This window comes from Rhinoderma darwinii, chromosome 5 (assembly GCF_050947455.1).
Source record: "Rhinoderma darwinii isolate aRhiDar2 chromosome 5, aRhiDar2.hap1, whole genome shotgun sequence".
NCBI lineage: Eukaryota > Metazoa > Chordata > Amphibia > Anura > Rhinodermatidae > Rhinoderma > Rhinoderma darwinii.
This window is the reverse complement of record NC_134691.1, coordinates 95,902,551-95,974,639: the sequence shown is the minus strand read 5'-3', so window position 1 is coordinate 95,974,639 and position 72,089 is coordinate 95,902,551. Positions and strand designations below refer to the sequence as shown.

The window sequence follows — 72,089 nt, the reverse complement described above, 5'->3', positions numbered from 1 at the left end:
AACATAGTCGTGTGAACCCAGCCTTAGGCTACATGCACACCAAAACTGCAGCAATACGCAGGAAATTTGCAGGTAAAAAAAGCATCTAATCGTTCATTTTTTCTAAGCATTTTTCGGTGCGGTTTTTAAGTTTTGATGCGTTTTTCAGCGCGTTTTCATGTTGCGGATTTTGATGCGATTTTCCTCAGCGCTAGGCTTATACAATTTGCAAGCGGAAACGCAAGATAAATTGACATGCTGAAGATTTTTAAATCCACACGGCAGGTCAATTTACGTGCAGAAAAATACTGCAGCGTGTACACGAGATTTTCTGGAATCTCATTGACTATGCTGGCACTGTATTATGCTGCGGTTTTGCCACACACAAATACGCGTGGCAAAACCGCACGTAATACGCATCGTGTGCATTGACCCATAGGGTATGTGCTGAAAATCTGCAGCAGAATCTCTAGAAAAATGCTGGTAAATCTGTCACAGAAATCCGCACCAATTAGTGCATTATTTATGCCCATATTGCTGCAGAAACGCTGCTTTTTTTCCACAGCGGTTTTACCTGCGGATTTAGTGTTAAACATTGGTTATAGCAAAGTATATGTGATTTCCAGCGGTTTGTACTGTGTAAACTCTGCAAAAACCGCAACAACATAAATCACAACTTAGCAGTCCCGAATGCCGGCGATTGCTGTGATTGGTCAGTCTCTGAAGATGTGCTCGCTCCATCTTCATCGGATGTCGGCTGTAATATACAGCCGACATCCCACTGCAACTACAGCGATCACTGTCCTCTCCGATCGCTGTAGTTTAACCCCTTAAATGCCGCTGTCAATAGCGACAGCGGCATTTAAGTGATTGATACAGAGGGAGGAGGCTCCCTCTGCACCCCATTGCCCCCCCCCCCCCCGCGAAAAATCGCGGGGTTCTGATGATTGCAATGGCAACCAGGAAGCCTAGCAACGGCTTCCTGGTTGCCAGGTACGGGAGCCTATTGGGTCCTGCCCAAGGCAGGACCTAATAGACTCAACTGTCAGTTGTAAAGTGACAGTTACAATACACTGCACTACATCAGTACATACAGAAGTAGTCCAGTGTATTGTACAGGGGATCAGAAGATCAGATCTTCCAGTCCCCTAGTATGTGTAAAATAAAAAGTGAAAAAAAGTAAAAAAAAAGTTTTAGATAAATAAATAAAAGTTTTACGTAATAAAAACAATAATCGCCTTGTTTCCCTGATCAAGCCCTTTGTAATTAGAAAAAAAATGATAAAAAAAGACAAAAACTAGACATTATAGGTATTGCCGCGTTCGTATTGGAATGACCTAAAAAAATATCATATTTTTTATCCCGCACGGTGAACACCGTAAAAAAAATACAATAAAAAACAATGGCAGAATTTCCTTTTTTGGTCACGTTGTTTCCAAAAAAATGGAATAAAAAGTGATCAAAAAGTCGCGTGTAGCCAAACATGGTACCAATAAAAACTACAGTGTGTCACGCAAAAAACAAGCCCTCACAAAGCTCTGTCGACAAAAAAATAAAAAAGTTATGGCTCTCAGGACATGGTGACACTAAAACATTTTATTTAGAAAAAAGTGTTTTTATTTTGTAAAAGTAGTAAAACATCTAAAAACTATATACATTTGGTATTGCCATAATCGTATCGAACCGCAGAATAAAGTAAACATGTTGTTTATGCTGCACAGAGAACGCCGGTAAAAAAATTATAAAAAAAATAGTGAAAGAATTTCTGTTTTTTGGTCTCCTCACCTCAGAAAAAATTGAATAAAAACGGATCAAATTATCGCATGTACCCCAAAATTATACTAATAAAAACGACAGCTCATACCATGAAAATCAAGCACTCACACAGCTCGTCAACGGAAAAATAAAAAGTTATGACTCTTGGAACGCAATAATGCAAAACGACGGCCCAGACTAATTTATATGTGCAGTTCTTCACCTAAAACCCCACGTCATCATTTGCAGCCCCCACTGGTAGACCCTGTAAATGCAGCGGAAACGATGACATTTTGGGGTCTGTGCTACATATGGGGCTAGTGAAGAAGTCAAAGATTAGGCAATGCTGGAGTGCGGATATTTTGTACAACACCACAGACACCCTTTAGAAGTGCGACTCCTGCACCCAATAATCCGGCCTGTGCATGAAGAATTGGTTCAAAGCGTACGTCACTATCCAGGGATAATTAATTTTATTATTCATTCTCCCCATTATTACATCATCCTATTATGACCTGATGCACTCCTCCCAGCTTACATATACCCTGATGTACTCCACATAGCTTACATATACCCTGATGTACTCCGCCCAGCTTACATATACCCTGATGTACTCCACATAGCTTACATATACCCAGATGTACTCCACATAGCTTACATATACCCTGATACACTCCGCCCAGCTAACATATACCCTGATGAACTCCGCCCAGCTTACATATACCCTGATGTACTCCGCCCAGCTTACATATACCCTGATGTACTCCACATAGCTTACATATACCCAGATGTACTCCACATAGCTTACATATACCCTGATACACTCCGCCCAGCTAACATATACCCTGATGAACTCCGCCCAGTTTACATATACCCTGATGTACTCCGCCCAGCTTACATATACCCTGATGTACTCCACATAGCTTACATATACCCTGATGTACTCCACATAGCTTACATATACCCTGATACACTCCGCCCAGCTAACATATACCCTGATGAACTCCGCCCAGTTTACATATACCCTGATGTACTCCGCCCAGCTAACATATACCCTGATGTACTCCGCCCAGCTTACATATGCCCTGATGTACTCCGCCCAGCTTACATATACCCTGATGTACTCCGCGCATCTTACATATACCCTGATGTACTCCGCCCAGCTTACATATACCCTGATGAACTCCGCCCAGCTAACATATACCCTGATGAACTCCGCCCAGCTTACATATACACTGATGAACTCCGCCCAGCTTACATATACCCTGATGTACTCCGCCCAGCTTACATATACCCTGATGTACTCTGCACAGCTTACATATACCCTGATGTACTCTGCACAGCTTACATATACCCTGATACACTCCACCAAGCTAACATATACCCTGATGCACTCGCCCAGCTTACATATGCCCCCACATTATAAACTGAAACACCAGTAAAACACTAAACAAAACTACTACCAAGCAAAATCTGCGCTACAAAAGCCAAATGGCGCTCCTTCTGGGCCTGGCAGTGTGCCCAAACAGCAGTTTATGACCACATATGGGGTATTACCGTACTCTGGAGAACCACTTAACAATTTATGGGGCGTATGTCTCCAGTGGTACAAGCTGGGCCCAAAACATTGGACACTGAAATAGCATATCTGTGGAAAATGTCTGCAACATCCACTGTGCACTAATTTCTGCTCACTACACTTCTAGATGAATTCCTTGAGGGGTGTAGTTTCCTAAATGGGGTCACTTCTCGGGAGTTTTCACTGTACTGGTACCTCAGCGCAATGCAACATGGCGTCAAAAAATTTTTTGTAAAATCTCCACTCCAAAAACGAAATTGCACTTTTTCCGTTTAGACCCTTGCTGTATGTCCAAATAGCAGTTTACAACCACATATGGGGTATTTCCCTACTCAGGAGAAATTGTGTAACACATTTTGGGGTGTCTTTTCTCCTGTATTCCTTGTGGAAATGAAAAATTCTGAGCTAAAGCTACAGGTTATTGGAAAAAAAAATAATTTCATTTTCACGGACCAATTCTAATAAAATCTATAAACCACCTGAGGGCTCAAAATGCTCACTACACCTCTAATTTAATTCTTTCAGGGGTATAGTCTCCAAATTGGGATCACACCTGGGGAATTTCTACTGTACTGGTACTTCAGGGGCTCTGCAAATGCGACATGGCCCCCAGAAACCAATTCAGCAAAATCGGAGCTTCAAAATCCAAATGGTGCTCCGTCCCTTCTGAGCCCTGCCCTGGGTCCAAACAGCAGTTTATTACCACATATGGGGTATTACCGTAATCAGGAGAAATTGCTTTACAAATGTTGAGGTGCTTTTTCTCCTTTATTCCTTATAAAAATTAGAAAATTTATTTTTTTTTCAAAAAAAAAGTCTCTTTTCATCTTCACAGACTAATTCCAATAAATTCAGCAAAAAAACCTGTGGGGTCAAAATGCTAACTATACCACTAGAAAAATTCCTTGAGGGGTATAGTTTCCAAAATGGGGTCACTTTTGGGGGGATTCCGCTGTTTAGGTCCCTCCAGGGCGTTGCAAACGTGACACGGCACCGAAAACCATTCCAGTAAAATCAGAGCTCGAAAATCCAAATGGCGCTCCTTCCCTTCTGAGCCCTGCTGTGGGTCCAAACAGCAGTTTATTACCTCATATGGGGTATTTCCGTAATCGGGAGAAATTGCTTTACAAATGTTGGGGTGCTTTCTCTCCTTTATTTCTTGCAAAAATTATACATTTTTAAGTTTTTCCAGAAAAAAAGTAGATTTTCATTTTCACAGACTAACTCTAATAAATATAGCAAAATACCTGTGGGGTCAAAATGCTAACTATACCCCTAGATAAATTCCCTGAGGGGTGTAGTTTAAAAAATGGAGGTCACTTTTGGGGGTTTCCACTGTTTTGGCACCACAAGACCTCTTCAAACCTGACATGGTGCCTAAAATATATTCTGAAAAAAGGAGGCCCCAAAATCCAAGAGGTGCTCCTTTGTGTCTGAGGCCTGTGTTTCAGTCCATTTGCACACTAGGGCCACATGTGGGATATTTCTAAAAACTGCAGAATATGGGCAATAAATATTGAGATGCGTTTCTCAGGTAAAACCTTCTGTGGTACAGAAAAAAATGTGTTACATGAATTTTGTAAAAAAAAATGAAATTTGAAAATTTCAGCTCTACTTTCCTTCAATTCCTGTAAAACGCCTAAAGGGTTGAAACACTTTCTGAATGCTGTTTTGGATACTTTGAGGGGTGCAGTTTTCAAAATGGGGTGTTTTATGGGGGTTTCTAATATATAGGGCACTCAAAACCACTTCAGAACTGAACTCGTCCCTGAAAAAATAGCTTTTTGAAATTTTCTTAAAAATATGAGAAATTGCTGCTAAAGTTCTAAGCCTTGTAACGTCCTAGAAAAATAAAAGGATGTTCAAAAAACGATGCAAACATAAAGTAGACATATGGGAAATGTTAATTAGTAACTATTTTGTGTGGTATTACGATCTGTTTTACAAGCAGATACATTTAAAATTTGAAAAATCATAATTTCTTCAAATTTTCTCAAAATTTTCGTGTTTTTCACAAATAAGCAATGAATTTATCGACCAAATTTTTTCACTAACATAAAGTACAATATGTCACGAGAAAACGATCTCAGAATCAATTGGATAGGTAAAAGCATTCCAGAGTTATTACGACATAAAATGACACGTCAGATTTGAAAAAATGGGTCTGGTCCTCAAGGCCAAAATGAGCTGGGTACTCAAGGGGTTAATTAATCGCTGTCCACTAGGTACCTGGATTCTGAATTCAACCCTGATAACTAAGGAAGCTGTATCTACAACTGACCATTCGAAACTGGGATGCTGAATCAAACGCTCGTTCATTTGCTGATCATATTGTTTTAAAAAAGTAAAATATTATCGTTGTCGGCAACACATCTCCCTGTGTAAATAGGGAGACGCGCTGCCGACATGATAATAATGTATGAGGACGAGCAATCGGAGTAACGACCGCTTGTCCCCATCCATAGCACCGTGTGATAGCGAGCGCCGATCAATGAGCTGTCTCGTTGATTGGCGCTCGCTGCACCGGCCACAATCGGCCGGTGTAATAGGGCCTTAACATTGAGAGAAAATACTGAGGGAATGAGTTGAACACAGAGGTGTTTGTGAGGGGCCGAGGCTTAGCTCACACTTCTCCATGTACACACGTGGTTTGATCATGGATGAATGTCTTGCTTTACTAGTTTTAAAAAAAATATATAATGGTACATCTGATGCACATCGTTTGGCCAATATTTCCCCAAATTCTGACCAGGTGTATGGATATATTGGGGAGATTTATAACTACTGTACGAATAGTGTGCCAGATTCACCAAAGGACGAGCACCCTGTTCATAAATCAGCTATTTACTTACTAATTAAAAAAAGGCAGAAATCTTTAATAAACGAGTCGCCACTCTGTGACTATCATATATGCAGTGAAAGTGTCGCAGGGCTTTTGCCGTACGCCATATTTCTTAGACCTTATTCAAATGAACGTGTATTACGTCCGTGCTACGTGCGTGGAAATCACGTAAGTCAATGGGGCCGTTCTGACAGGTCGTGATTTTCACGCAGCGTATGTCCGTTGCATAAAACTCACGACATGTCCTATACTTGTCCGTGTTTCACGCAGCACGTACCCATTGAAGTCAATGAGTGCATGCAAATCGCACACGTCACACGGAAGCACTTCCGGGTGACGCGCGTGATTCGCGCTACAGCTGTTAAAGAAGTGAAGGGAAACATAAAAGCCCCTCCTTCTTTACTGTTTTGTAACCCAATAACAGAGTGTCATAATGATGCCGGCTACGCGAAAATCACGCAGCCACGCACCATATACAGATGCCACACTGACCTTTTACGCGCGCAAAACGCTGTGTTTTTTGCGCGCGCAAAACGCACACGCTCGTGTGAATCTGGCCTTAATGTATTTACTTCTGAAACTGGTATGAAAATTTTTCCAAAATCGGACAAGTTTTATTTCACATTTGTATGCATACACCCACAATTTGCTGTCCATGTGACAAATGTCAGCATAGAAGTGTGAACTAAGCCTTATATTGCTCTCACCATAAAAATAATATGCCTGTCTTCTATAAGCATATCATATAGATATAGGTAAATATATAGCAAGTCAGCAGTATGGAGGTTTCATTTCCAACCTAGCGAAGGCCTTGGCTAGGCAACGAATTCAGTTGCATACTTTATATGAAGATGCACAGAAGTTGCATTTTACTTAACAAAAGTGAATGGGGAGCAAGGAAGTCATGCAAGGGTTGTAGAATATTTCCATTCGCTTCTATTGGAGTGTGACCGTCTTTCCTCAAGCATATATAAACAGAGGAGCGGAGTCTGTCTGCATGACATTAGCCATTGACGTTCCTTCTGTGTGTTAGTGCATATACATATCTGATATCTGTACCTATCTGATGGCACAATGTAAACATCTATTTACTGTTATACAAAGCTACCACTCAATGAGTCAGATGCACTTTCTTTAAACATTATGTCAACATGCACATATCTCCGCAAAACCATCAAAGCTGAAGAAACCAAAAATCTTTGCGATCCAGATGACAGTAAGGGTATGTTCACACGCTGAGTCAAAAACGACTGAAAATACGGAGCTGTTTTCAAGGGAAAACAGCTCCTGATTTTCAGACGTATTTTAAGCCATTCGTGATTTTCGCGACGTTTTTAAATGCCGTTTTTGGAGATGTTTGCTATAGAGTCAATGAAAAACGGCTCCAAAAACGTCCCAAGAAGTTACCTGCACTTCTTTTTCGCGGCCATTTTTTTACGCGGACGTTTTTCAAAGCGGCCGTGTAAAAAACGGCCCATCGGAACAGATTTTTCGGCCGATTTTTGGGCGTTTACGGCCCAAAAAACGGCCGTGTGAACATACCTTATGAATCGGAGTAGACAAATGTCCGGATTCTGCACGAGTGATCAAATCTTCTCACTCCTTTAGGTCAGGCTCACACAGAGTTTTTAGCATGCAGAAAATATCTGCCTCACAATTCCTTCAGGAATTTTGAGGCAGATGTTGAACTGCCTGCACATATGTTTTTGTTCTTTTTCAGGGCGCCACAGGTCAGAAACAAGCGCTGCAGGTTTTTTCTGGCTCCTATTGATTCAGCCATTTTTTGGTGCGGATCCCGAAGCGGTTTCCACGTCAAAGTCAGCACCAAGACACTCTGTGAAAACTGACCTTTAGGGCAGATACACACGAACGTTGCGTTTTTGCGCGCGCAAACAACGCAGCGTTTTGCGAGCGCAAAAACCATTTGACAGCTGCGTGTGTCATGCGTGTCTGATGCGCGGCTGCGTGATTTTCGCGCAGCCGGCATCATAGAGATGAGGCTTGTCAACGCCCGTCACTGTCCAAGGTGCTGAAAGAGCTAAATCTTTCAGCACCCTCGACAGTGAATGCCGAACACAACAGCGAAAAACCTGTAAAAAAAAAAGATAAAGTTCCTACTTACCGAGAACTTCCCGGCCGTTGCCTTGGTGACGCGTCCTTGGTGACGCGTCCTTGGTGACGCGTCCTTGGTGACGCGCCTCTCTTGACATCGGGCCCCACCTCCCTGGATGACGCAGCAGTCCAAGTGACCGCTGCAGCCTGTGATTGGCTGCAGCCTGTGCTTGGCCTGTGATTGGCTGGAGCTGTCACTTGAACTGAAGTGTCATCCCGGGAGGTCGGACTGCAGGAAGGAGACAGGAGTAATCGGTAAGTTAGAACTTCGTTTTTTTTTTACAGGTTAATGTATTTTGGGATCGCAAGTCACTGTCCATGGTGCTGAAACAGTTTAACTCTTTCAGCACCATGGACAGTGACTATCTCCTGACGTCGCGTACCGATAATTTTTTTGCCGGGATCGGCCAAAACGAGTTTGGCCGAACCCGGTGAAGTTCGGTACGCTTGTCCGGCTTCGCTCATCGCAAAGACACTCCGTTTGGATGTTCGGAAACAGAAAAGCACGTGGTGCTTTTCGGTTTTCAGTCATCCTTTTCACTGCTGTTGCGCGAATCACGCTCGTCCCATGGAAGTGCTTCCGTGTGGTGCGCGTGATTTTCACGCACCCATTGACTTCAATGGGTGCGTGATGCGTGAAATACGCAGAGTTTTTGAACCGGTCGCGTATAGTACGCAGCGAACAAACGCTGCGCAAGAATCACGCACTGTTTGAACTGCCTCATTTACTTCTATAGTGCTGTGCGTGATGCGCAGAAAATACGCGGCCTGCACGCGCGCAAATCGCGCTCGTCTGAATCCCCCCTTAGGCTGGATTCACATGCAGTATTTTGCTGCATTTTTGTGAATTTTTCCTGCCATTTTTAATGTAGTTTTTTTGTTGCATTTTTTAGTGTAGTCAGATGTTACATTAAAGTCTACAGTAAAATATAAAATTCACTACATACAACTTCCTTTTGGTTTCTGTCATTTTCGAGCGTATTTTGTGGTCAGTGGCTTTTTTTCCCAAACGCAGAATTCTCTGGGAATGGCCTTTTTAGGTGCTTTTCCCATAGGCTTCTCTATAAAACTTCAAAAAAGCATGTACAATGTGACACAAAATGAAAAAGTCACAAAAAATGCCACTTATAACGCCATACACAACGCATGTTACATGTTAATAATGCTAGTATTTTTAGAAGTGTTTTTAGATGCAGTCTAAATTGTTAGAAAATGTATGTGTGCAAAGGAGGTCTTAACCCTTTCAGAACCAGACTAATTTTCTTTTGTATGCTTTTGTTTTTTCCTCCCCGCCTTCAAAAAGTCATAACTTTTGTATTTTTTCGTTGACCGCCATATGTTTTTACGGGACAAATTGTACTTTCTGATGGTACTATTTAATATTATGTGTGATGTACTAGGAAGCTAGGAAAAAATTCAGAATGGGGTGGAATTGGAAAATAACAGCGGTTCCACCATTTTCTTATGGGTTTCTTTTTTACGGTGTTCACTGTACGGTGAAAATGACATGTCTTTATTCGCTGGTCAGTACGATCACGGTGATCCCAAATTTATATTGTTTTTGTAATGTTTTAGTACCTTAAAAAATTTAAGTGTTTGAAAGAAACCAATTTTTTTTTGCATTACCATATTGTGACTTTTTTATATTTCTTTGTACAGAGCCTTGTAAGGCGTATTTTTGTACGTGGAACGACGTCATTTCTATATTAATACCATTTTGAGGAATGTCGGCCATTTCAATAACTTTTTATTCAATTTTTTTGTGTGGTTGAAGTGGCAATTCGGCCATTTTTACCACCACGGCGTTCACCGTATTGGAAAAGTGTTTTTATATTTTTATGGTTCGGGCATTTTCAGACGTGTGGATACCTAATATGTTTGTGTTTATTTTTGTTTATTTTTTTTTTTTATATGTGATCTAGGCAAAGGGGGGTGATTTGAATTATTTATTTATTTTACGTTTGACAACTTTTTTCTAAAACTTTTATTTTAGCCCCCCTGGAGGACTTGAACCTGCGATCATTAGATCGCTTATGCGATAGACTGCAATATCACAATATTGAAGCCTATGGCAAAATTAGTGCATTGCTATTGAGATCTGCCACAGGCACGTCTCAATAGCAATCTTCCTATAGCAGGGCTGGGAGCATTCACAGGGCTCCCAGCTGCTATAGGAGTACACCGGCTCCCACGATCTTGCCACGTGGGAGCCGATGACTGGCCTAGAATTGAAAGGGGTAGTAAAAACCCCTCTGATGCCGGTGGTCACATCTGACACCGGCATCTTTGGGGTTAAATGCTTGTGATCAGAGATTTTTCTGATCTAAAGCATTTCCTCTGGGTCCCTGCTGTGCAACACAGCATTGATCCGGCGGCTATAGTGCCCACTCAGCTCTTGAGCGGGCTCCATTTTTAAAAACCCTCTCCTGAAGTAAATAGACATATAAGCGACGGGAAAGGGTTTAAAGGGGTTTGCCAGCCAATAAAAATTGATGGGTCAGGGTCCGACTCCCTGGACCCCCGATGATCAGCTGTTTTGAAGAGGCCGCAGCGCTTGTACGAGCGCTGCTTCCCCTTCATTTCTTCTTGCTCACTGTGAGTCGTTGACACGCATTTTGTGGCGAATCACAGGTATTGCAGCCTTCTACCATTCACTTCAATGGGAGAAAAGGCTGCAATACCTGTGATTCGCCGCTACTTCTGTGTCGACGATTCACAGTGGGCAAGTAGAAATGAAGGGGAAGCAGCGCTCGTACGAGCGCTGCGGGCCCTTCAAAACAGCTGATCAGCGGGAGTCCCGGGAGTTGGACCCCAACCCATCAGCTATTGAGGTCTATCCTGAGGATAGGTTATCAATTTTTATCGGCTGGAAAACCCCTTAAGGCTGGGTTCACACGTGGCGGAATTTCACTTAAATTCCGCTGCGGACACTCCGCAGCGTTAATCCGCAGCGGAGCCGTTTGTCCATTGACTTACACTTTAATTTAGCAGTGTTCGTTTAGACGAGGCGTAAAATTCCGCTGCGGAGCATAGGCTGCGGAGCGGAATTTGGTGTCCGCAGCATGCTCTGTCTGTTGCGGAGCAGTGGCGGACTCATGGCGGAATTTCTCCATTGACTTCAATGGAGAGTCAAAATTCCGCAATGAAGTCCGCAGATCTTATGTGTGCTGCGGAGCGTATTGGTTTTACTACCATGACATTTCTTCATTCTGGCTGGACCTATGTATTTCTAGGTCTACAGCCAGACTGAAGAAGTCAATGGGGCTCCCGTAATGACGGGAGCGTTGCTAGGAGACGTCTGTAAATAGTCACTGTCCAGGGTGCTGAAAGAGTTAAGCGATCGGCAGTAACTGTTTCTGCACCCGGGACAGTGACTACCGATCTCAATATACATGTATCTGTAAAAAAATATATAAGTTCATACTTACCGAGAACTCCCTGCGTCTGTCTCCAGTCCGGCCTCCCAGGATGACGTTTCAGTCTAAGTGACGGCTGCAGCCAATCACAGGCCAAGCACAGGCTGCAGCGGTCACATGGACTGGCGCGTCATCCAGGGAGGTCGGGCTGGATGCCGAAAGAGGGACGCGTCACCAAGACAACGGCCGGTAAGTATGAAAATCGTTTACTTTCACTAGGGAAAGTGCTGTCCCTTCTCTCTATCCTGCACTGATAGGGAGAAGGGAAGCACTTTTCCCGCAGTCCGCAGCAGCTAGTCCGCATCAATGTACTGCACATTTTGTGCAGATCCGCAGCAGAATCTGCAACGCAGATTCTGTGCGGCATTGATGCGGACAGTTGCGGAGGAAATCCGCCACGTGTGGTCATGCCCTAAAAGGGGTTCTGGAACTTTCGGATACACTCAGGCCCCATGCACAAGGCCGTACCCGTAATCACGGTCCACGATTACGGGCACGGCCCGCCGCTGACGGCCGCGGATAGCCACCCACATTTTTAGCCAGTGCTCCCATACAATGTATAAGAGCACGGTCCATAAAAAGCAAAAGATAGAACTGCCCTATATTTTTACAGCCTGGACACCTTCCCGCAAATATACGAGCCTTAGGCCCCATGCACACGAACCTAGATTTAGTCCATAATAGACCATAATTAGGGACCAATTCATTTCTATATACGGGAAGGTGTCTGTGCCGTGGAAAGGCTCCGCAAAATATAGGATATGTCCTATTTTTTTATTTTTACGGACCGTGCTCCCATACTTTATATGGGAGCACGACCCGCAAATGTGGTTGGCTGTTCGCACCCGGCCATGCCTGTGATCACGAACCTTAGTGTTTCTAGTGTTTCGATTCCTCACTGTTTTCAACATCTCTGCTTGCTGTCAGTGCATTTAAACATCCCTGGTTACATCTAGAGGTTGGAGTCCTAATATGTCTAACAGCCGAGAGTTTTCTATAACATACCCAGTCTAGAAAGTCCCCTGCACCATGATTTTATCCACACTAAGGGTATGTTCACACGCAGTGTTTTCAGACGTAATTCGGGCGTTTTACGCCTCGAATTACGGCTGAAAAAACACCCCTAATATGCCTACAAACATCTGCACATTGCTTGCAATGGGTTTTACGGTGTTCTGTTCCCACAAGGTGTAATTTTACGCTTCGCTGTCAAAATACGGCGCTTAAAAAGACGCCCGCGAAAAAGAAGTGCAGGACACTTCTTGGGACGTTTTTGGAGCCGTTTTTCATTGACTCCATTGAAAAACAGCTCCAATAACGTCCGTAAAATACGCCGCGAAAAATTGCTACAAAAACGTCTGAAAATCAGGAGCTGTTTTCGCCTGAAAACAGCTCCGTATTTTCAGATGTTTTTGTTCACTGCGTGTGAACATCCCCTTAATCTCACAGAATATTACAAGCTCTAAGGCCTCATGCCCACTTCAGTTTTTTTCGTCAGGGTGCTATCCGTTTTTTTAACAGATAGCACGCTGACACATTCATTTCAATGCGGCCATGCACACTTCTGTTGTTTTAATGGAACCGTCAAAAATAGGGCAGGTCCTACTCCTGCCTGTTTCTGACGGAACAGTCTCGGCCTTTGCATTGATTTGGTCCGTGAAACAACGGAGTGCACACGGAAGCCATCCGTGATCAATCATTGAAAAAAATATAAATGTTATGGCTCTCAGAATGTGGTGAAACAGAATAAAAAAAATTTTAACATAGTTTTTTCTTTGACTATATTAAATATTTTTTTTTCCATTTTTTGTTGTCTAAAACCCGGGGGCGTCTTATAGTCTGGTAGTTCTTTTATATCAACCTTGGATTACTGCTACCGGCATCCAGGCATTTATTAGTCCAGGTCTGAGTGCAAAGATTATTTGGTTCATAGATTAGAAAATTGTAGAATTTACATTACACCGGAAGCCCCCTTTACTTTTTAGACTGGGCTAACATGTCGCAAAAAAAAACAAAAAACTGCATTTTGACCTTTACTCAGAATTAGGCCACATGCACACAATGCAAATTACGTGTGGATATACAGCGCCGATTATGCTGCGCCAAATTAATGTAATTCAGTACCAGCAAAGTAAATAAAATACAAATAATCTCATCTACACGTTGCAGAATTTTTCCATATGTAAACTGAACAGCAGTATGTAAATTTATCTTGCGTTTCCATCTCAGAATTGAATCTGACAAATTTATTTAAAAAATGCACAAAAGATCTGCAGCATATAATCTGCACCGGTTTCCTACTCAAAACGTATAATCCGCATCTAAAAATCCTAAAAAAACTCAATATTAAAGAGGCTCTGTCACCAGATTTTGCAACCCCTATCTGCTATTGCAGCAGATAGGCGCTGCAATGTAGATTACAGTAACGTTTTTATTTTAAAAAAACGAGCATTTTTGTATTTATGTAAATGAGGCTTTCTAAAGTCCAACTGTGTGTTTAAAGTAAAAGTCCAAGTGGGCGTGTATTATGTGTGTACATCGGGGCGTGTATTATGTGTGTTACATCTGGACGTGTTTACTTCTTTTACTAGCTGGGCGTTGTGTATAGAAGTATCATCCACTTCTCTTCAGAACACCCAGCTTCTGGCAGTGCAGACACAGCGTGTTCTCGAGAGATCACGCTGTGACGTCACTCACTTCCTGCCCCAGGTCCTGCATCGTGTCGGACGAGCGATGACACATCGGCACCAGAGGCTACAGTTGATTCTGCAGCAGCATCGGAGTTTGCAGTTAAGTCGATGTAGCTACTTACCTGCAAACGCTGATGCTGCTGCAGAATCAACTGTAGCCTCTGGTGCCGATGTGGCCGACACGATGCAGGACCTGGGGCAGGAAGTGAGTGACGTCACAGCGTGATCTCTCGAGAACACGCTGTGTGTCTGCACTGCCAGAAGCTGGGCGTTCTGAAGAGAAGTGGATGATACTTCTCGTCAGAACGCCCAGCTAGTAACAGAAGTAAACACGCCCCGATATACGCACATAATACACGCCCAGTTGGACTTTTACTGTAAACACGCCCACTTGGACTTTTGCAAGCCTCATTTGCATAAATACAAAAATGGTCATAACTTGGCCAAAAATGCTTGTTTTTTAAAAATAAAAACGTTACTGTAATCTACATTGCAGCGCCTATCTGCTGCAATAGCAGATAGGGGTTGCAAAATCTGGTGACAGAGCCTCTTTAACCCCTTAGTGACCAGCCCATTTTAGGCCCTAATGACCAAGCTATTTTATTCGTTTTTCTATAGTCGCATTCAAAGAGCTATAACTTTTTTATTTTTTCGCCTACATAGCTGTATGAGGACTTGTTTTTTGCGGGATTAGTTGTGCTTTTTAATGGCACCATTTTTGGGTACATATAATTTTTATATTAACTTTTATTAACCTTTTTGGGGGGGATTATAAAAAAAACCTGAAATTCCGCCATTGTTCTATGCGTTTTTAAATTGACGCCGTTCACTGTGCGACGTAAATAACATGTTACCTTTATTCTATGGGTCGGTACGATTACGGCGATACCACATATGTAGAGGTTTTTTTATGTTTTACGACTTTTGCACAATAAAAACACTTTTGAACTAAAATTATTTGTTTTTGCATCGCCGCTTTCCAAGAGCCGTAATTTTTTATTTTTCCATCAATGTAGTGATTTTTTGGGCTTGTTTTCTGCGGGACAAGACGTAGTTTTGAATGGTACTGTTTTGGGGTGCATGGGACTTATTGATTCATTTTTATTATGACTTTTTTGGGGGGCAATGGAAAAAAATTGCAATTTCGCCATGGTTTTTTGCGTTTTTTTTTACGGTGTTCACTTTGCGGTTTAAATTACATATTAACTTTATTAATGGAGTCATTACGGTCGTGGCGATACCACATATGTGTACTTTTTTTTTTTTTTTTTACACTTTTACTAAATAAAACCACTTTTTATGGAAAAAAAATGGTTTTATTTATTTTTTGACTGTACTTTTTATTAATAATCTTTATTTCACTTTGATGACTTCCTTTACTAGTCCCACTAGGGGACTTTACTGTGCGATAATCCGATCGCTGCTATAATGCTCTGGTATACTTCGTATACCAGAGCATTATTGCCTGTCAGTGTAAATCTGACAGGCAATCTGTTAGGACGTGCCTCCGGCGCGTCCTAACAGGCATATGTCCAGGGCAGACTTGGAGGCTTTTATCAAGCCCCCGGCTGCCATGACACCCCATCGGAGACCCGCGATTGCATTCGCGGGCCGCCGATGGGTGACAGAGGGAGCTCACTCCCTTTGTAAACAAAGTTAAATGCCGCGGTCGCTAGACGTCATCAGACAGCAGAGCCCCGGCTCCAGCCTGCACGGGAGACCCGTGCAGGACTTAGACTAGGCTGACGTGAAAAGGCGTCAGCCTAGCCTAAAGCCCATTAGTGACTCACGTGAAAAGGCGTATTAGTGGTCACTAAGGGGTTAAGTGTGGATTTTGCCTGCGGTTTTGATGCAGATTTTCCGCATTAAATTTTGCAACTTGTGCACGTAGCCTTAACCAGCTTCTATATTCCGATCCCCCATCACGCTAATTATGAGATTTTAATTGATTTTCATAGCGCTGGCGGGGGACCGAAAGTCTAGTTGCGCATTCTTCTTTCATGGCGACACAACTCTTCGTCCTATGACTTGCCCCGCTGTACTCTATGTAATAGATGTACTACTGCAACAGCGATTACATAGAGTACAGCGGGGCCAGTCATAGGACGAAGAGTTGTGTCGCCATGAAAGAAGAATGCGCAACTAGACTTCTGGTCCCCCGCCAGCGCTATAAAAATCTATTAAAATCTCATAATCAGCGCGATGGCGGACCGGAATGTATATTAGCGAGTGTATCACATACTGCAGTGAGTACACTGATAATAATCCTTGGTCCCCGCATAACCCCTGTAATATTATATTCTAAGTGTTAGACATCTATTTCTCATAATCTGCATCGTTTATTCATTCTTTCCAATTTGTCTGTAGAAAATCTTGACTGTGAGGGATTTTTGGATAAATTGTCCTGAAAAAAACATCAGGTTGGTGGTGCTGTCATCAGTAAGGGTATGTTCACACGCCCTATTTACGGACGTAATTCAGGCGTTTTACGCCTTGAATTACGTCCGAAAATACGGCTCAAAACCGACGGCAAACATCTTCCCATTGAAATCAATGGGGTTACGATGTTCTGTGCACACGGGCTTTTTTTTTACGCGCCGCTGTCAAAAGACGACGCGTAAAAAGACGCCCGCGTCAAAGAAGTGCATGTCACTTCTTGAGACGTAATTGGAGCCGTTTTTCATTGACTCCATTGAAAAACAGCTCGAATTGCGTCCGTAATTGACGCCACGAAAAACGCGAGTACGAGCAATTACGTCTGAAATTCAGGAGCTGTTTTCGCCTGAAAACAGCTCGGTAATTTCAGGCGTATTGGACGCTGCCGTGTGAACATGCCTTTAGTCTGCACCAGGACATTCACGTGTATGAGGGGCTCGGATTACTACTGTTTATTCCCTGTCTATTATCTAGTTGTACGATTTCCGGCAACAACTGAGAGTGAGGGGGTTAATACATGAACCGTGTACCTGGACCACACAAAAGCCGCCATGTTTCCTTTCATGAATAACTCCTGATATGCAGGTATCACCAATAAATCGTCAGCGTCCCTTGTAAACAGAGAGTAAAACTTCTCAGGATGCTAAGGAAAGTTGTGACACACCTAAGACTACGACATGGATGACATCAGGCTGCTGGGCGGGAAATATTTACCTGGGGCACAGAACACGACACTGGAGAAAGCAGAGCCCGTCCCTTCCTGACCAGCACTGGCCCTCCCTCTCCGTGCTGCCTGCTCCCCTCCCTCCCCCAGTACTACACCTTTCTTCCCCTTACAGATAGAGCTCCATTTTCTTCCCTGCGCTGTGCGGACTCCTCACCCTGCGTGTGCCCGGAGCTCTGCACGGACTCCCTAGTGGTGTGACTTCGTGTCCCCTTCAGAGGAGTTGAGAATGAAGTGGACCCCTGCTGGAGGAGCCATCACTATGATACTACTGCTAATGGTGAGTGACCACAAGCGCTGGAAGTCATAGTCACTGTGGTTACCTGTGGCGACCACACCCTGCCACCAGCCAGGTAACCTGTAGAGGAGCTCTGGACCCTGCTAGCAGAGCATGCTGGGAGTAGTAGTGCCACTACAGCAGGTGGCACAGCCCTCAGTACTCGGATCCTGTGTTGCTGCTAGTTTGTACTTTGTCGCATGTTGTTGCAGCATGACTGAGAGTAATGGGAGAACTGCCATGATCTTCCTTCTTCTCCACTCTTCACATACCTCCAGATACTCATACCATATAGATACCATCCTATTCTAATTCATGCCCATCCCCCAATGAGACAGACGGGTAGATATTGTGCTAGGACAGGAACATAAATCCCTGTTTTTGTGATCACTGCTGTCAGACTGGGGTATTTATATGTAAAACAGATCATGATAAATCCTGATGTGAAGTTGGGGTCTTGTCCCGGCTTCTCTGGAGGTCTGCGCTGTCTCAGTCCTGTGAACTCTTGCTGGACTATTGTCATTACTCAGTGTCTGGGAAAAATGTGAGGAATGGCAGGAAACAAAGGTCCTGGGAGGCGCTGACACATTGTACTTCTCCTCTATGTGGCTGTCTGATTTTTGTTTTCATTATACGCTGAAACTATGACAAGTGTAGTTAGACCATATTGGAAAGTTTTCAAACTATTCTAAAGTTTATACCTACGGCATCTGGATTGTGGGCTAGAATTGTATCAATGGTTTCCCTTAGTTTATGCTGTTCTAGGGATTGAATAACTCAGTTTACGTTTTTTTTTTTTTTTTACTTGTTACTTGTTTATGGGGCTATTCCCATTGGAATATTGTTTTGCTTATAAATGTGAGATTCAACTTTTTTTTATACTTAAAGGTGACTTTCAGATAGTAATAAATGTATATTTATATTTTAGTCTAAGATGTCAAAATAATAATTCCTTAATATACCTACTTTTACTGTTCTTCATCATTCCCTCACTGCTGCTTTTTTTGCCTCCCGCATAGTTTTTTTATTTTGCACGTCCAATCACAGCCTTCTTTAGTGACGTGTTGACCAAAGTGACATCACCACAGCAGGCCGTGACTGGCTGGCCGGCTCACATGTTATGCCTTTGGACGACAAGTCATCGCACTGGAGTGTAAAGAACCAATGATCGGGCAAACGAGCGTTTATACGAACGCTCATTCCCGATCATTGCCCTGTGTAAACAGCGTATCGGCTAATGGGATCTTTTCGGCCAATAAAATGGTCGCTAGCGAGAAGCGCATCTCCCCGTGTAAACAGGGGGGGATATAAACGGCTGCTGTGGGGAATGGTGAAGAATTTTAAAAGTAAGTAAATTAAGACGTTTTAGGGCCAGTTCACACAGAGTTTCTTGACAAGTTTTTTGACGCGGAAAACGCGTCGGAAAACACGCTAAAAAACGGCCGAAATGCCTGCCATTGATTTCAATGGGAGGCGGAGGCGTTTTTTCCTGCGTGCGGAAAAACCGGCTCGCGGGAAAAAGAAGGGACGTGCCCTATCTTCGGGCATTTAAGGCTCTGACCTCCCACAATGGGAGGCAGAGAAAGCGTATATCATTTTATGCCCGCGGCACTCAATGGCCGCGGGCAAAAAACGCTTTCAAAAATCGGCACAGTGGTTTGACAAAAACTCGTCAAAACACTCGTCGAGGCGTTTTTTTCCTCTTTCTGACTGATTGAAATGGGGTTTTGGAGGCGGAAGCCGCCTCAAGATGGGTCATGTCGCTGCTTTTTACCGTGACGCGTTTTTTTTACTCGCGGTAAAAAAACTCGTCCAACTCCCATTGAAATCAATGGGAGGCATTTTCGGGCAGTTTTTGACGAGTTTTGCGGGGCGGTTTCCGCGTAAAAAAAAAACTCTGTGTGAACAGGGCCCCATTCATATGTACCGTGATCGGGCTGTGAAAAATGGTCCGTGCGAATCTGGCCTTAATGTCAATTATTAAAACCCCATGGTGTGGCCGGTACTAATGGGGTCCTGCTCACGCTTCAGACACACTAATGTCGTCTCGCCCCAGAGTGCCTGCTCGGCGCTAGCGGAAAAAATATAAGAAAATCAAGATTCAAATCGAAAATCGCCCAAACTGTTAAAAACAAAATCTAGATTTTATTTTTGGGCAAAATCGCCCATCCCTAATTGTAAGTTTTGAAGTGTATTATGGGCCTTTAGGGTATGTTCACACGTAGTCAACCAAAACGTCTGAAAATCCAGAGCTGTTTTCAAGGGAAAACAGACCCTGCTTTTCAGACGTTTTTTTACCAACTCACATTTTTCGCGGCGTTTTTCGCGGCGTTTTCGCGGCGTTTTTTACGTCCGTTTTTGGAGCTGTTTTCATTGGAGTCTATGAGAAAACAGCTCCAAAAACGTCTGAAAGAAGTGTCCTGCACTTCTTTCGACGAGGCTGTATTTTTACGAGTCGTCGTTTGACAGCTGTCAAACGACGACGCGTAAATAATAGGTCGTCTGCACAGTACGTCGGCAAACCCATTCAAATGAATGGGCAGATGTTTGCCGACGTATTGGAGCCGTATTTTCAGACGTAAAACGAGGCATAATACGCCTCGTATACGTCTGAAATTTGGCCGTGTGAACATACCCTTAGGCCAATGTTTACTGCAGCCTGTATTCTCCCTCGGTACATCAGACACAGGATGTCATATAACAAGCTGCATCTTCTGATGGACCTAGAGAAAATCCTTTTTTTTTCTCTTATCAGATTAGGATTTTCTTTCCATAGGCTTCTCTCTATCGTAAAAAGGAGCAATTCAGGTAACAGAAGTATATAAGGAAATTGTATATATTAACCTAGAATACATCATAGCTTATTGGCTTAAAGGGGTTGTCCAACTTCTGACAACTGATGACCTATCCACCGGATAGGTCATCAGTATGTCATCGGTGCGGGTCTGACACCCGGTGGCCTGTTGGCACATAATGCTATGGATGGAGCCCAGAAGCAGTTGGCTCCATACATAGCATAGCGGCCATGCTGCAGAACTGCAGCTCTGCTCCTATTCACTTCAATAGGAGCAGAGCTGCAGTACTGCAGCTCTGTTGCTATTCCGTGACCGGAGCCAACTGCTTCCGGCTTGTACATCCGGTGCACTGAGGCACCGGACCAGCTGATCTGTGCAGGGCCCGGGTGTCGGAACCCCGCAGATCATGTACTGACGACCTATCCGTTGGAAAAGTCATCAGTTGTCAGAAGCTGGAAAACCCCTTTAATAACAGTTAAACTGTGCAATAGAGCTCAGAGGTGTTTTCACATTAAAGAGTCACCAGTTTATAACTGCCCTATCTTCTACCTAATCTAATAGGCGCTTTAATGTAGATAAGTAATGTGTTGTTTTTTAGAAAAAACGTTTATTTTTGACGAAGTTATGAGCATTTTAAGTGCAAATTTGTTCTTAATGTCCAAGTGGGCAAAGTAAAGAGAAGTGTATGACGCTGACCAATCAGCGCCATACACTTCTCTTCATTCATGTCCAGCTTTATCCACAGCAAAGCGTGATCTCGCGAGATCACGCTGTGCTGTCACTTACACTTAATCCCGTAGTTCCTTCACACAAGCGACGGGAGAATGACCGGACATCGCCTCATACCTGGAATACACTCTGTTATACAGTTCTTTAGCAGGACTGCGTTTTTTCACTAAAACTAGAGGCTGATTTAGGGTTTGTTCACATCCGCATCACCCTTCTATTCATGGATTCCGTTGCAGCGTTCCGTCGGAGGAACACATGACTGGAAAGGCAAACGGAGACCATAGCTTCTGTTTGCATTATCATTGGTTTCAATGGTAATTCTTCTGTTGCAAATGGTTTCCGTTTGTCTCCGTTCCGTAAGGTTTCCGTTTTGTTTTTTAGCGTAAACAATATAGTAATCGACTGCTATTGATTCCGTAAATAAAAAACAGAAGCCATACGGAACGGAAACCATTTGCAAAGGAAGCATTAGCATTGAAATCAATGATAATGCGAATGGAAGCTATGGTTTCCGTTTGACTTTCCGTTCATGGGTTCCTCCGACGGAAAGCTGCAACGAAACCCATGAATGGAAGCCAACACTGATGTGAACAGGCCCATACATGAAGCAATTCTTCAAACTACAGATGGACAACCAGTGGAAAATTTATAACAGTCATTTTTTTTAAACATATTCTATGTATGCATGTTCAATTTCTTTCTTTTTTTTTTTTTGCTCTTAGGATAGGCAATAATTGTTATGATGGCTCGGAAACTAACAGATGGTTTGCTCAGCTCTTTCTGTAACTATCATAGCCCTGAGTGGAGAGAGCCCTTCGTAATCTTTCCATTCCAGTCATTTCCATTCAGTCTGCGGCTTGATCTGATGGGAAACCCATGTCCTCGAAATAGGTGGTTGTCCCAGAATTTGGAACTCCACCTATCAGACACTTATGGTGTTTCATTAGATTAGGCCAGAATTGCCTGAGATGGGAAAAATACCTTTGATCCCCTTCCCGACGTTTGCCGTGTGGATACGTCATGGAAAGCTAGTGCGTCCCAATAAAATAAAACACAATCGCCCTTTTTGCTTATCAAGACCTTTTATCATTGAAAAAAATAAACCATACATATTTGGTATCGCCGCGACCGTAACGGCCTGAACAAATATTATGTTATTTATTCCAACTGGTGAATGGCGTAAAAAAAACAAAAAAAAACCCATAAACACTATACCAGGATTTCTGTTTTTTGGTCACTTTGCCCTACAAATATTGGAATAAAAAGTGATCAAAGAGTCACACGTATCCAAAAATGGTACCTGTAAAAACTGACTCGTCTTTCAAAAAAACAAGCCCTCATACAGCTGTCGACTAAAAAATTAAAACGTTATGGTTCTCACAACTTGGCGACAGAAAAATTACGTTCTTTTTACAAAAGTAATTTTATTGTGCAGAAAGTTGTAAAACTTAAAAAAGTGCTAAAAATTTGGTATCAGCGAAATCTGACTTACCCGCAGAATAAAGGTGACATGTAATTTATAACGCATAGTGAGAAAAAAACTCACCAAAAAATCTCTGTGTGAACAGGGCCTATGTTCACACGGAGTATTTTGCAGGCAGAATTTCTGCCTCAAAATTCCATTTGGAAGTTTTGAGGCAGATTTTCCTCTCCCTACATGCCGATTTTCACTGCGTTTTTCGCCCGCGGCCATTGGGCGCTGCGGGCATAAAACGCAGCGAAAACAGTTTTCTCTGCCTCCCATTGAAGTCAATGGGAGGTCAGAGGCGGAAACGCCCGAAGATAGAAGCGACATGCCCTTTCTCCCGCGAGCCGGTTTTACAGTTCGCGGGAGAAAACCGCCCCCGCCTCCCATTGAAATCGACGGGAGGCATTTTCGGGCCGTTTTTTGAGTAGCTTTTTGGCGCGGTTTCCGCGTAAAAAAAACCTCAGTGCCCTTTTCAGAGTTAGGCTATGTTCACACGGAGTATTTTGGGGGAGGAATATCTGCCTCAAAATTCCGTTTGGAACTTTGAGGCAGATATTCCTCTCCCTGCACGCCGATTTTCGCGGCGATTATCGCGCCGTTTTTCGCCCGCGGCCATTGAGCGTCGCGGGCATAAAACAGCGAGAAATACCCTTTCTCCTGCCTCCCATTGAAGTCAATGGGAGGTCAGAGGCGGAAGCGCCCGAAGATAGGGCATGTCGCTTCTTTTTCCCGCGAGGCAGTTTTACTGCTCGCGGGAAAAAGACGCCGACGCCTCCCATTGAAATCAATGGGAGGCGTTCTCGGGCCGTTTTTGCCGAGTTTTGCGAAGCGGTTTCCGCGTCAAAAAACTCGGCAAAATACCCCGTGTGAACATAGCCTTATTGTTCCATTCGTTTGAGGTAATGACAGTCAAATAGGATTTCTGAGTGCTGCAGTAACCTACAGATCCCAAACCAAGCGGTATAAATATTTACTATCTCTGTACATTACATGAAAATAAGCCGGACGATGGTTTTTTTTGTAAGCCGACCATACATTGTGACATATGTGCAATTCAAAGGGTGAAATGTGCAACAAAATCTGCATGTAACCCATAGTGGATTTTGCTGCGGATTCATGACACAATCCTCCTATTTTTTATTTTTTTTCTGCCATGTCTGGTCATGCCCTGAGACTACATGCACGTTGCATAATTTGATGCGCAAATTCCGCACCAAAACCGCAGGTGTACGCACGTAATTCTGCAGCAAAAACCGCTCCGCGTTTTTAATGTGTTTTCAATGTTCGGTATTGATGCGGAAATAGGTGGGGTTTTATGCTGCATATTTTGGTGCATTTTTCTTTAAAACTAGTCCGATACAATTCACAAGCGGAAACGCAGGATTCTAAAATACGCACCGCAGGTCAATTTATACGCAGAAAAAAAATCTGCACTGTGTAGATGAGATTTCTTAATCTCATTTACTTTGCTGGTACTGTACTATGCTACGGATTTGCTGCATGAAAGTCTGCGCAGCAAATCCGCACATAATACGCAACGTGTGCATTCAGCCTGAGGCCTCCTACCTGTTTTTCTTATATGACAAAAGAAGGATGCCATAATCTTTGATCTTGCAGTGTATGTCCAACTTCAAGGTTACATGCGAAAACTGATGGTGGGTAAGTTGTCTGCCTGATCTCGTAAGGAGTGCATCCAACTTCTCCTTTTTTTTTAAAAAGGAAAACTTTTTGGAATTAAAATGATAGTTTCCCCCATGTTGGATAAGCTTCTTGTATAGATAAAAGCTCTCCTCCTCTTCTCTTTTTAACATAAAAGGTAGCACGATTAGGCTGGGTTCACACGTAGCGTTAAGGCCTTATTTACACAAGCGTTCCGCACCTCGGACGTTAAAAACTGGTGTTTTTCACGTCTGAGGTGCATCCGTGCTCGGCGCTGCGGGACGCGATGTCTCGCATCTCCCATAGATGAGAGACATCTATATTTCTGTGTACAGAGCTGTCTAAGGCGTATTTGTGTACGTGGAAATATGTAGTTTTTATTAAAACTATTTTGGTGAATGTCTGGCATTTCGATCCTTTTTATTAAATTATTTGGAGGGTTGAAGTGGCAAAAAAAGGACAATTCGTCAATTTTTACCTTTTTTCCCGCTACGGCGTTCACCGTATTGGAGAAATATTTTTATAGCTCGGGCATTTTCGGACGCAGGGATACCTAATGTGTTTTTGTTTATTTTTATACGTGATCTAGGAGAGTGATTTGAATTATTACTTTTTAAAAATGTTTTTCCTTGTGTTTTTTTGTTTTTTTTTAGCCCCCCCCCCCTACCACTAGGGGGCTTGAACCTGCAATCATTAGATCTCTTATCATAGACTACAATATCATAATATTGCAGTCTATGGCAAAATTAGTGCATTGCTATTGAGATCTGCCACAGACACGTCTTATTAGCAATCTTCGTATAGCAGGGCTGGGAGCGTTCACAATGCTCCCAGCTGCTATAGGAGTACACCGGCTCCTGCGCCACATGGAGGGCGGTGACCGCCCCCCAAAGTGGAAAGTGCCGTAAAAACCCCTCTGATGCCGGTGTCCCATGTGAAATGCTTGCGATCAGAAATGGTTCTGATCGCAAGCATTGCCGCTGGGTCCGTGCTGTGACACAGCAAAGACTCGGCGGCTATGCCGCCCGCTTTGCTTCTGAGCGGGCGCCATATTTAAATAACCTTTCCCGACGTAAATCTACAGATTAGCGTCAGGAAAGGAAAATAAATCTCATTCAGACGCTACATAAATGGTGAGTGGAAAAAAGTTTAGAAATTGACATGCAGAGCAGTTGTTTTTATTTTATTTTTTAAGTCCACAGCACGTCAATTGTATTTGCGTAATCGCTGCTTTTTTGTTTCAGGTTTTGCCCATTGAATTCAATGGCAGGTAAAAACCGCAACAAATAGCAGAGGTTGCGATTTTTGCATTGGAAAAGCTGCGATTCCGCCACTAAAATCGCAACTGAGAAAAAAAATCGTACAATTACCCAGTGTTCTGTGCTTCTCCGTCCAGGCTGACCTCCTGGGATGACCTTTCATCCCATGTGACCCCTGCAGCCAATCACAGGTTGCAGCGGTCACATGGGAGGAAACCTCATCCCAGGAGGCTGGGCTGCAGGACGGCAGAGGGACACGTCGCCATGGCTACGGGTAAACATAACTTTTTTTCTTTTCCCGAGCCTTTTTTCGCAGCGGACATTTCTGCCGAGAAACTGCACCACAATTTGGCGCTGTTTTCTGGCCGGAATACCCTGCGGCGACCAGGGCAAACGTGCTGTGTGCTTTTACGCAGTGTATCCGCCCTGTGTAACGGTACCCTTTGGGTGTGGAGGGCTGAAGGAAACAAATGTCTCCCTGTTTAAGGTATTTGGAGCTTAGCAAGGTCGCCTTTTAACCTGAAAGTATCTTCAGGGTATGTTCACAAGCAGTGTTTTCAGACGTAATTCGGGCGTTTTACGCCTCAAATTACGCCTGAAAAAACGGCTCCATTACGCCTACAAACCTCTGCCCATTGCTTTCAATGGGTTTTACAGTGTTCTGTTCCCACGAGGTGTAATTTTACACGTTGCTGTCAAAATACGGCGCGTAAAAAGATGCCCGCGAAAAAGAAGTGCATGTCACTTCTTGGGACGATTTTGGAGCAGTTTTTCATTGACTCCATTGAAAAACAGCTCCAATAACGGCCGTAAAATACGCAGCGAAAAACACAAGGTGTTAAAAAACTGTCTGAAAATCGGGAGCTGTTTTCGTCTGAAAACCGCTCCATATTTTCAGACGTTTTTGGTCACTGCGTGTGAACATACCCTCATGCTCGCTTCATCAAATGTCCATACAACCGAGAAATTAAGCCTTTCTGGGATAGTGTGTAGGGAAATGCAAATTGGTCATTTCTAGTGGCCAACTTTGCACCCATAATTGCTAGTGTATAGCACCAATATAGCCTGATCAGAAAAGAGATTTCTATTCTAACTTGCATATGGCTTATTAGGATGAAAGTGCATAGAATTACCTTCTGCTCATACATTACTCTGTGCCACTGTATTAAAGGGGTGGTCAGGCATGGGGCAGTTTTTCATACGGATGACCTATCCACAAGATAGGTCATCAGTATACGATTGGTGGGGGCTGACACTCTGACCCCGAACCGATCCACTGCCTCCGGCACCGGAAGTTATGCAGTTATCGGTGCCGGAAGCCGATGGCTCCAGTCACTGTATAGCGGCCGTGTTGTGTTACTGCAGCTCTGCTCCTATTCACTTGAATAGGAGCAGATCTGCAGCGCGGCCGCTATACAGCTTACGGATCCATCTGCTTCCGGCACCAACCAGAGCATAACTTCCGGTTCCCGGAGGTAGCTGAAAAACCTGATCGGTGTGGGTTCTGGGTGTCGGACCCCCACCGATCATATACTGATGATCTATCCACAGTATGAAAAGCCTCCCCATGTCCGAACAACCCCTTTAACCTTTTGTTCAAGCAAACAGGGGGCATCAGTGGGGAGTTACTGTACGCAGAGAATGCTATACCAGACTGGACTGGGCTAGATTTCTGCTATAATTAATGCTAGTTTCTGGTAACTGGGGCCAAAAGTACTGGTAGCAAATATGAATATATTTATACCGAATATTACATAGTGCATACAGCAATTGGTGAGATGTCCTTCATATCAGTGAAAATATATATTCTGCTACCTAAGAGTAAATGGAAATGGGCGCCATGAACAACCACTGTAGGGTTTAAGGGCCGATTAAACCGCTCCATGATCCGTTTAGTTTTTTAGTTGCTGATACGAAACTTCACAGAAAACAATAAAAAAAAAAAAAAAGCTGACCAAAATAAGGATGTAATGAATGCTTCAGAAATTTGCATATATGCGGTTTGTTGCAGAGTTTTGTCTCGTCAATTGGTCAGTATTGTGAAATTGCCTTTATGAAATATGCAAAATATACTTGCACATGGTCTGGAGACCAGACAACACAAAGTTCCAACCTGAATTTATTTCCTTAAATGCAACTTGTTTTTATACATTTCTAGTTTACATAAGAGGAACTATTGGTTAAAAATGACTATCTTGCAATGTAAATCTGTTTTTTCCTACAATTCAGAGTTTTATATTCTAGAACGTAGCAATAGAACAGAAAATCGATGATACGTGTATTTAGACAGCAGAGTGCAATATGGAGTCAGAGGCCACTTTTCTTTCGCATGCTTAATGCTTCATTTGTGCAAACTTTCTCCAGTTTTTATTAAAGTTAACCTGTCACGTTGAAAATGCATCCAATCTGTAGACAGCATGTTCTATATAGAGCAGGAGGAGCTAAGCAGATTGATATATAATTTGGGGGTGGGGGGGTTCAGTATAACTTGTGATTTGTGCATTTAAATCCCTGCTCCCTATGGGCGTAGGAGTCCAGTGGGTGGTGCTACTCAGTGATTGGCAGCTATCTTTGTATTCACACTTATAGGGGGAATGCTAGCTATAAACTAGTAGGACCACCCACTCAACTCAATCTCAGACCGAGTAGAGGTTTTTTAACGAATAAATTAGAAGTTATACAAAAAAATTTCCCAAAAAAATATATATCTGTCTGCTCCGCTTCTGCAGCTCTATAGCATGTTGCCTGCAGATTGGACTGGATTTTCAATGTGACCGGTTCTATTACTAGTGAGGTTCCTCTACATAGGTCTATAGGTAAATAATGACAGAACGCACAAAGGTCCATGTCTAAACGCGCTAACACTAATGTAGTAGCCACTCCCGTGCACCAAGTGCACCTCTGCTATAGTAAAGTATGATGGATTTGTAATAATGTTGGAGGCAAGAATTGCACTTACAAAGAGTGTGAAAGTTTGCCTGCGGGATGGGAGGGAGAGCAGTGAAAAAAAGGAATTTTGCCACTGCCAATTTTAGCTGAAAAGTGAGTGCATGTAAAAAGACCACAAAAATGAAGTATAACTGAAATTGTTGTAAAAACTGGTTACAAAGCACAGCTTGTTTAGTCTTTGAATAATAAGTGCTTTCACCATGTTAGCAAAACCTAGGCCAGAATGTGCAGAAAGATTCAAGGCCTTCTGGCTGACATGTCAACAATGAGGATGGCTCGGGGTGGTGCCATCATATATTACAGGTTCTGTGCACGGCCTCTAATCTCAAATGTGAACTTTACTGAACGTGAAGAATTGATGTGCTCATTGTTACATTGACTAACCCCTGACATGGTAAGCGTTATTTCTAAGTGGCATAATGAGCGGCTGGCCTACTACCTATGCAGAGGCCCAGCACATACACATTGTAGGACCGTTTAAATGCCACATGTGTAGCTGCCATGTTATCTAGGGGATCCAGTCTATAGTGTTAGCAAACCACTATTTACACTGTTTAAAACCAGCACTGGATCTCAACATGCTTTTCACACTGGGGAATTTAAATGCCTACCCTCTTCCTTAACCTTGGATGATGGTCTATAGGTGGAGAAAAACCGCTATTTGTTTCTGTCACCTACAGATTATGGCACATATTTTAGGATTTCGGTTAGTATGTGTTATAGGGAGAAGGGTTCAGAATATTGCTACCTTTTTGACCGTTCTTTTGTAAGATATTATAAACATATTTAAACCAGATAAACAAACACATACATTTAGCAATGACTGGTGATTATGCTCTGACCTGACCAAGAAGTAGTGGAAATATACATCCGTTTTACCTTTGGAGATTTCACCGTTCAATTTTGGCCTCCATCTGGCTGTTGTATATCGGCATACCTTTTTTTGCAACTGTTTGGAATAGCGCTTTCTGCTGCGCTATTTCATACAGCGGCATCCTGTAAAAAAAATATACATTGGGGAAATCCTCCGACATACGCTACAAATGGATTGAGCTCCTCGCACTGTCAATTCTAGATGATTTACTATCCGTTCCAACTCCCGCTGACTGCCATCGTGTTCTCACTGTGGTCACTGTTGTTGTGTTTTTTTGTTTTGTTTTTTTACATTTGGTTTGGTTTGTTTCTTGCTGCTGGTTGTTGTAGATAATGGGGGAGATTTATCAACCTTCCTACGCCAGTTTTCTGGCATTCAAAAAGTCGCAAAAGGGCCCCTAAGTTTCTCTTCGCCTTTTTTATGCTGCCCTCGCCACCTTTGTGAAAGGGGCAGGGCCACAACAGCTTGACTCCTCTATAATAATTTCCGCAAGAAATTCAGAGCAGATTTCGCTCTGGGGGGTGTAGCAAGATAGAAGCCTGTGCAAAGTCCCGTACTCTATCTCCACCAGCCCCCCCCCCCCCCCCCCACCACCACCACCGATTTGGGCTATTCCCCCAGCGGACAATTTTGAATTAAAAAAATAAATAAATAATGCTAACCTGACAGCTACTCTTCTCCCCTCTGAGTCACATCAGTATGACATGACTCGTACAACAACTGACTGATTGGGCAGCGTCAGGATGTTGTATGTGATGCAGCACCGATGACATTGAAGTGCTGGGTCGCATATAAGGCCTTGAAGTTCCCTTCCGCAAATTATAGAATGGCCTATCCCTGTCCGTTTTTGTGGCCCGTTCCACTATTTACGTCTATGGGTGCGCAAAAGTATCTGACAGCACACAAATGCCAATCGTGTGCTTTCCATATGTTGCGGTTATGTTGCTTGGGAAATCTGATCAGGTGACCTTCCTATGGGTACAGACCGTGAAATACGGATGACTCACGAAAACAACATTACAAGGACTTACTAAATGTTTGCGGAAACAACTCTGAGGCATTACAGACACAAATACTAAAAGCCGTAGTTTGCGGTCCAATCAATGGAAACAGTTATGTGCATGAGGCCTAACCTTTCCTCTATTAAAGAGGCTCTGTCACCAGATTTTGCAACCCTATTGCAGCAGATCGGCGCTGCAATGTAGATAAGAGTAACGTTTTGTTTTGTTTTTTAAACGAGCATTTTTGGCCAAGTTATGAGCATTTTTATATTTATGTAAATGAGGCTTTCTAAAGTACAACTGGGCGTGTTTACAGTAAAAGTCCAACTGGGCGTGTATTGTGTTCGTTACATCGGGGCGTTTTTACTTCTTTTATTAGCTGGGCGTTCTGACGAGAAGTATCATCCACTTCTCTTCACAACGCCCAGCTTCTGGCAGTGCAGACACATCGTGTTCTCGAGAGATCACGCTGTGACGTCACTCACAGGTCCTGCATCGTGTCGGCACCAGAGGCTACAGTTGATTCTGCAGCAGCATCAGCGTTTGCAGGTAAGTAGCTACATCGACTTACCTGGAAACGCCGATGCTGCTGCAGAATCAACTGTAGCCTCTGGTGCCGATGTGTCCTCGCTCGTCTGACACGATGCAGGACCTGGGGCAGGAAGTGAGTGACGTCACAGCGTGATCTCTCGAGAACACGCTGTGTCTGCACTGCCAGAAGCTGGGCGTTGTGAAGAGAAGTGGATAATACTTCTATTCACAACGCCCAGCTAGTAAAAGAAGTAAAAACGCCCCGATGTACGCACATAATACACGCCCAGATGTAACACACATAATACACGCCCAGATGTACTTTTACTGTAAACACGCCCAGTTGTACTTTAGAAAGCCTCATTTACATAAATATAAAAATGGTCATAACTTGGCCAAAAATGCTCGTTTTTAAAATTATTTTTTTTTACTCTTATCTACATTGCAGCGCCGATCTGCTGCAATAGGAGATAGGGGTTGCAAAATCTGGTGACAGAGCCTCTTTAAGGCGGGATTCACACGACCGGGTCGTTCCCGAGCCCGAGTGTCGGCCGGTAAAATCGGCCATTTAGCCCGGCCGGTTTGCATTAAGTTTTGCATCCGTGCCGGGCCGGGCAGATCCGGACAGTGACATCAGCGGCAACTCCTGAAGGGGAATCCCCATGTGTTCGGGGATTCCGCTTCAGGAGTTTCCCCTGATGTCACTGCCCAGATATGGACAGAGACATCAAGCGCTCTGTCCAGGAGCGGAATCCCCGAACACATGGGGATTCCGCTCCTTCAAGGAGCTAAAGTGCGGCTAGCACATAGCAGAGCAGGGAGATACCTCCCCGCTCTGCTATATTGGCGTCGCTACAGTAGTAGTAGCAGCCGCAGCAGCTGCAGCTGCTAGCGGCGCCATCGAAGGTGTCGCCGGGCCAGGGTGCTTTTCAAGCAGGGGAAGGGAGCCAGCGCAGCGCTCCCTTCCACCTGCTGTACAGCCGGCCCTGCCACACAGTGTACAGCGATGCCATTCGTCAGAATGGCATCAACTCCTCCTCACATTGCACTCTGCGCTGTGAGGAGGAGGAGATAGAGCGCAAGCTCCGGAAAACCCGGCCATCACTCGGGACACATCCCGGTGATGGCCGTGTATTACCCGGCCCCATAGACTTCTATGGGGGCCGGGTATCCGGCCGAAGATAGAGCATATCCTATTTTTCCGGCCGTCAAAAAATCGGTCGTGTGAATAGCCCCATTAGGGGTCTATTATTCCTAATGCAGCCGGGTGCCGACCGATTTATGAACGGCCGGCACCCGGCCGGGAAACCCTGCCATGTGAATGAGGCCTTAGGCTGGCGTATGAAACGCCAGTATTAACAAATATCCCCCTCTGTCTTTTGTAAATGTCACAAAGGATCCCCGCTGGGATGATTCATTTCCTGCACACATAGATACAGAGATCTGGTTAAAACATCGATTTTGCAGGATTGCAGACAAATTATTGTGATTACTATTCTCATTTATTTATAAATTCTCAGTGTGTGTTGAGACCTTTATTGCTATTCTAAAATAACAATTAAGTTAATTATTTTTCTGTTGACTGTTTTTCCCCCATTAAAATTGAAACTTTACTAACATGCTGCAATTTAAAATGTATTTATGCTGCGATCTCGAACAGAATTACAGTATACACTAAAATTACCAGAGCAATGTTTTTAGAAAAGTGGTGTGTGAACGCAAAAAACTATTTTCATATGCACGCTGGCTGCTATGTTTTTGAATACAAGAGCGGTATTAATTCCATCAAAATGACGGAACCCTGGCACAACGGAGACAAGCGGAAATCATTTGCATCGGATCCGTCACCATTAAAATGTATGGTGATGTGCGGGTTCCATTCTGACAAAAAGCTCCGATGGAACGACAGAACGTAGCCCTGACGCAGATGTGCACGAAGCCTTAGTCTGGCCTTGGATTGTACAGTAAAGATAAGGGAGTATTACAGGCCTCTCAGGCCTCATGCACACATCCGTTGCCAGTCGTACAGCCGCTAATGATTGATCCGTGAAACACAGACCGCACACCGGTAGCTTCTGTGTGCAGTCCGCTGTTTCAACGAACCAAATGAATGGAATGGCCGAGACTGTTCTGTCAAAAATGGACAGGAGTAGGACCTGTTCTATTTTTGTCGGAACGGCCACAAAGTTCCATTAAAACAACGGAAGTGTGCATGGCCCTATAGAAATGAATGTGTCCGTGTGCTATCCGTTAAAAAAACCGATAGCACCCTTAAAAAAAATAACTAACTGAAGTGGGCATAACTTTTCTTGTACCTAAAAGGGTTGTTGAATGTATATGATTTAATCGACTTGTTTTTCTTTTCTGCTAGTTCTTTATATAGCTACTGGACCAGTCATCTAAGCATCATAAAAGTCAGTAAAGTTGATACTTTGTTAAAATGTAAGGCGCTACCTCCGCACAAGACCAGGTAGCTAGCACGAGTAGAAATGAATCGATATTCTTAATAGATTTCCTACTGTCTGGCTACAAAAAAAAAAAAAAAAAATGGCTCCTGGCGTGGTCTAAATGGCCCTTAAAGTCTCCAACAATTTGTCTACCGCTGTGCTGCATAGCTGTTCCGTTTCATGGCCAAAGTCCCCATTATTAGAGAGATTCTTATTTTTACACAATCTAATACTGGTCAAAAAGCTACCATCAAAAATATCACTGCATTTCACCCTGCAAAGAAATAATCCATATGATACACAAAGCAATTTTTAGGTGAATGTTGTTCCTACTAAAGGGGTTTTCTCATCAGAGACATTTGAAATATCCACAGGATATGTCAGATGGATTCGGGTCCCACCTATCTCTAGAACGGGGCCCACTAAACCCCGTTCTACTCTTGTGTTGTAGCTGAAAAGTGTAATTTCCAACCATGAATTCCGGAAACAGCGTAGCTCGTGTCTCAGTAACTCCGATGGTAGTGAATGGCGGTTAAGGAAGCAGTGTAGCTATGCTGTTTCTGTAACTACCATTCAGTTCTGTGGTACTTACAGAACCACACTGTTTCCTAAATCATGGCCGAATTTCACCTGCTGCTGCTGCAACACAGAGCGGTACAACGGGGTTTAAGGGGCCCCGTTCTAGAGATAGGTGGGACCCGCATCTAACTGACATGTATGACCTCTTGTGGATATGTTCTAAATGTCTCTGATGGGAAAACCCCTTTAAAGGAACAGTGTCATCACAAATTTATTTTTCATATGTTAAAGATGTTAGTGCTTTATTAAAAACGTTTATATTTATTTGTGTGTTTGTGTTTTTACTTTTTCTTATTTTTACACTTTTTCTTCCCTATGGGGGCTGCCATTTTTTGTTCCATTTCTGTATGTGTCGATTAACGACACATACAGACATGGAATACGGCAGCCACAGTCCCATAGGGACTGCGAACGGCTCCCGTCCCATCCACTTCTGTGTACGCCGTCTGTGTGGGAACTGCGCATGCGCCGCTCCCACACAGTCCAATTTGAAATTGGCGCCGTCCGGCGCCATTTTCCTGTGGATCGGAAATCGCGGCCGGACAGTAAGATTACTACTTCCGGTCGCGGCTTCCGGACTTGTGCACTTGGACCAGCGGCAGCAGACGGAGCGGACGGGCCGGAGGGAGCCGCGGCGGCAGGAGCAGGTAAGAGATTTCAATGTATGTTCGTGTTTGTGTACGTTTACTACTGTATGTAAACCTACTACACTGTGTGTTAGCTCAAAAAATGGCGACACACAGTGTAGGAGGTTAGACCGTTCAAACCCCTCGTTTATCCCGCCACTAGCCAGGATAAAGGAGGGGGGGATGCTGAGAGCTCACTAGAGCGAGGGCTTTTTACCCAATTTTGCAATGCTGCAATTTTGGGAATAGCTCCATCTAGTGACCAGCAATGGGAAATATTATAAATTAGAATCTAATTTATAATATTTCCTGACTCGTGAAAAAAAATAAAAAAAATTTGAACAATGTTTAATCACCTACACACTAAATGTTTAATTTAAAAAAACAAAACATGTTTTTCTGGCAACACATTCCCTTTAAGCTTTGACCTCCATAAATATTGAACTATGAATAACCTGGATATAAAAATCTTGCTGCATTGTCTAGTGGGGTCTTTTTTTACACTTTCTCGTCTTACAGTAATGTGCGTTACTCTGTGGCCTTTGCCCAATGTAATAATGAAGGTGACCGTGTTATAAAAGTGGCATGTGGCAGTGGATGTATGTGTTTGTTTGCGGAGACATCTCCAAGGCCCCACGGGAAGCTCTTTGTAGCTAGTATATGTCCTTGCCGCCCGATCATGTTCTCTTGCCCTGCAAGGTCTTCTTCTGCTCTATACTTCACTCCTCCTTTGACTAGATTGTATTTCCACAAGTCTTTTACCAGACCTGTGATATGCTTTGAATAAAGGAGACGGTTAATCCTTATCTGAAATCCATGTGAAATAAGACAAGTTTTTACAGGTCTCCGCTTCCAGTTACTCATGTAGATAAAGGTCTTGTGTAAGGAGGGGGAGTTCCAGCAGTCAGTAGTGTGAATATTCTATATAAAGTATATGTACTGCAATTGATGCAGGCGCAGGACATCAAAGTAAAATCCTACAGTAAGCAAGTATTCCTGAGAAAAGTACTGAACAAAGCACCGAATACACCCACACAACCTAGTGAGAAATAAAGGCAAGGGAGTGTTCTAGGCTCAGCATGCGCTGGGATTCCAGGAGCCTGATAACATAGTAAAAATATCGTACAAAGGGAGGATTTGTGCAGCAACATTGTGATCTTGTCTCATTTGCCTTCTGTTGCTTTCCTGAATGTTCTAGTTTGTTGTATTACATTATAAACTATAAAATTAGAGAACACAAGAATGGTGTGTACTCCGCTGTATATGGGTTCCATGTTTTCGTCTGTATTTTCTTTTGCAGAAGGAAAAGCTTTCTTGGGTGACTTGGTTCCATCCTCCTCTTGCTGAGATTTACAGTCCTGTCCAAAAGTTTTGAGACTAACACAACCTGTGGTTTTCAAAAAGTTTGATGCTTCAGCGTTTTTAGATCTTTTAGGCCCCATGCACACGACCGTGTTTTTGCGTCCGCAATTCCCCCGCAAATCCACGAGAGAATTGCGGACCCATTCATTTCTATGGGCCCATACACACTATCCGTGTTTTCACGGGTCTCCGCATGTCCGCAAATCCGTGCCGCAGAAACTCAGGACATGTCTTATTACGGCCCGCAAATTCGATGCGGACATGCCAATAGAAGTCAATGGCCCCGTGGAAATTGCGGATACACCTCCGTGTCTCATCCGCAGTTTGCGGATTTGCGGAAATGTTGCTAGGCGACGACCGGGAATGAGTTCTGTCGTCATCCTGTTTTACCTAGGCTTTTTTTTTTTCATCCGCATTTTGCGGATTACATACGGATGAACTGCGGATTACATACGGATGAACTGCGGATTACATACGGATGAACTGCGGATGACATTTCACGGAACACGGTCCTGGAATTTGCGGGCCAGAAAAACACTACGGTCGTGTGCATGAGGCCTAAGGCCTCATGCACACGACCGTAAAAACTCCCGTTATTACGGGTCGTAATTACGACCCGTAATAACGGGTTCATAGACTTCTATTGGCGACGGGTGCCTTCCCGTTTTCTCACGGGAAGGTGCCCGTGCCGTTGAAAAAGATAGAACATGTCCTATTTCAGGCCGTAATAACGGCACGGACAGTCCATAGAAGTCTATGGAGCTCTCGTAATGACGGGTGGCTACATGTGTGCACCCGTCATTACGGCAGCGTTGCTAAGCGACGTCAGTAAATAGTCACTGTCCAGGGAGCTGAAAGAGTTAACTGATCGGCAGTAACTCTTTCAGCACCCTGGACAGTGACTACCGATCAGTATAAACCTGTAAAAACTAAAAATAAAAGACGTTCATACTTACCGAGAACTTCCTGCTTCCTCCAGTCCGGTCTCCCGCCCGTTGCCTTGGTGACGTGTCCCTCTCGACATCCGGCCCGACGTCCTGGATGACGTTTCAGGCCATGTGACCGCTGCAGCCAATCACAGGTCAATCACAGGCTGCAGCGGTCACATGGACTGCCGCGTCGCCAAGACAACGGCCGGGTAAGTATGAATTTCTTTAACTTTTATTACAGAAAAGGCTGTCCCTTCTCTCTATCCTGCACTGATAGAGAGAAGGGGCTGCCGATTAGTGCAGTGCTATTTTGCCGCCAAAAACGTGCCCGTAAATACGGGTGGAATACGGGTGACACCGGACCCATATTTACGGGCACGGGTTCGTAAATACTGGTGCAAAACGGGTGGAATACGTGTGACACCGGACCCGTATTTACGCCAGTATTTACGGGTGGGAAAAAATATGGTCGTGTGCATGAGGCCTTAGTCCGATGTTTCTATGGTATACTGTGTACAATTCTAAGCATTTCATAAGTTTTTAAACTTTTATTGACCAATACATCAAGTTTATGCAAAGACTCAGTATTTACAGTGTTGACCCTTCTTTTTCAAGACTTCTGCAGTTTGCCCTGGCATGCTGAATATCCGCTTCTGGGCCAAATCCTGACTGATGGCAACGCATTCTTGTCTAATTAGTGCTTGAAGTTTATCTCAATTTCTGTGTTTTTTATTTGTCCTCCCGCTTTTTGAGCATTGATATCTGGGGAGTTTCCTGGCCATTGACCCAAAATTTCAATGTTTTGTTCACCGAGCCACTTATCACTTTTGCCTTGTGACATGCTGCTCCATCATGCTGGAAAAAGCATTGTTCATCACCAAATTGCTCCTGGATCATTGGGAGAAGTTGCTCTTGGAGGATGTTTAGATACCCTTCCTTATTAATCGAAGTGTCCTTAGGCAAAATTGTGAGTGAGCCCACTCCCTCGAATGAAAAAGCAACCCCACACATGAATGGTCTCTGGATGCTTTACTGTTGGCATGACAGTGTAGGGCTCACCTTTTTCTTCTCGGGACAATCATTCTTCCAGATGTCCCAAACAGTCTGAAGGCGGCTTCATCAGAGAACATAACTTTACCCCAGACCTCTTCAGTCCAACCCTGTACTTCCTGCAGAATTTCAATCTCTTATTGATGGTTTTCTTGGAGAGAAGTGGCTTCTTTGCTGCCCTTCTTTACACCAGGCCAGCCTCTAAAGCCTTTGCATCACTGTGCGTGCAGATCCACGGACATCTGCTGCTGCCCGTTTCCGGTGCAAGCTCTGCACGGGGGTTGAACCGATCCTGTAGCTGAATCCTCTTTAGGAGATGGTCCTGGCACTTGCTAGACTTTCTTGGGCGCTTTGAAGCTTTCTTCACAGCAAATGAACCTCTCCTTGAAGTTCTTGATGATCCTTTAAAGGGAATGTGTCGCTAGAATATTTTTTTTTTTTTCAGTTAAACAATTATTATTTAAGTGATTACACATTGTTTTAATTTTTTCCCAAGTCAGGAAATATTATAAATTAGATTCTAATTTATAACCTTTCCATGTGCTGGCCACTAGAGGGAGCAGTTCCCAAAATTGCAGAATGGTCAATGTGGTAAAGCAACCTCACTGATTTATGCTGCAAATTTGGTGTGGACACACACTCTCTAGTGTCCTCACACAGTCCCCACTCCGTTCTTCTGGCTAGTCCCAGGAGAGGGAGGGGTTTGAATGTATTCAAACCTCCTACACTGTGTGTCGCCATTTTCTGAGTGACTGCACAGTGTAGGAGGATTAGATACAGGGCTCAGCAGACGAACATAAATTACCTGCTCCTGCCACTGCCTCCGCTGGTCTACGCTCCTCTTCCTTGCGCCTTCGCTTTGTTGAACATATGGCCGGGAGCCGCGGCCGGAAGTAGTCATCTTACTGTTTGGCAGAGGCTTCTGGTCCACATGAAAATGGCGCCAGATTTCGCTCTACGAATGAGCTTAGGTTTGGTCTGTGTGGGAGCGGCGCATGCGCCGTTCCCACACAGACGGCGCACGCAACTGCGAATGGAACGGCTCCCGTTCGCATTCCCTGTGGGGTTGTATGTGTCGTTAATCGACACATACAGAGATGAAAAAAAATGGCAGCCCCGATAGAGAAGTAAAAGTCAGAAAACATAAAAAAGTAAAACATGAGAACACAATTTAATAAAATGTTTGAAAATATTACATTAAAAGCAATATTATAAAAATAAAATTAATGACACCTTCCCTTTAAATAGTTGATCTAGGGGCAATCTTACAAGCAGCAATGTACTTGCCTGTAAAGCAATGAATGCACATGTTTCCTTGGACGTAACCATGGTTAACAGAAGAAGACCATAATTTCATACAACCAGTCTGCTCTTATAAGTCGTGTTAACACGTTCTCCTGAGCTAATGAGAAGATCACTGAAATTGTCAGCAGGTCAGCTTATGCCAGGGCTGAAATGCAGTTGAAATGGGTTTTTTGTGATTAAGTTAATTTTTATAGCAAGGAATAAGTTTGCAGTTCATCTGATCACTCTTCATAAAAATCTATAGTTAATGCATATTGCCACTGTTACAACTGAAGTAGCAATATTTGTGTCAGTCTCCAATCTTTTGGCCAGGACGGTTTCTTTTTTTTTCATAAGAAGGAAGGGTCCTCAAATACAGCTATGTAAACAAGTTCTATGGAGAATGAATTGGCTAAAAGTGAAAATGCAGTCGTCATGGTCTTTAGATTTCCCTTTTATACTGCTTCCATAGTGATAATTTAGGTAAACATAAAGGGTGCATTCACACCTGCAGAAGGGAAACGTTCCTGAAAACGTTCTCATCGGTATGGGTCCGACGTCTGAGAACCCAGAGACACAGCAACACTATTCAAACAAATGGGGTTGTTCTGCAGATTCTGCAGGGAAAACTTTTGAAGTGGACCCAGCCGCTTTATTCTCAGGATCAGTACATGTCCCAGAAGTCGAACCCCCACCGATCAGAAAGTAATGGCATGTACTAGCAATATGGGAGAACGCAACCATGGAACGAAAGTTTGTATGCAGTCTCATTCTGCAATTACATGTATAGTGGTTAACTGATTTTTCTAGCTGAAAAGGTGCTATGCATTTCTAGAATCCTGGATGACTGTTTCATTAACTGGTGGCTATATGCGTAGCTGTTAGAAATGGTGTGTCCTTTTACTGGAAATAAAAGCTATGTCTGAGGTCACTCAAAGTCCCTCTTTACTTTCCATTAGACTTCATGCTCATTGCCATATTACGGCTTCATATTATATTCATATTCGTAATAAAGCTCCCATAGAGGTACATGACGTCTTCAAGTTTAATACGGAAGTTCTAATGAAGGGAGCGCTCCAGCCCCCTCAGGGCAGCATATTATGGTGAATGATCTGCTTTTAAATAAAGCTATCGTTACCTGCCTTTAAATAATATATAAGCAAATGACATAAATTCAGTGGGGGCAATATATCAACCTTTCGACGCCAGTTTTCTGGCATAGGAAAGTCGCAAAAGGACCCAGAAGACTTTTGGCCTTTTTACACTGCCCTCACCAAATGGGCATGGCTTCAGAAAGGGCACGGGGCCACCACAGCCCGACATATCTATTATAATTTATGTCGGAAAACTGGTGGAAATTCTAGCGTGAATCTATGACCGCTCCCAGCTGGTGTAGGTTTTTACTATATAGGATGTAGCAAGGTACATCACCCCCCCCCCCCCATTGGACCGTTAAAGAAAAAAGGTATACTCCCCCCACCGCTCCTCTTCGGGTCCCCTCAGTATTACAGCGAAACTCATACAACATGGTGATGCCGGCCAGCGCCGAGACATGAAAGCAATACTTAACTAATGACATTGCAGTGCTGCGTCGCATGTAAGGCCCCGGGACCTTGTATGAGCCACGCTAGAATGATGAAGGGACCCAGAGGGGGAGAAGAGGAGCTGTGAGGTATGTGCTTTTTAAAATTTTATAGGCGATGTATCGGGAATAGATGGCACATGATCGTTGCATCACAATTGTGGTCCAAGGCCCGACCAGAAGATGCAACACATTTATTGAGAGGCTTTCTCCTCTTAAGAAATGGATCGCACTTTCCTCCAGTTTTTCTTTTTATTAAGACGGGCATATAAAGCGCCAGTTTTAATAAATTGCCCCCAGTATGTTCTGCAGTCCATAAGTCTAAAAGTGATTACGTATAAGTTCTGAACTTAGATGTGATCGCTATTACTTATCCTGTGTGTTCGAGACACACAGGAGCCGCTCTCAGCCGAGCTGTCAGTTCAGTGGAACTGACTGATTCGGCCGACAGCGCTTGATGCAGCTTCTATGTATAGAGGATATATGTAGAAGCTGCAGCTCCAAAAAGATAGAAAATGTATTATAAATTTAAAGTGTAACTAAACATTTGACAAACTTCTGACATGTCAGTGACCTGTCAGATATTTTGATTGGTGGGATCCGAGCACTGAGACCCCCACCAATCGCTCAAACAAAACCACAGAAGCACTCGTGTGATCGCTTAGCTGCTTCGTGTCTGTTTGGCTTTTTTTGGAAATCAATGTATCGGAGTACAGGCTCAATAGACTTTCTATGAGCCCGTACTCCGATACATCGGCTTTCCGGAAAAAAACGAACAGACACGAAGCGGCTGAACGCTCACACGAGCGCTTCTGCCTCTTCATTTGTGTGATTGGTGGGGGTCTCCATGCTGACATGATGCTATGACACGTCAGAAGTTTGTCAAACGTTTAGTTGCCCTTTAAGTTAGAAAAATGTTTATAATCACATATAATATATATAATTATTGTGGGGTGTAAATGATTGGGGACTAGGAAGTCTTTATATTCCATTCTAACTTGTGTGCTGTTATTAATTTTTTTTATTTCTCACATGCAACCTTATTCCAATGATTTTCTTTTTTTGCATGCAGGTTATTATTGGTATTGGACATGGCCTCCATTTAGAGGTAAGGAACCCACCTTGGCATTCTGTGAACAATCCAAATTTTTCGGGGACTCAAAGGTGTATAGGGAATTTTTTTTTTTTTTTACGTGGCAGAGATATATGCTCACATGGCATGACATGTATTACCTCATTGACAAAAGGTATTAGAGCGCTGTAGGTGAGCAATCTGCCATATTTGAGGCAGCATGAATCATAGGGGACCATGATAATAAAAGAACACCTTTTTAAATGAAGGTACATTAATATATAATCAAACGTAAAATAACTGCAGCGGCAACACGGCCATTGCTTGAGCTTGCCAGGAAAACTAGAGTCTTCGACTATGTTCACACATTCCGATTTGTTGCAGGTTTTGATGTCGATTTTAAGTTCTGTCTTTATATTTCCCATTACTTTTGAAACCACATCTGGTTTTCACTCAATCTGTAACAAAGCACAATGTGTGATTACAAGCGTAGTTTGCATTGTGCTTTATTAGAAGTGAATGTCAGCATTTTCATTATTCAGAGACATTTAAAATATAAGCATCTTTTTGTTCCCCAATTTAGTAGCCATTAGTTTTACTTTTATAAAATAAATTGTTGGCGCCCTCTGCTGTCTGATTATGCTAAAATGTGTATTATCAAAAAGCACTTATTTCCCAAACCCTGTAGAAGGAAGGTGTGTTAGATAGAATGGTCCCCATTCACTGAGACTAGCGTATGTTACGCCAATCTTGGTAAAGGAGATAGTTGATGTGATTTGCACCAAATGTATAAAACATGCTTACTTAATGAATGTGGTGTACTATGCACTGTCTGAGAGGCAGAGTAAAAAAAAAATTGTACATGCTATGCTGGTATAGATGTGCCACAAAGATGGCGCCGTTTTTAGACTCTCTGTTCAATAAAGTTGAATAAAACTACACCTATACTTTTTTTTTTTTTTTTGTCACTTTCCAAATTCAGCCAGTGACCAGGAAAGTGGCAAATTTATCGCACGTTGTGATTTGTGAATTTTTTTTATTTATTTTTTTGTCATAGTTTACTGCATGATAAATGTAGGCCAATGACTCTATTGTTTCTCAATTTGTAGATTATGCATAACCGGTTTTGTAAGTTTCTTTCCAAATAAATTTCAAAGCCACTGCCATGTTGTCTGCATGACCTTACAATTAAGATATCTTTTCCTCCATTAAAGATGGTGAAGCGAAGCAGAAAACCGGGTGATGGAGCTGTAGAATTAGTGAGGCATAAACGAGAATGGATCATCCCACCAGTTTCAATTTATGAAGAGCAGGACAATTCTTTTAAAAATCCTATTGCAAGGGTAAGTGCGCTGTATGTACTCTTATTTTCTTACCAAAATTGCAGTGTCTAATCTGTCTCATTTAGGATAATGACCGACATGTTGGATTAAAGAGGTTCTCAGTTTTAAATGTGTTTTTAAATGAATCTTACTAATCCCGCAGGCTGAGATGTGGCATGGCGTGCCTGCTGCCAAGCTGTGCTTCCCTTTCTCTGCTGGCAGCGCAATGACCATCCAGCTTCCAGTTTTACGGAGTTCTGTGCTGCTACATCCAGTGCAGACTGGGGCAGATTTACTTAGATGTCAATGATTTAGACAGCATAAACTTGGACCAGGCACTTTGAAGATGCGCCAAATTTATCAGGTGACACACGCTATATGATAAATTTGACACATCTTGCTAGACACCTTTTTTTTTTTTTTCTCTTCCTTTTACCAACTCTTGGTTGGCTTAGTTGTCATCTGGTGCATTTTAATCCACGCCTCCTTCCCTGTTAAGCCACGCCCCCTAACAAAAAAGAAATATATATCTAGTGAGACACAAACATACTTTCTAAAATTAAATGTGACAAATTGCGGCTACATTTTGTGCTTTTCTCGATACATTGCAGACGCAATAATAAATCTACCCATCTGTGTTCATTGAGTCCTTTTATCCCCCCGTATATAAGCGCTCCAGTCTTCGTTTTCTGACCACATTTTATATCGGCCTACTGTTGTGACTAGTCTTGCCGCTCGGTTGTTCTACTGGCCCTTTAATAAATGCAGGGCCATTATACTGCTCTAATATGAACTAACTCTTATGATACAATTAACTAGCATCGGCAGCCCATGCAGATTTTTCCTTTCACTTACCCATAATAATAAATAAAAAAAATCTTGAAAAAGTAGATCATTGCAGTGGGTGGTCACAATGTGAGAATGAGGTCATTTGCCTGCGTGAAATCTAAAAATGTTTGCTTTAATTGTTCCATTCTGCCTACTAATGTGTTCCCCATATCCTCCTTCCCAGATACAATCTGACATTAAGTTGGACCTAAGTCGTAGAATTCGCTATAAAATAATTGGGCCGGGAGTTACAGAACCTCCACTAGGTATATTTATTATAAATGAAAGAACTGGTGATCTGAACGTAACCGGAATCGTGGACAGAGAAGAAATCGCAATGTTCTTTGTAAGTTGAGCACTACACTTTTAATTGATCTATTACAATAATTACTTTTTGTTTGTAGCACATACTATGTGAGCCTTTGCCTATTTATTGGTGAACTATGATATACCCAGTTCCCTAATATTATATTATCGGGATTACTCTCCTTACGATACCGAATAGTTTTGGAAGAGAAACTCCATTCACTTCTCCTGCTTTCCCAATTCCATACATAGAATGCTGGAATTATTTACTATTCTTGTGTTCTTTCAAATGAAAGAGCTGAGGGGTTTGTCACATTGTAATGGTGTCATGACAGCCTGTCTGCTTGTAGTCTCCCATTTGGAGAATACACTAAATGTTTTTTGATTACCACAACCCTCAACTTTTTCACATTTTGCCGTGTTTGGTGCACTTTTTTTAAGCCACATCCAGGAGTGGATTGAAGTTGGATCTTTCCTGTAAACTTTCACTCCCTTTACAAGCCACACCTAGCATTGGCTTTTAAAAACATCATGAAATAGCTGCGTCAAAACACTGTGTGTGAAACCACCCTTAATCCTCCTTCCTTTTTTTTTCCTGTGTTTTTTTGTTAGCACAAAAAAAAACAAAAAAATTCCCGATTTTGTTTTTTTTATTTTTATTTTTTCATTGTGTTTCATTTGTAATGTGCTTTTTCTAGTGTCAATCTAAAAAATGACAGCAGAAACACCACACCTAGGGCATGCTGCATTTTTCAAAAAAATTTCGCTGACCCAAAAAAAACTCCACAACAAATACACAATGTTTTGGAGTGCATTTAAAATTTTACTAAAGACTTTCATGTAACATCTAGCCGCAGCGCTATTGGGCAACGAAAAATGCAGCATTTTTCTAATAAAAAACACTGTGTGAAACTGCCCTAATAGGAGTTTTAATATGTTTACTGTAATACACAATCTAAGGTGAGCCACCACTTTATTTACGATGTTTTTTAATCTTCAAAAATGTTTCATTTGCTTCAGCTAAAAGGCTTTGCCCTAGACCAAAACAATGAGAATGTTGAGCCACCTATAGAACTACGAGTGAAAGTTCTTGACATCAATGATAACGCTCCAGTTTTTACACAAGAAATTATTGTTGCGACAGTGGAAGAGTTGAGCGCTGCAAGTAAGTCTTTTCGTTTATTTACATATCGTCTGTCCGCCATTGATATTCGATGTAATTGGCTACCTATATTTCAATAAACGCATAGAAGTGTGATTTGAAGGGTTAAAACAGGTTGTATATATGAGGATTTGACCATCACCAACTATTGGGGATGTACAGGGGCCTTACCGTCTCTATTTCAAGTCACATAAACTAATCTCTTATCAGAACTGTGCGTCATGATTAGACATGCATTTAGCCTTTAGGTTTACCAATGGAGGCCTTGACTAAGATAGACAATGTGTAAGAGTATTCTATTTTATAGGGATTTTAATGACACGTTGCTATTGCAACTTTATTTGGGTAGACTCATGGATATATACATATGGATAAAAGTGTATGTATGTATTTATTTATTTTTTGGTATGAAAATGACACCTGGAAAGATGCAAAAAATCTAAATAATTTTTTTCAAATTATTTTGATTCACCTTTTACACAGATAGCCTTATTATGGTCCTAAATGCAAGTGATGCCGATGAACCGAATACCATAAATACTAAACTTGCCTACAGAATTCTCACCCAAGAACCTGGATCATCTGAATTTGTGGTCACTAAGAATGGTGAACTTCGCACAACTGTGGCTACACTTGACCGAGAAGTGAGTACGGTTTATGTAGTATTGTTATGTTTATCAGGAATGAATATACAAAAATGTTTAGGAGGCAATGAATATCTTGTGAAATTAGTCTAATTATCCGGTTTTATTACAGTAAATTACAGGGGTACTCCAAACCTGACAAAACACTGCCAGGGTAATAAAAGATTCAGGCCCCAGATATGCAGTTACCGCTGCTGAACCACTGTACCTGAAAGTGGATGGAAATTTTAAAGATTGACAGCCCCCCCCCCCATAAAAAAAAAGTGTATCTGATTTGACCATTGGCCTAAGCTAAATACAGTTTGATTGAACTTTTGGAAGAACCAACATTCTAGATCAATTGATGTTCAGTGCTACAATGTGAATGATAACATCTAATGACCAAAAACATTTTTTAACTTTGTTTGATCTATTTTTAGGTGATGGAGTAGATTTCCATCAGTCAGAAATAGTGATTTTTGCCACCAATGGTAGATACAAATGGTTATTTGTCACAGAACCAAAAGTGGTGATGTGGGCGCTGCCGACGTCCGAATTCTAAAACAATGGGATAAGCAATCGAAGTAATTTTATTAACAAAGAAAGTTAATAATGACTACGCTTTTCAAAACCTTATTGGTATCTTTAGGAAGAGCAATTGAAGTATCTTTATTAGCAAAAATGATTTATTAATAGGGTACGTCTTTTAAGGACGGCCTGTGGAAGATACCAATCCGGTATCGATACCGGTAGCCATTATTTATTTATCAGTTTGTTAATAAAGTACCTTCAATTGCTCATCCCACTGACTTGGAATTCTGATGTCCGCAGCATCTACATCCACGTTTGGCCCTGTGACTATTTATCCAGCGGTGGGGCACTGCTCACTATTCGCTGATGGAAAGAAGCTGCAGCTGTCACTATTTGACCTTCCATTCGATTACCAGCGATGTGCCTGTGATTGCACAACGTTATATGGAGAGAACGTTCGCTTCTCTGAACTCTTTCCCTAGCATTGTACAGGCAATCTTCACTCTGCTTTTAAACAAATGGTTATCTATCGTGCTGGTAGGGGCCCTCTCCATGGACCTTCTCTGCTCATACAAATAGCGTGGGTCCAAACATTCTGTAACAAATGTAAACATCTGGACCTCTTAGTGCGGTAAGGAGCTGGTATTGTATGCCAATACTCTGTAACTGGGTATGTTTCAGCGTATGTACATCGCTCACAGCTCATCTTCTTCAAAAAGGTTAATATATAATAATTACAGGTAAATACCCATGACAAGCCATACACAAAATGAAAAACTTAAGTATAATTATAAGACCAAATCTTACTCCTCTTCTCCCCCATCTTGTGTTCTCATGGATCCTATGAGAAGCAAGTTAGATGGATGTGGCAACCTTTTCATTTACTTTCATGAACAGGGTAACTTCACTATTAAAAATAAAAATGGAAAATGTTACTGTTCTTGCTTGGATCAGATGAATACCCGACCAACACAGAAAACTTTTGTTTTTGTAAAGTTGTGCATTTTGGTCGGATTAAAATTTTTCTACTTCTTTTATTTATTTTTTTCTGTTTAGAAACAAAGCAGCTACACCCTAACGGTCGAAGTGAGAGATCGAGATGGAGATATGAAGCAAGGCCAAGCCGGATCAGCTACCGTTAAAGTTAAAGTAAAGGATGTAAATGACCACATTCCCGTACTTGAAAAGGAACAGGTATACTAAGCAAGCGATTGGCTGTTTCAATGTGATCTCTGTGGAATGGCCATACAAAACAGCTGTGTACAAACCTATGGCATGATAAAGGCCAATGGGAAATGACAAGCTGCACCTATTGATGCACCTGTATATGTTTTTCATTTACAATAGGAGTCAATGCTTGATGTATTTTTTGTGTATACATCTGGAGATTTTCCTAGCACATACACCAAACGTGTACTTAAAACGCCGTGTGGACAGAGCCTTCAATGCCCTTTGTACACAGCAAGAAACGTAAAAAATAAAATTAATTCTCTGCTCCATATAATTTACTTTGTGTTCTGTGCTTTAAATATTGGTATGATCTGACCTTTTTATGGTCTGTTTTATCCAATCTCCATTTCAGTATGAAGGAGACGTTGAGGAAAACGTTGCCAATGTTGAAATATTACGTATGAAGGTGTTTGATGATGATGAGGAATTCACCGATAACTGGTTTGCTAACTTTACTATAGTGTCGGGCAATGAAGGCAATTTTTTTGAAATTGTAACGGATACTGAAACCAATGAAGGAGTATTGATGCTGGTGAAGGTAATATATACTAACTGCGCATATAGCAAAACTTGTTGGCTGTGTTGATTTATTGTATACATACTGGCTAATTTAAATTGGACAACCCAGCTTGGTGCAGGGGTTTAAGGGCAAGCAAATTAGGGCCACTAACACTGCCATCGTCTCAGGTGGTTAGTAAAATCATAGGAGGCCATGGAGATGGTTTACGGTCTTGTCATCTATTAACAGAAAAAATGAGAGCGCCTCAATTAGATAGTTTTTCTTTCCTTTTTAAATATATAATGTATGAAAATTGTTAGCTCTTTTAAAGGGTTTTTCTGGATTAATGTAAGTTGCTGGTTTTTAAATGAAAAGCTATGCAACCCTTTGTAATGTACTTTTGCGTCCATTCCTTACCGTTTTTTGAAGATCTCTTTATGCGGTCAATTGATGTATTATTGTTTATATACATAAATAAAAACCCGTACAGACCTAATACTTCTTTCAACTGAGTTTGCTGCAATTGTATCCAGTTTTAGAAATTCTATGGGCTCAGACTGAAACATTTAACCTATATGGATACATTCTAAGGCCTCATTCACACAAACGTATTTCTTGTCCGTGTGTTGTCCGTTTTAACAAAGGCCAGCACGCTGACCCATGAAATTCAATGGGGCTATTCACACATCCATTTTTTCACGAAGCGTTGAGTGAAACTCACTGCGTGTCCTATTACAGTCCGTTTTTGTGGACCAGACTCTTCTACTTAAAATCAATGGGTGTATGAAAAAAATGGACCGCACACAGACTGCATCCCCGTGTGCTATCCATTTTTTTTGCAAATTATGTGCTAAAGAATTGCCGAAAAAAGTGAAAGCTGGATGTTCTTGCAGAGAGAAAACTGAAACCACACTGACTCGACACCGACGTGAAAATGCATGAAAAACTGTCTTTTTTTTTTTTGGAGCAAATCGGACGCGCTCATGCGAAATAGGGAAGGACAGAAATATGTACTGCTCACAGATGTATTTAGGATCATCTAGAAGTATCTGTATGTTTTTCAGGCTTTGGATAGTAAGAAGAATTTTTTTCATTTACGGACCGCTATAACAGAGATCTTGAATATGGGGGGGAATTGAAGCACATATCATACCTCACAGTTGCATAACTTTTCCTTACACAGTGGTTAAGCTTTCTTTACGTAAAACTGGAAACCCCTTTTAACACTGACCTTCCAAAAAATGTATCACCCCCCCACCCTACTTTTTTATTTAGATTTTTAAAAATTTACATTTGTAAATTGGGTATGTTTATTACTATTCAGGCTTTGTCTAATACACCCCTTTTAAATTCTATTTTGTTAGGAAGCCGATTATGAATATATGCAGACTGCTGATTTGAGTGTCGTTGTTTCAAACCGAGCCGAATATCACAGCTCCGTTAAATATCTGGCCGGTGGAGGAGGAACTGGCGGCGGAGGTGGTGGTGGTGGCGGTGGTGGTGGTGGCGGAAAAGCTATTCCCATAAAAGTGAAGGTGAAAAATGTTCGTGAGGGTCCTGTGTTTAAGCCCAAGAGAAAAATACTTTCTATTTCTGAGGGGAAAACTGTAATAAATCAAGTCATTGGATCATATCAAGCATTTGATGCAGACACTGGGAAAATTGCGGAACATGTCAAGTAAGTTCTGCCTTTTTGTTCTAAAAATATAAACGTGTTTTTAGCTTTCTATCTTTGAGTGTAGCAAAATGTGTATCAGCTCACAAGTGTGATCGCTTTCTCAGTAAAGCAGCATGCTAGTCATTTGTGGAAAGGATCAAAGGTATTCGGCACTGTGGGATGTAAAATATTCAAACTTTTATTTAAAATTTTTAAAATCATCCTGCTTACGTGTTTCATACCCTAAGGGCTTATGTACACAGCCAGGCGCTATGTTCAGAGTCTATACGGCAGTGCACGGAGGCTGTACGGCCCCTTAGTAAATAGCCATACAACCTCTTTGTGCTGTTGTACAGGCTCCACAGGGTGACATATGGACAAACATATTCTCCCCTGCAAGCCATGCTCCTAGAGTAGAACACCTCTATACGTACAGAGTCCGATAGAGCATACCACAGTTTTATTTGTTTTTTGTTTTTTTTTTCTGTCTGATTTGTACGGAATCCAATAGAAAAGGCCACCATATGAAATCGGAGACAAACCGTGGTACAATAGAGGCCCCTACGGAAGCCTTTGTATTGTAACTGTAATGCTGCCGTATACATGAGACCTAAGGCTCAGTTATGGTATGTAAATTGTCACAAGACTTATACTTAAGTTATATAATATAATATGCTGGAACTCCGGGCCGGCCTTAGGATAGATGGCGTCCTGTGCGAAATTATCTTTCGGCGCCCCACCACCATCACAAGAAAAAATGCCCCATAAAAAAATATAATGCCCCCCACAGTATAATGCCCTATATAGTGCCCCCACACAGTATGATATTTAATATATATTATAACCCCTTCAGGGACACAGTATTTTGTCCTCTAATTGTGCCCACACAGTATTATGCCCCCTGTAGTACCCCTACACAGTATAATTTCCGCTTAGTGGCCCCCACACAGTATAGTGCCCCCCTCCCCTGGCTGCCACACACAGCCCCCCCCCCCTTGTAGATAGTTCTCCCCTGTAGATTGTGCCATACAGCCTCCCTGTAGACAGTGCCATAATCCCCAACCTCCTGCTTGTAGATCGTGCCATACAGCCCCCCACCTCCCCCTTGTAGACAGTGCCACCAAACAAAAAAGGGCAACCTTTTCGGACTCGAGGCACAACTGGAAAAATAACATTTCCTCAGGGCACCCCTACTAAAAATTGTTTCAAGAGAGACAGAAAACAGCTAAAAACAAGCACTCCACGCTTAGGGTATGTTTACACTGTGGTTTTTTTTTAAGCCAGAAAAAATCTGCCTCAAAATTCCTTCAGGAATTTTGACGCAGATTTTGAATTGACAGCGTTATTTGACTCTTTTGGCGTTTTCTTTAAGCCATTGAAGCTAATGCAAAAGACGCAGGCAAAAAAGCTCCAAACGGGCGCCACTTGTATCTTCTGCCTCCTATTAATTTCAATTGGATCTCAGAGGTGGAAACCACTTGAAGACCATCAGCCCCCCACTCACGGTATAATGACCATCAACCCCCCCCCCCCACAGCAAAATGACCATCAGCCCGCCACTCTCACTAAAATGACCATCAGCCCGCCACTCACAGATTCCCCTGGTGGGTAGTGCCACACAGCCCCCTGGTGGGTAGTGCCACACAGGCCCCTGGTGGGTAGTGCCACACAGCCCCCTGGTGGGTAGTGCCACACAGCCCCCTGGTGGGTAGTGCCACACAGCCCCCTGGTGGGTAGTGCCACACAGCCCCCTGGTGGGTAGTGCCACAACTCCTTGAGCGGAATCAAATAAACAGGAGCTTTAAAGGGGTGGTTTTCCAGCCAGCAAAAATTGATGGCCTGTCCTCAGGATAGGCAATCAATAGCTGATCGGTCGGGACTCCCGGGACCCCTGCTGATCAGCTGTTTTGAAGGGGTTGCAGCGTTCGTACAGGTGCTGCTTCCTCTTCATTTCTACTTGCTCACTGTGAATCTTCGACACGGATGTAGCGGCGACTCACAGTATTGCATCCTTCTGCCATACACTTCAATGGGAGCTAAGGCTGCAATACCTGTGAATTGCCACTACATCCGTGTCGAAAATTCACAGTGAGCAAGTAGAAATGAAGGGAATTTTACGATCACTGCACCCCTTATAAAACAGCTGATCCCGCCGGGGTCCCGGGAGTCGGACCCCGACCGACCCATCAGCTATTGATGGCTTATTCTGAGGATAGGCCATCAATTTTTACTGGCTGGAAAACCCCCTTTTTTATAAGCGGCTCCCCCATGTCATGAACTTTGTATCATTTATACAGTTTTTTTGTTTTTTGATACTTAGTTTATATCCATTTCCATATTATGTTGTAACAGGTATGCAAAAGAATTTGATCCAGATAATTGGTTTATGATTGATTCTACTACAGCTGAAATTAAACTTATAAAAGTACCAGATCGGGAGTCTATATATGTTGTCAATGGAACCTATGTAGCAAAAATCTTGGCTATTAGTGAAGGTAAGTGTCACATCCCACACAGGCATTTATTTTTGTTTTCCACACGTAATGAAAGATTTATTAACACTGTTGTAAAGTTATAAAGATAGAAACCAGCATCGAATCCATGAGAATTGCGCACACAGAATAAAAAATTTTGCACATATCACTAGATATGTTAGACACTTTTCTCACTCCACCTCATGACTGGCATACTTTACACCAATATTTTGCACAAAAATAATTGTGCGCACCCTTACAATTTCACGCCCCTCGCCCCCCCCACTTAGCTATGCCTTTTTATAGAAACTTTACTATCGAGAAACCTGCAAATAGTGGCTAAAGCACGCCATGTACACAACTTTTTGCTGCATTTGTGCCAGAATACTGAGGCTTAGTAAATCTTCCCCAATGTTTGTTTTATTGTAATTCTTGCTTATTTATATGCCATAAGAGGGTTCAGCCATCCTTTGCATGACTAAGGCCCCATGCACACGACAATTTTTTTTTTATCCGTAATTACAGGATCCATTCATTTCTATGGGCTACGGACACCTTTCCGTATTTTTACATATGGGTGTCCATGCTGTAGAAATTCTAGAACATGTCCTTTTTTTTGTCTGTCTATGGGCGCTTCTGTAATTATGAACTGCTACGGATGTGTATCCGTAGCCGTCCGTAATTCCGGAAGTGTTGCTATGCAACGCCAGGGGATTACCCTAGATTCCTCCCTGTTTTTTAGTGGATCCATAAATACGGACAATATTTACTGACCCCCTTCCATATATATGCGGATGATTTACGGATGACTATAAATGACTACGAATCTGTATTTATGGTTGGATGAAAAATACGGTCGTGTGCATGGGGCCTTAGTGTTTTATTTTAAAACTATTTGTTTCCACAAATATTTCTCTCTTTCAGATCTTCCAGGAAAAACTGCCACTGGAACTATAGCTATTGAGGTGGAAGATGTGAATGACAACTGCCCTGTTCTAGTAAATCCAGTGCAGACCGTTTGCAATAATGCACAGTTCATCAACTTGACAGCAATGGATCTGGATGGCTTTCCCAATGGTGCTCCGCTGAAATTTATGGTTGTAGATGAACCTGCTGGGAACACTAAGCTGTGGTCAATAGGGAAAACCGATGGTAAGAAATGGGTTTCTCTGAAGGGGTATTCCCAAAATCAGAAATGATCACATATCTGCAACATATGTCTGTCCCAGTGTCTGCAGTTCAAATAAGTATAGGTGGATATTGCTGACATCAGGGGATGGACAGTAGATTACAGGACAGGGAGTAACCTCACGCAGAGTTTGCATGGATAAAAAGTAAAGTTTTAACAGAAATCGGGAGGAATCCTCCAGCTCACCCACTGGTTGTCTCAATCCAGGCTGCGCTCGGATCCTGCGTGACGGCACACGGCAAGGCAACAGAAAAAAAGAGGAGGGAATGATCCAGCGCTTAAAGAAGGTTTGTAAAAAGGAAACGATGTTCCAAGTTTATTCCAATAATTTAAAAGATCAAGTGAATGGGGGTGGTGGTAGCAGCCTACGCGTTTTGGAAAACACTCCTGTCCTTATTCATACAAAGGAGTGTTGTCCGAAACGCGTAGGCTGTTACCACCGCCCCCATGCACTTGATCTTTTAAATTATTGGAATAAACTCGGAACATTTGTTTCTTTTTACAAACCTTTTGAGCGATGGATCATTCCCTCCTCTTTTTTTTCCTAAAGTTTTAACAGTAAGGTAATGACAAAGTTGATATAGATACTATTAGATTAGCATAGGTTGTTTAAAAAGTTAGCGTCCAGTTAACTATTTGTAACTTGTTTTATGACAGAGCGATATTTATATCTGGCCAACACGTTTTTTTTTTTTTTTTTAGTTCAACAATCATTATTTGAGTGATTACACATTGTTTTAATTTTTTTCACAAGTCAGGAAATATTATAAATTAGATTCTAATTTATAACATTTCCATGTACTGGTCACTAGAGGGAGCAGTTCCCAAAATTGCAGCATGGTCAATGTGGTAAAGCAACCTCATTGCTTTATGCTGAAAATTTAGGGTAGACACACTCTCTAGTGTCCTCACACAATACCCCCTCCCTTATTCTGGCTAGTGCCAGGAAAAGGAGGGGGTTGAATCTTCAAACCTCCGACACAGTGTGCCGCCATTTTCTGTGCGAGGATTAGATACAGTGCTCAGCAGACAGTATAACACTAACATACACGAACATAATACACACATCACAAACATAACTTACCTGCTCCTGCCGCCTCCGCTCCTATTCCTTGCGCCTTCGCTTCCTTGAACATATGGCCGGAAGTCGTCATCTGACTGTCCGGCAGCAGCTTCCGGTCCACATGAAAATGGCGGCGGATTTTGCTCTGCGAACGAGCTTCGTTTTGGTATGTGTGGGAGCGGCGCATGCGCCGTTCCCACACAGACGGCGTACGCTGCAGTGAATGGAACGGCTCCCGTTCGCATTCTCTATGGGGATGTATGTGCCGCATTCCATCTCTGTATGTGTCGTTAATCGACACATACAGAGATGAAAAAAAAAATCGCAGCCCCCATAGAGAAGTAAAAATAAAAAAAAAAGTAGAACACACGAACACAAATAAAACATTTTTTTTTTATCATACTAAAAGCAATATGATAAAAAAGAGATCATGACACCTTCCCTTTAATGATAATTTGTGCTTCCGTACAATGTAGTACAAAATGGGTAATAAGTGTAACAAAGCAAATGGAAAAACAGCAGTGACATTGAACCAAACCCATATTATTTTACCATCCAAAGGGCACAGTCTATTATCTAGAAGCTGCAGAATTGTGGCTTGCAGATTTATTACTTTACAGCAGGCTATCAGCAGTTAGGCCCCATGCACACGACCATGCCAGTAACCACGGTCCGTGATTACGGGCACGGCCGGCCCCGGACAGTCATCCGCATTTGATGGCCGTGTTCCCATTATAACTTATGGGAACATGGTCCGTAAAATCCAAAAATAGGACATGTCCTATTTTTTTCCGGATGCTTTCTACGTCCCGTACACCTTCCCGTGAATATACGGAAAGGTGTCCGTAGAAATACAAATGAATGGAGCTATATTTTGATACGCAATTACGGTCCGTAATTGCAGACAAAAATGACGGGCATGTGCATGGGGCCTTATGTAGGCTTTTTGCCAGAGACTTGGTATTACCGCACTGCTGTGTCATGGTCTTATTTAACCCGCACTCCTATTAATAGTGGCACGTGTGGCCACCTGTTCACTGGCCATTTCTGAAAATGGTGGTGCTCTCAACTGGCAGACCTCATTTAACTTTTCTGACATTTCTAATTGACATCTGAATTGTGACAATCCTTTACATTACAATATTAATGTGTCATGCATTTAAAGTGCAGCTTCTACGTGTACATGTTATAATCCGTCCTTTCAAATGGGTTCTGTGTTCTTTAATGTCCTATTTTTGTACCCCTAGGTCTCAGTGCACAACTGATCCCCAAAACTATATGGGAGGGACCACATCAAGTTCAGATTCTAATAACGGACAACCAAGGATTAAGTTGCCCAGAAAAACAAGTCCTGAAACTATCAGTGTGTACTTGTAACAATGCTGGTTATGCATGCAGTGATAGGATGACTGACACTTCTGTAGGCCTAGGAGGTGGTGCAATTGCTCTTATGATCCTTGCTTGTTTACTATTACTATGTAAGTATACAATCATACGCTTTTTGTTAAGTTTTGTGTCCGTGCTGTAGTTGATGCTATAATGGTAGTGTGGCATGTGAAATGATTGAGGTGAACGTAAAGGTTGTTTGGTGAATTAAAGAGGTTTTTTTTCCACTATATAACATTATCTTAAGATTTTGTTTGCCAGGTTTATTAGCATGATGTATTTTCAAGCAACCTGTCCCTTGGGGCAAAGGGGTGTATTTCCTTTTTCTGATGATTTTTTTTTATTAATTATTTTACCATAACCAAGAGAAAAGGGCTCTTTGGTGAACACCACAACATATAAATCCCTGTTTGGGTTGTATATGTGGTTGACCTTAAAGGGGTTGTCCACTTTTTCAGCAAATTAATATTTTTTGTATAATCTAAAAGTTATGCAATCTTCCAATATATTATCTTTTTATTAATTCCTCATGGGTTTCAAAATCTCTGCATGTTATTCAGTAGTAACATTCATTGTTTACTTCCAGCAAATAAAATTCTGTCCATGGTCATGTGATGGACACACAGGTGCTTTGGATCGTTAGAAGACCCAGCTCTGATACAGATACTGTAACGAGCCGTGCACCTGTGTGTCCATCACATGACCAGGATAGAAATGTATCCACTGGAAGTAAACCATAAATGTTCCTACCGAATAACAACCAGCAGAGATCTCTAAAACCATGAGGAATTATACAGATAGTATATTGAGAATTGTATAACTTTTTTAATTATACCAAAAATATCATTAATTTTCTGAAAATGGACAACCCCTTTAATAACTTGCTGGATACTGCTACTCACAGGGAGACAAGTCTTCATTTACTGTTTCTGACTTTGTGCTGTCTTTTTATTGGATTGATTTCTGCATTTCACATGGCAATTTCTCTAATGAAAAGATTGAATTGGATAAAGCTAGTAAAATATTCTATACGTATAGTTAGTTTTATTATTTTAAAATGTTAAAAACACGTTTTATTGTATCTAGCATTGGTTAAAATGATGGTACGTTTGCATTTTTGTACATAAAATAACCCATCAAGCTATTTAGAGTAATTGCATGGTGTTTATATTTGTATGTTTTTTGATTTGTTGCTTTATTATGTTTACACCTATCATGGGAAATAACATTTTATTCTTGTTTGTTCCACCAGTGGTGCCACTCTTGTTGCTTTTATGCTCGTGTGGCTCAGGAGAAAAGGGATTTTTAGCTGTAGATGGTCCTGAGCAGTCCATGCTTATACACAACAAAGAAGGTCCAGAACCTGTGGATACAGTGAGTATTGTTTAATTTTTAGAAAATTTTATTTTTAACAAACAACCTCCTAACTTTCCTATCTCAGATTGAGGCCCTGTTCACATTGTTTTTTTGCAGGCAGAAAAATACTTTGTGAACTGATCCTTAAAGAGGCTCTGTCACCAGATTCTCTAATCCCTATCTCCTATTGCATGTGATCGGCGTTGCAATGTAGATAACAGTAATGTTTTGTTTTTTTAAAAAATGTTCATTTTTTGCCAAGTTGTGAGCTATTTTATATATATATGCAAATGAGCTTTGAAATGGACAACTGGGCGTTTTTATTTCGTTATGTCCAACTGGGCGTGTATTGTGTTTTTAACTGGGTGTGTTTATGTGTATGACGCTGACCAATCCGTGACCAGTCAGCATCATACACTCATCTCCATTAATTTACAAGCAGCACAGCGTTCTTACTAGAACGATGTGCAGCCACATACACATGTGTCCTGATAATGAATACACATGAAATCCAGCCTGGACGTCATGTGTACTCAGAATCCTGACACTTCTGAATCTTTTCTGTGAGATTGCAGCAAGCCACTCGTAATCTCGCGAGATTACGAGGTAAACGAGATGTCGTTTCTCTTGCTGGAAATCTCAGAGAAAAGAGTCAGAAGTGTCAGGATTCTCAATACACATGACGTCCAGGCTGGATGGTCATGTGTATTCATTATCAGGACACTTGATTAACGTTAATCTAGTTTCCTGATAATGAATACACATGACCATCCAGCCTGGACGTTATGTGTATTGAGAATCCTGACACTTCTGACTCGCAATAGAAACGAAATCTCGTTTACCTCGTAATCTCGCGAGATTCCAGGTTGGATTTCATGTGTATTCATTATCAGGACACTTGTGTATCCCATCACCACCACCCCATGCAGTTATCTATTACCAATGCAACAGCTGTCGTTTACATTTATGGATTCCTGCAGTGAGGCTTCATGCACACGACTGTAACTTTTATGAAATTAATGGTTCAGTTTTGGGTTTTTCCACAATTACAGATCTGTAATTGCAGAACAAAATGCTGGTCAATTCATTTCTATGGCCCTTGGACACCTTCCTGTATTTTTACGGGTAAGTGTCTGGACTGTAGAAATTACCCCGCAAAAAATAGTACATATCCTATTTTTATTTTTAATTTGCAGACTGTGCTCCTATACTTTATAATGGGAGCACTGCTCGCAAATGTGGGTGACAGTCCACGGCCGGCTGTGTGCATGAGGCCTAAAGCAGTAATAGCCTAGGGGCTACTGTCATTGAATACTATTTGAGTTTTGATATTATATACATGAGCTTTATGGCACGCATATTGTCAATTCTTAGAAATACCCATAAAATATTACAAAAAATTAAAATATATATATATTATTAGTTTTCTTTATGAATTTACATGTTAACCTTCAAAGAGAGATGTTATTTAAATTAGCATTTTTGGTATTCTATTGCTCATTCGGCGTGAACAAAAAAATTTAATTTTGATAAATAACACTGATAATTCTGTTTTGTTACCCAAGGCGGCTCTTCAATCTGTGATTGGAACAGTAGGTTCAGCAGGACTTGGCGCTGGGGCTGGTGCCGGCATGAGAGATGGCCTTGGTATTTCATCTATGGAAGGATATGGTTACTCCAAGGATATGTACCATTCCAGTATGGTAATGGATAGACATTATGAAGACCAACAGTTGCTCATGAGTGGAGGAGAAGTGACAGCTGTTGGTGGTGGCATGAGAATGATCAGCGGTCTGGGCTCAGCAGCTGGTGCTGGAGCAGGATTTGGAAGTGGTTATGGTTTTGCTGGTGGTGCCGGGAGTCAGGCAGCTCTGAGTGAAGAATTCATAAAAGGCTATTTTTATGATGTAAGTAACTCCGTATTATGTTACTTTTTGTGTTCTGGATTATGTTCTGTATAAAATATACCCCCTGACACTGCCCCCACACAGTATAATGTCCCTATAGTTGTCCTCTACGCAGTATAATGCCCCAATAGTGCCCAATAAAAAGAATACTCGCCTAACACCGCTCCAACGACGAGTGGAGGAGATCCCTCTGCTCCCACGGTCTGTGTGACTCTGCACATTTTCAGGTTCCGCTGCACTTCTGGCATATACCGGCATTTCAGGTATCCTATTGGTCCGCAGTGTCCTCCATGCGCTCCCCGTTTATTTCTTGTTTAGCCTCAATGCCCATCCACCATGGCGAGCGGACAGTGCCCGTCCCAATTGTGTATATACGCGGATGATCGGGGTTATATAAAGGGATGATGTGGTTCCCTGTATATTACCACATCTTTCCTGTAAATTACCCCAACATCCCTGTATATACCAGCCATCATCGCTATATACAGGGATGATGGGGGTCCCTGTATATTACCCCAATCTTTCCTGTAAATTACCCCATCAACCTTGTATATACCAGCCATCATCGCTATATACAGGGATGATGGGGGTAATATACAGGGATGGTGGCTAGTATATACAGGAGCCTGTATGATTGAAGGAACAGGGGGAGTAGGAAAAGTAGTGTGTTTCATAGATATAAAAAATATAAAAAATACTTTATTATTAAATTGTTATTAAAAACAATGTTGGATGTAATTTACGTTGCGCCAAAGTCCCCTAGATTGGCACAATATGACAAATTATGTCTAAATTAAATTGCTCCAATTCTATAGTAGTATATTGATTTATATAGACGACTGACCTCTCAGTGTTGGTGAGAAAACAGTCAATTGCAAGCAAAAAAAATTATTATTAAGGTTCCTCCAACGGGCTGTAGATAAAGCCCAGCGATGGGGAAACCCCTACATCAATCTTGCTGCAATGGGTTCCATGTACATGCATATAACTGCATAGATTGCGTGCACAAATATCCTGTGTGAGCAGACACGACACAGCAGAGTCGAAACTGCTGCGTGCCAGCAACTACACAGGAGTAGGAAAGGAACAAGCCACAACAAGTGACAGCACTGTTGAATTGCCTAGATAGTGACCTGTGAATGATGTATCAGCAAATACTCTGCCCTGTCAGGCAGTCAATGACTTGCGAATCACAGCTTGTGTGTTATCATGTATGTGTATCTCGGCATAGCAGAGTTGAAACTGCTATGCTGTGACAGCTCTGCAAGGGGGAGTAACAGATCGGCCATGCAGCCCTCACCACGTGTGTGTGAATGACCTGGCAGCTCAACTTACATAATAAATAATAAAGAAACTGTGCTTCAGTATACTAACTGCCTGACAGGCAGGGTACTCACCCCTGCAAGGCACTGGAGCTCGTTGTTCAGGCACACTGCCTGTGTGGCCGCCCGTCCGGGAGCACGGCCGATCTGTTACTCCCCCTTGCAGAGCTGTCACAGCATAGCAGTTTCAACTCTGCTATGCCGAGATACACATACATGATAACACACAAGCTGTGATTCGCAAGTCATTGACTGCCTGACAGGGCAGAGTATTTGCTGATACATCATTCACAGGTCACTATCTAGGCAATTCAACAGTGCTGTCACTTGTTGTGGCTTGTTCCTTTCCTACTCCTGTGTAGTTGCTGGCACGCAGCAGTTTCGACTCTGCTGTGTCGTGTCTGCTCACACAGGATATTTGTGCACGCAATCTATGCAGTTATATGCATGTACATGGAACCCATTGCAGCAAGATTGATGTAGGGGTTTCCCCATCGCTGGGCTTTATCTACAGCCCGTTGGAGGAACCTTAATAATAATTTTTTTTGCTTGCAATTGACTGTTTTCTCACCAACACTGAGAGGTCAGTCGTCTATATAAATCAATATACTACTATAGAATTGGAGCAATTTAATTTAGACATAATTTGTCATATTGTGCCAATCTAGGGGACTTTGGCGCAACGTAAATTACATCCAACATTGTTTTTAATAACAATTTAATAATAAAGTATTTTTTATTTTTTATATCTATGAAACACACTACTTTTCCTACTCCCCCTGTTCCTTCAATCATACATTGACAATCGGTGGTGTACACCTAGTGTGAGTTACTCCGACATATATTATATATAAATTGTACGGGGGTAATACCCATCCAAATATATACAGGAGCCTGCCATCATCCCTGTATATAGCCCCCATCATCCGTGTATATACCATTTGGTCGGGCACTGTCTGCACACGGTGGCGTGAGGGAATTCAGACTAAACAAGAAGTAAATGGGGCAGGCATTGAACAGACCATGGACCAATAAGCTGCCTGAAACGCCAGTATATGCCAGAAGTGCAGCAGACTATGAATACATGCGTGCTGAGCCGCTCGCGGCTCCGCACAGACAGGCGTGAGGCAGTGACATCATGGTGCCTGTCTGCGCTGAGCTGCAAACGGCCAACGTTATACAGTGAATAATAGAGCAGGGAACGGACGGTTCCCTGCTCTACTATAGGGTTCAACTGCATCTGTGTCCTGAAGACGCACATACAGTTTAAACTGGGGAGAAGATGAAAAAAAACCTAAATGTGCAAGGTGGCCTCGGTCATCTGCGCTGAATTTCGGTTTGTTTTCCAGATTTAATTGCCCAGCCCTACACTAGAGGGCCTTTTTTTTTCTTTTTTTTTTTTTTTTCTCCTCTTCATTTCCCCTGGTCTTTTTTTTGCCTCACTACACCACAAGTAGTCAGCTCAGTTGTATGTTGCTATACTTATGTAAAAGCTCCCTTAGGCACGCCATTCGGCCATGGCCATTGAGCGCCGCAGGCAAAAAACACAGCGAAAAACGCTTTTTCTCCCTCCCATTGATCTCAATAGGAGGTCAGAGACGTAAACGCCCGAAGATAGGCCATGTCACTTCTTTTTCAATGGGAGGTATTTTCGGCCATTGTTTGGCGTGTTTTCCGTCACGGTTTCCGTGTTAACAAAAGAGGCACAAAAACTCTGTGTGAATGCCCACTTAGGCTACATTCACACGACGGTGAAAAAAAAAGGCCATTAAAATCTGATCAACAGTCAGATTTTCATGGCCATTTTGCATCAACGTCTCTCCAAAATTTCATCCATTTTCAGTCCATTTGTCCATTTTTAATGGTCGTTTGCCATCCGTTTTTTCATGGCCGTTAAAAAAGAAAAAATACGTTTTTTTTGTTGGCCAAATCTCCTGAAAACACCAGTGCCATGTAGATAGTGCCGCAATGTCCCTGTAGATTGTGTCCACGTAACGCCACAGTGCCCACTGTAGATAGCTCCTCACGACACCCCCCCCCCCCTCCATTGGGGATTCCCGTCCAGGAGGATCCCCTGATGTTACTGTCCATATGTGGATAGTGACGCCAAGGGCTCCTCCAAGAGCAGAATCACCACTCCAGGAGGATACACTGACATCTCTTGTCAGATATGGATAGCGACTCTTCTAGGAGTGGAATAACTGGCCAGAGGAGATTCCCGGCAGTGACGTCAAGGGCTTCCCCCAGGGCGCTGTCTGGCCGTGAAAACAGCCAAAAATAGGACATGCCCTATTTTTTGACAGTGTTAGAAAACGGCCGTGTGAATACACCCATAGAGATACATCGTTCTGAAAACGGCTATGTGACGGCCGTTTTTCACTGCCGTGTGAATGTGGCCTTACAAATTACAATATGACCTTTTGTAACCTTGCTGTATTTGTGTTTTTTAAAACGTTCAATAAAGATTTAGGTAATGTCTGTCTGAAAAAATCCTCTGCAGATATTCAAATATTATTTATTTTTTTCCTTCTACATTGCATCCCAGACACAATACTATGAGAATTCCTCTCATAATAAGGTTGTGGCATAAGACTAGGGTTTACCATAACGTTATTATTGGTGGGTTTCCAACCTCTGGGACAACTGCTGATCACAAGAACAAGGACTCTTTGGCCTTTTTCCTGCAGACTGAGGCTCCATTCCACAAATACGAGAATAAATTCATACAGCTTCTTTGGAACGCAATAAGAAAAAAATGTATGGAGCTCCGAATCGACCCCAAATGGTTGCTGCTGGCATCCAGAATCGTATAATTTAATGCTATGCTATACAGGGGATATGTAGCTCTGTGACAGAAAAATGAGGCTCCAACCCCTAAAAAGTTTTATTTAATGAAAATGTTCAGCATAGAATGTTGGACCTTTAAAATAAAATTGTTTAAAGTTGGAGTTACTTTTGTATCATTAAATTTTCATAAAATTCTTATTACATTGTCATTGCAGTTAACAATACTTTGTTCTTTCATCTTTTATAGAAAGTCTTGGGGTGTGCTGATGAAGATCTGACTCAGGCAGCAAAGGATTGTATTCTTATTTACTCACAAGAAGGAACAGGTTCAATTGCTGGATCAGTTGACTGCTGTAGTTTTATTGAAAGTGAATTTGAAGGTGACTACCTGGATGACTTAGGATTCAAGTTCAAAGCCCTGGCGGAGATTTGTCAAGGTGTAAATAGTGGCATCCAAATTTCACAATATAAATCCTATGAGGAGCTTAACCAAGCTGCCTTAGAGTCTGAAGCCATGACAGATCTCCGTGCAGTCCAGAGTGAAGAGACCATGCAAGAACATTACCAGGCTATGGATAATTCTTATTTGTCATCAGAATCCCAGGTTCAAAGGTCGGAACCTGAAAGTGTGGTTAGGCAGAATGTGGTGGCTGAGGAGTCTTTTGTGTCTTCTAGGTATGTACAAGAGCCTGTTATGCGAGGTAACGTGCTTGTGACAGAAAAATCATACACGACGGCTCCCGCAATATTCCTCGAGCCAGTCCGTCAACAGAATGTATTGGTGACTGAGAGGATCATTCGTCCTGCCTCTAGTTTACATAACCTGGTTGACGTTCATGAGGGAGAAAATGTTATGGTAACAGAGAGGGTGATCAAATCTGATAAAGGTTTTTCTGGCTTCAGGAGTGAGCCTCATGATTCACAGTATATGCTGGTAACAGAGCGGCTTCTCGCCCCTAGCTCTAATCTAAATGCCTCCCTAAGCATTCCTGATCAGTCCATGGGGCAGAATGTAGTAGTGACGGAAAGGCATTACACTCCTATAACAGCAGTCAATGGGAGCGCTAGGATTCCAGTAGAAGTGTCAGGGGGTCAAAGCCTAGTAAAGGAAAACGTCTCAATCTTAGATGGCGGTGTGCAGGGACAAACGCACTTTAAACAGGGAGGTTATTTGGTGGAGGAGCTACAGCCTGCAAGTAATCATGTAGAGAAGTCCTCAAGCAGGGTGACCAAATTCAGCACTGTACAGTACACACGTTCCTAATGGTTGAACTTTTTGGTTTTTGTTTGCTTTTGTGAAAATTTTTGGTTTTAAATACTTTTTATAGCAGACCTAACATTAAAACAAAAAAATACAAATTCCAATCCCTCCTTATGTAGATGTATATTAAATGTTGTGCAGACAGAATTTGTGGGGTCTTTTTCCATAACTCTGACTCATTTTAAAATGCAAATTTATCTCCATGAGTGGGACGGACTCTTCCTGGTGTGATGCACTCTGATCCAATTGGATATCTTTTCCCTGCTGCTCCTCCCTCCTCTCATAGCATGCAGCTTAAAACGCCGGATGAGGCAGAGTCTGCAGCTGCATCACCCTCCATCCCCCTGTCTTCTATTTATTGTATTACTGTAGTCAAATTTTTTAAAACATTTTTGGAGGGGGGCTAAGGAATGTTTATGAGAAATTCTAGTACTATATATTTACCTATACTAGTAATTTGTGCCAAAAAATAAAATTTTCTGATGTTTAGGTTTTTGTGGTTATCCACCTATCCATTCCATAAGCATTACAATATGTCCATTTAAATAAATCTTTTCAGACGCTATTAAAACATAAATCCAAAAATCTGTATTCAAAAGTAACTACACTATAAACACCAGAAGGTATGTTCACATGCAGAGTTTTCGGGGGGTAGTTCTTGGAGTGGTTTTTCTGTTTTAAAAACGGCTGAAAATCAGAGGTTGTTCTCCCTTGAAAACAGCTCCCTCATTTTCATCTGTTTTTGATTTTGCCTGTGAACATACCCGAATTCTATTATACTGCTGTAATTGCTACTTTTGTTTTTCACATGTTTAAATACATATTTCTAGAATTTTTTTCTACAGCATGACCAAAATATATAAATGCACAAATTCGTCATAATCAACAAGCCCCCAAAAACTAAACGTGTGTGTGTGTGTGTGTATACATACACCTTTTGACTGTTTAATATCCACCTTTGACTGTTTAAACATGGCGTTAAAAGTATTCCTGGTAGAGCAGTGATTTTGTCCTTGACTTTTATTCTAAATGTATTCCGACTACCACAACATAACGCTACTCAGGCAGTAGTTTTAATTAGTTTTTTTTCTTGTTTTTTTAAATTAAAGATGTTCTATTCCCTGATTGATTGGTAAATAATTTGCTGCATTTTTTATGATTTCACATCAGATTATATTGATGTTATATTAAATTTGAGCATTTGCGTAAGATAATTGTCGGCCAAACTGATTTTAATCCTGGAATTATCACACCTCCGTTCCCCTTCCTGTAAAAGTTTGCTAGTTCTCTGCTTATGGCAAAAGCGGTTTGTCATACAAGCAGAGTGTTCAATGTTTATACATTTCTAGTTGAGGCCAAGATCTGCTACAATTCTGATTAAATGAAAAATTTAAAATCAAAGTCTGCAGGTAAATATTTTTTGTTAGGATCATATTTTTAAATATAGCTTTTTGTTTGCAAAATGTGCCTATTTTACGTTATTCAAAAATGGGTTTATGTATATGATGTACATATGACACAAACTGTCGATCACTGGAAAGTATTTTTGGTTATTTGACTTTTTTTTTTTTCGTTTTAAACTGCTAGCTTTTATGATTGTATATTAATGTTTTTTTACTTATGAATTTAGACATGTGTGAGGGAGGGATAAGCAAATTATGTTAATAACTAATTAGAAGTAACCTTTATATCCATTGGAGTGTGTTTTGTACATTTTTGTTAGAATACCAACAATGCAGTGACAGAAGTAAAACAAAGCTCTCATTATAAAAGGTTGCTATGATAAGGACGTCTTTTAGATAGTAGAATAGTAGGTACTAAGTGTGCCCTAAATTGACCACAAACTCTTTGGCTCTTAGGCTGGAATCACACATGCAGCTTTAAGGGCTTATTCAGATGAGCATGTCCCTCGTCCATGTGCTGTCCGTTGAAATAACTGATAGCACGCGGACCCATGCATTTCAATGGGGCTATTCAGGTGCACTTTTTGCCCATTGAAGTCAATGGGTGCCTGAAAACCCTGCACGGTACACAGACGACATCCGCGTGCTGTACGTGTTTCATGCACCAGTGGCTAATAAATGCAGAGAATTTAAAAAGAAAAAAAAATGCTTGCACGGACATGAAAAACAGATGCCACACGCAATGCACACTGATGGCACACTGACATGAAAAGCAGGAAGTACGCTCCGTCTTTTTGCGCACGCAAATCTGACGCTCTCGTATGAATGTAGCCTAAGTCAGGAGTTAATCCAAACATAAAGGAAAGACTGCTATGTCTCCTTATTTTTTTTGTATCCACTACTGTGTTTAGCTAGAAAAAAACAAAAACATCATGTGTGATTTCAGCCATAGCATGACTGATATGCTTGGTAGGATAGACCTCAAACGTCTCCTGATTGAGTCATGGGGTCTGTACAAGCACCAGCCTCCCTTACGTGAGACCTGGGGATTTTTATTTGCATATAGGTGTCAGCTCATTTTATATACTAATGCACTGTTATGCCTTCCCTTTTATATAATAAATTAGTGGGAACTCCAAACTGCCCATACTTATAAGATTTCAGCTGACACTTCTAATCCAGATTTACGATGACTGGCTTATTATACGCCAGTTTTAGTTTAACACTTTCAGGAGTAAGATGTGAAAAATGTATTAAGAGGCCCATGCCTCTTAAATTTGTTGCATCTTCGGCTGTCCGTGCGCCACAGAGTAAAATCTACGGCAGCTAGGAGCTGGTATAGATTTTCACTGTCATTTTATGCCAGAAACTGGCATAAAATATAGTAAGGAACACACAGGGCGGGTTACACTGCGGATTTACCTCAACGGATTTCATTGCAGATAATCCGCAATTTATGCTGTGGAATCGCTTCTCTTCTGTTGTGGGTTTTCCCTATTTAATTCAATGGAAAGGTGCCTGCAACAAAGAATGGTGTTGTGACTTTTGCGGCGGAAACACTAATTCCGCCGCAAAAACTGCAAATGAGAAAAAAAAGCTATTCTTTATTTCAAACTAAAAAAATAAATAAAAAAAAAAAGCTTATACTTACCCTCGGCTGTAGTTTTAGTGACACGATCCTCTATTCTAAGTTCAGCCCAGCCTTCTGGGATGACTGTTCATCCCATGTGACTGCTGCAGCCAATCAAAGGCTGCAGCTGTCACACATGGACTACCGCGTCATCCCAGGAGCTCGGCCTGCGCTGGGAACAGAGGGATGCGTCGCCATGACTACAGCCGGGGGTAGGTATAAACTTTTATTTTTTTATATTTCTTCAGGATTTCCGCAGCAGCCACCCGAAAAACTGAACCACAATTTGGTTTGCTTTTTTGGACGGAATTCCCTGCAGTTTCCAGGAACGATACGCTGTGTACTTTTACGCAGCGCATCCGTCCTGTGTGTTCATGCCTGAAATGTATCGAGCTGTGGGTGGCCCTGCCCCTTCCGCTAAGCTCTGCCCACTGTTTAGGAAAGTGGCTTAGCTGTATAAATGGCACAATTTGCAATTTTTTTCCACAAATTGCATATTTTGTGCCATTTGCAACTTTTCTAAGCTAGAAAACTGGCTAAGAAAAGCTCATAAATCCTGCCTTATATCATTTTTAGAACCAGATACAATAGGATCTGCCAACATAGATATAATAGCTATAGATGTCCTTTGTTGCCTGCTATTCTACTGTGACAGTTTGAAACTTGCTCATGTGAACCTTTTAAATCAAAGTGCAGAAAAAGGAATTGATAACTGAGGTTTTTTTTTTATTTTATTTCATCTGTATAATCATTTTAATACAATAAAAAAATGTGTTTAACACAACGAGTATTGTAAAATCTCATTAGTCATTAATTCTTTAGGGTTTCAATGGGAGGCAGAGGCGTTTTTTCCCGCGAGCGGAAAAAGTCTCGCGAGAAAAAGAAGTGACATGCCCTAATTCCGGCATTTACATCTCTGACCTTCCATTGACCTCAATGGGAGGCAGAGAGCGTATTTCGCTGCGTTTTTGCCCGTGGGGCGCTCAATGGCCGCGAGCGGAAAAACGCTGTGAAAAGCGTGGCAAACGGCATGCAGGCAGATCAAAATCATTATTTTCTGCCTGCAAAAAACTCTGTGTGACCATACCCTAATTCTGTACTTAACGGCACTTTTAATTGTTCAGAGTTTTATGTTTTCCTTTCTTTGTGTAATGCTGAAATCCTGCATTTTGTATGGGACTTTTACATTTGTCTGGTTCCTTTTTGTTTTGGTAAAGTAGTAAAGTAAATTTTAGAATGGTTAGTTAAGGTTGTCTCATTATGAAAATCCCTGTTCATATACTGTATTGGTGTGTGTATATATAGACCTCATAGAGTGGGTACCCCGCTCAGAATTGCTCCCTCTATGTTCCAGAATGGGGAGCCACTCTGCCAGAAGATTAATCTCATTTAGACTCTAGCCGTCCTTTTTATCACAAGGACGGCCATTCTTCTTAATGGCCGCTATGTAATACTACATTTCCCCTGCAGCGGCTCCTGCGGGGGAAATGCCTGGTTGGCCACCGCTTTTCCCAACAAAATCAGCTGTTTGCCTAGACTAGGGCACAAGACCGATCAACTGATCGCTCCCAAGGGGTGCATTCTGCAAGGGATAATCTGAGGTAACCTCTTTTAACTACTACTGTTAGATCTATTCTTCCCACAATTTAGAATGTATACATTGTTACTTGTGTCTTGCTGAATATATTGTTGGACTTTGAGGCTTAATGTTTATAAGTAATCCTTTAACCGCTTCGAGTTACGCCTTTATTACAAAGGACTGTAAAATGCCTACATTTTATGCTTGTGTGTAAATTACAATGTTTTGCACTGGTTTTGCACCATTCTGCATTTTTTTGGTTAATAAAGTTTTTTTTATTTTAAAATTTTGTTTTTTTTATGTGTGGTTAATACAGCTGTGCGTGTTTACTTTTACTACTATCATCAATTATAATTTTACAATAGATTAAAAAAGGAACAAAAGACTCTTGTGATTGGAACAAACTGCTCACATTGCAACATCACTGATGTTACAAGTATATGAAAAACTTAAATCCTATGTATGTTTGTTTTTAAAGGTTTTTTTCTCCATTACAGAAAGTGATGGCATATGCTTGGATATGCCATTAGTTTCTGATTGCAGGGTTGCGTACTGATCCTAAGGATCCTTCACAGTGTTTTCCTGCACAACGACTCTGCCGGTTAATGACTGTTACATGTAAAATTTTCTACTTTGTCTGTGTGCGTTGCTAGCATGACAGACCGGATACATTAACACTGCCTGGCCAACCAGCAGTTTGACCAGAGAGAGAGATTCCAGGGTCTTGTACAGCTATAGCTCCCGTGACAGATTTTTAAACACTGACTGGGAGATCGATGCATCTGTGTGAGAGACTGCAGTAATCCAGACTGAATCCAGAGCCACTGTATCTAAGCCTCCAGTGCATTCTGAAAGTCTTTAGACCCTTTCACTATTTTCAAATTGCTATTTTGAGGTATTGTGCTAAAATTAAAAAAAATTCAACGTTTTCCCCATCATTCTGCACTCAATACCCTATAATAATAAAGTGAAAACAGAATTTTAGAAATTTTGGTAAATTAAAAATAACTCCAATTTCGCATGGACATAAGTATTCAGACCCTTTGCTATGACAATTTAAATTTTAGCTCTAGGTGCCCCCATATTTCTAGATCCTCTTTGAAATCTGTTTACACTTTGATTGGAGTCCACCGGTGGTAAATTTGTTTAATTGGACATTATTTGGAAAGATACACACCCCTGTCTATATAAGGTCTCATAGCTGACCATGCCTATCCAAGTAAAAACCAAGCTATGAGGTAGAGGGAACTGCCTGTAGAGCTCAGAGACTGGATTGTGAGAAGGTACAGATCTGGAGAAGGGTAGAAAAAAAAAGTCTGCTGCACTGAAAGTTCCCAAGAGCACAGTGGCCCCCATATTTCTCAAATTGAATTTCTCAACCAGGACTCTTCCTATAGTTGGCCGTCTCACCAAACCAAGTAATCGGGGAGATGGGCCTTGGTAAGAAAGGTGACCAAGAACTCAAATGTCACACTGACTGAGCTCCAAAGATCCTGTGTGCAAATGGCAGAAACTTCCATCACTGCAGCACTCCACTAATCTGGGATTTATTGCAGAGTGGCCAGAAAGAAGCCTCTACACAGTGAAGATGAATGAAGAAGTGAAAAGAAGGATGGATCTTTTGGAGGTGCTGCTGCGTGGTACGATCAAAGAGATAGCAGGCAGGTTATTCGGAAATAAAATCTGTTTTATTCGAGAAGTAGGTGGCTACGCGTTTCGACGCTGCACTAGCGTCTTCCTCAGGCCATGTACACACTGCAATTCTGATCCTTATATAACGTGATGAATTAAAATTAACAGAAAGAAAAAAAAACGCCAAGACTGGGAGAGGTCAGAGTTCAATCGTGACGTCACAACCGGGTTTTTTCTCGTGACATCACGATTGCTCTCTGACCTCTCCCAGTCTTGGCGTTTTTTTTCCTTTCTGTTAATTTTAATTCATCACGTTATATAAGGATCAGAATTGCAGTGTGTAAATGGCCTGAGGAAGACGCTAGTGCAGCATCGAAACGCGTAGCCACCTACTTCTCGAATAAAACCGATTTTATTTCCGAATAACCTGCCTGCTATCTTTTTGATCATACCATGCAGCAGCGCCTCCAAAAGATCCATCCTTCTTTTCACTTCTTCATTCATCTCGTCAAGCGGTTACCTTTATGGTAACCGGCCTGGATCTGGCAGCAACACCTGTGGATTATTCTTGTGACTTAAACCTTTGTCCTTAGGTGAGCATGGTACATCTTCACATTTTACCTGCTTAACCTATTGACCTGCGCCATGTTTTTTGCTCTTTTTCTCTCTACACAGTAAAGGACACCTGAAAGCCTGCCTGGAGTTTAAAAGAAAGAAAGCATCTAAATGACTGTGAGAAAGGAGGTTCTGTGGTCTGATGAAACCAAAATTGAACTTTTTGGCCTCAAATCTAAGAATCATGTCTGTTGCAAACCAGGCACTGCTCATCACCTGCCCAGTACCATCCCTAGAGTGAAACATGGTGGTGGCAGCATCATGCTGTGGGGGTGTTTTTCCAGCAGCTGGGACAGGAAGACTGGTCAGAGTTGAGGGAAA

General features: G+C 42.1%; 1 protein-coding gene across 1 annotated transcript; it reads left to right on the top strand.

The window, feature by feature from the left end:
- Nucleotides 1–17,597: 17,597 nt before the first annotated feature.
- On the top strand, nucleotides 17,598–65,827 carry DSG2 (desmoglein 2). The gene is made up of 15 exons (XM_075826311.1): nucleotides 17,598–17,813; nucleotides 42,007–42,042; nucleotides 43,221–43,349; nucleotides 44,341–44,502; nucleotides 45,483–45,627; nucleotides 46,108–46,268; nucleotides 47,835–47,972; nucleotides 48,361–48,546; nucleotides 49,872–50,185; nucleotides 52,517–52,659; nucleotides 53,563–53,790; nucleotides 56,138–56,368; nucleotides 57,529–57,650; nucleotides 59,198–59,539; nucleotides 63,896–65,827. Exons 1-15 carry the CDS (start codon nucleotides 17,763–17,765, stop codon nucleotides 64,910–64,912), a joined length of 3,405 nt encoding a protein of 1,134 aa, XP_075682426.1. The 5' UTR covers nucleotides 17,598–17,762; the 3' UTR covers nucleotides 64,913–65,827.
- Nucleotides 65,828–72,089: the final 6,262 nt, after the last annotated feature.

What these genes read in the sequence shown, in the direction of transcription:
- DSG2 (XM_075826311.1), top strand. Translation starts at nt 17,763, where the DNA reads ATGAAGTGGACCCCTGCTGGAGGAGCCATCACTATGATACTACTGCTA. An exon ending in GAGTATTGATGCTGGTGAAG is followed by an intron (nt 48,547 to 49,871) that starts GTAATATATACT and finishes CTATTTTGTTAG; the next exon opens with GAAGCCGATTATGAATATAT. An exon ending in AAAATTGCGGAACATGTCAA is followed by an intron (nt 50,186 to 52,516) that starts GTAAGTTCTGCC and finishes ATGTTGTAACAG; the next exon opens with GTATGCAAAAGAATTTGATC.